The sequence below is a fragment of the Capra hircus genome, chromosome 29 (genome assembly GCF_001704415.2).
Source record: "Capra hircus breed San Clemente chromosome 29, ASM170441v1, whole genome shotgun sequence".
Lineage (NCBI taxonomy): Eukaryota > Metazoa > Chordata > Mammalia > Artiodactyla > Bovidae > Capra > Capra hircus.
In genome coordinates, this window is record NC_030836.1 from 39151567 (window position 1) to 39223655 (window position 72089).

The 72089-nt window shown below is 41.7% G+C and overlaps 2 protein-coding genes and 1 pseudogene across 2 annotated transcripts in view; all 3 read right to left on the reverse strand.

Annotated features, from left to right (window-relative positions):
* LOC106503850 lies at nt 6611-8677 on the reverse strand (annotated as a pseudogene).
* On the reverse strand, nt 25003-34028 carry LOC102168812 (pregnancy-associated glycoprotein 1-like). Its single transcript, XM_005701166.3, has 9 exons — nt 33943-34028; nt 32801-32951; nt 31697-31814; nt 31480-31598; nt 30087-30283; nt 29050-29166; nt 27252-27393; nt 27066-27164; nt 25003-25152 (listed from the first exon to the last, which is right to left on the reverse strand). Exons 1-9 carry the CDS (start codon nt 33993-33995, stop codon nt 25003-25005), a joined length of 1146 nt encoding a protein of 381 aa, XP_005701223.1. The 5' UTR covers nt 33996-34028.
* The window catches only part of LOC102171858 (pregnancy-associated glycoprotein 1-like), a 2907-nt gene continuing 749 nt past the window's right edge, over nt 69932-72089 (reverse strand). Inside the window, exons 2-4 of the mRNA XM_005701170.1 lie at nt 71569-71732; nt 70242-70340; nt 69932-70143 (exon numbers count right to left, since the gene is read on the reverse strand). Of these exons, the coding sequence (XP_005701227.1) occupies nt 69932-70143; nt 70242-70340; nt 71569-71732 (475 nt within the window). The remainder of the gene's footprint in view (nt 70144-70241; nt 70341-71568; nt 71733-72089) is intronic.

The window sequence follows — 72089 nt, forward strand, 5'->3', positions numbered from 1 at the left end:
GCCCAAGATAGCAGATTCAGGCAGGTCCCCAATGAGTGAGTGTTTGGAGGACCACATCCTCCTTACTCCAACTCTTCCCTTGTCATCTGAAAACCATCCCCCTTCATACCTGACAACCTTACCTCCAACCCTATCTGCATCTCCACACCCCTGCTAAGCTACTGAGTCATCTAGTTGGAGATCTAGATGATTCAGGACAGGGTCTGGAGGGAGAAGGAATGCAGGTATCTTTAGAAAGAAGGATCTGGGCAGAACCCCCCTTGTTTTTCCCTTCTTTATTGCCATCTGCAGGTGAGGGATAGGGCCTGGGTAGAGAGGAAGCCACAAGTGAGACTGCATGGATGTTTGCAAGAGAAAAGAGGAGGAATTCACAACCCAATAACCAGGAGGTGGACAGCTTGCACAGGACCCAGGAGGGAAGGAAGAAGCACTGGGAAAAGAATAGTGCCTACCTGAGGATCAGACCTCCCTGAGTCTTCCTGTTAAACTTGGAGGTTGTGTCCTTCCTACTTTAATTTCTTCTCCAGATATGGAGGGGCTAGAGCTGTACTCACTGATAATGAGTCACAGGGAGAGGGACAGCCTCCCACATGAGACCATGGATTCTACTCTAACTGTGGGCATCATCCCAAGCCAGAGAGCAAATGGAAGGTCATCCAAAAGATGACCAACTTTAAATAGTATTTAAAATACTGGAGAATTTGTCTAAGAGTCCTGGCATATCTTGTTCCCAGTGTTTTTTAGGAGAGATGATTCGTTAGCCTAATTTGGGTTCTACTGAGGATTCTACAAGCTTCCACATTGGTAACTTCTGACTTATAACTACCTGATCTCATCCCACTGAACCCAAATGATGTTAAGTTCCAGTGGGCAATGCCTCCAAGGTCCTCGGTGTCACAGCAGCTGCGTGCCAAGTGGTCTACCACTCTCAGTCCTGAGCCAAGAACCCATGAATATTACCAGACAGTTACAGCGCTCTGTCCACCAGAAGCAGCCTCAGCAACCTCACTGACACCCACCTCTGAGCCTCTTGTCCACTGACTGGCACTGAGCTTCAGTGTGGAACAAGTATTCTGGAGCAAGTCCAGTCTCTCTCATCCAAGAGATGGGAAACTGAACCCTGGGGTGTATGATTCACCTTAAGGCTGCAGGTACGTTAGTGAAGACTTGGGATCCAGGAACTCTGGTTCCCAGGCTAGGAGCCTTCCAGGAAGGGAAAGATGAGAGAAAGCTCAATTGCATCCACTGCTGGGTAGCTCTCAGATGTCTACAAGCACCAGAGTGGAAATTTCTTTCCAGTTGCCCCTGAAGTCTTGTTCCCATTTTATCAGCAGACCTGCCTCCATGTAGCAGCAGGAAAGCAATATTCAGGGCTGTTTCTTTTGGGTTCCTTTCTTCTCTTAAGAAAAAGTACATGGAAATAGAGTCATTGGTGGTGCTCCTGGTACCTGATGCTCTTGGTGATAACCAGTTTTTGGACACTTCCCTGAGTCCAGAGCATATTCGGCCTCGTGATAGCCCCAGGTTCTCTCTTCTTGGGAAGGCTGATATGCCTCATTGCTGCTAACTCACAACTGAAGCATGGGATGAGGTCATGGTGGTTTACCTGTAAGCCAAGTTCCAAGCATGGAAGGAAGGTTGGCAGTGGAAAGGTAGCCATTTATTAAGCTTGGTTATCTTGGTCCTTAGCAGGGTCTACTTCCCACATCTACAATGATTTTCTCTCAGCATTTGAATGGCCAGGTCCTTCTCAACATTTACCATCATCTCAAATGAGTCTCTCTCAGGCTTGCTTTCCCTGGCCACTCCACTCTCACAAGCACAGACCATGATCGAAAAAGTGCCTATAGACACTTCCCTCCATGAAAACAATAATTATAATTACCAAAGTGGAAATGTGGGAGAGAGATGAATTGAGAGTTTGAGATTAATATATGTATACTATTTTATTTAATTGATAATCAACAAACACCTACTGTAAAACACAGGAATTATGCCCAGTTGTCTTTAATAACCTATATGGGAAAGTAATCTAAGAAAGAATGGATACATGTGTCTGTATAAGGGAATTAATTTGTTATACAACTAATATGAATACAATACTGTAAATTAACTCTACTCCTATATAAATTAAATGCTGAATTTTGAAAAATGCTTATGTCTAGAAACTCATGGAGTTCTTTAAACTCACAGGATTCCAGATATGATGCTGGAGATAGCAGAGAGGGTGCATAAATCGAGACATTGTCTGAGGTTGCATTTTCCTGAGCTTTGGTGTCATTTGCTTCTAGTGTCGCCTTTGATTTGTCTTTGGAGGATCTAATACAAAGGCTCTGAGACACAAGTTCAGTGTTAGTTAAAGGATGAAAGGGAGGTGCTAGTGGCAGAGTGAAATCCCAGCTCCCTAGTCTTGGTTTGGGGTACGTTTGAGGCACATCTTATGTCCCAAGTTCCCTATGAAAACAGGCTGTAGCGTCCCTCTCCACGACTTGCATGATATCAGACCCAGACTGGTTCATCCTTTTTCATGTCCTGCTTCCCCTGAGACCTAACCAATTCCCTATGAGAATATTTTTAAATATAAATTGATTTAATTTAATTGGAGGCTAGTTACTTTACAATATGTTAGTGGTTTTGCCTTCAATTCAGTTCAGTTCAGTCACTCAGTCATGTCCGACTCTTTGCGACCCCATGAATGGCAGCAAGCCAGGCCTCCCTGTCCATCACCAACTCCCAGAGTTCACTCAGACCCACGTCCATCGAGTCCATGATGCCATCCAGCCATCTCATCCTGGGTCTTCCCCTTCTCTTCCTGCCCCTAATCCCTCCCAGCATCAGCATCTTTCCCAATGAGTCAACTCTTCGCATGAGGTGGCCAAAGTACTGGAGTTTCAGCTTTAGCATCATTCCTACCAAAGAAATCCCAGGGCTGATCTCCTTCGGAATGGGCTGGTTGGATCTCCATGCAGTCCAAGGGACTCTCAAGAGTCTTCTCCAACACCACAGTTCAAAAACATTAATTCTTCAGTGCTCAGCCTTTTTCACAGTCCAACTCTCACATCCATACATGACCACTAGAAAAACCGTAGCCTTGACTAGACGGACCTTTGTTGGCAAAGAAATACATTGACATGAATCTGCCACAAGGATACATGTGTTCTCCATCTTTAAACCCCCTCCCACCCCTCTTCCCATTACACCTCTCTGAGTCATCCCAGTACACCATCCCCAAGCACCCTGTCTCATTCATCAAGCCTGGACTGGTGATTCATTTCACATATGATAATATACATGTTTCAGTGCTATTCTGTGAAATCATCACACCCTCGCCCTCTCCAACAGAGTCCAAAAGACTGTTCTATACATCTGCGTCTCTTTTGCTATCTTGCATATAGGGTTATCGTTACCATCTTTCTAAATTCCATATATATGTGTTAATATACTCTATTGGTGTTTTTCTTTCTGGCTTACTTCACTCTGTGTAATAGGCTGCATTTCACCCACCTCATTAGAACTGATTCAAATGTATTATTTTTAATGGCTGTGTAATATTCCATTGTGTATATGTACCACAGCTTTCTTATCCATTCTTCTGCTGATGGACATGTAGGTTGCTTCCATGACCTGGCTATTATAAACAGTGCTGTGATGAACATTGGGGTATATGTGTCTCTTTCAATTATGGTTTCCTCATTGTGTATGCCCAGCAGTGGGATTGCTGGGTCTTATGGCAGTTCTAGTTCCAGTTTTTTTTTAAGGAATCTCCACACTGTTCTCCACAGTGGCTGTACTAGTGTGCATTCCCACCAACAGTGTAAGAGAGTTCCTTTTTCTCCACACCCTCTCCAGCATTTACTGCTTTTAGACTTTTGGATCACAGCCATTCTGACTGGCATGAAATGGTATCTCATTTGGTTCTGATTTGCATTTCTCTCTTAATGAGCAATGTTGAGCAACTTTTCATGTGTTTGTTAGCCATCTGTATGTCTTCTTTGGAGAAATGTCTGTTTAGTTCTTTGGCCCATTTTTTCATTGGGTCCTTTATTTTTCAGGAATTGAGCTGCAGGAGTTGCTTGCAAATTTTTTAGATTAATTTTTTGTCCATTGCTTCATTTGCTATTGTTTTCTTCCAAACTGAAGGCTCTCTTTTCACCTTAATTATAGTTTCCTTCATTGTGCAAAGGCTTTTAAGTTTAATTAGGTCCCATTTGTTTCTTTTTGCTTTTATGTCCAATACTCAGGGAGTGGGGTTATAGAGGATCCTGCTGTGATTTGTATTGGAGATTGTTTTGCCTATGTTTTCCTCTAGGAATTTTACAGTTTCTCATCTTATGTTTAGATATTTAATCCATTTTGAGTTTATTTTCGTGTATGGTGTTAGAAAGTGTTCTAGTCTCATTCTTTTACAAATGGTTGACCAGTTTTCCCAGCAACACTTGTTAAAAAGATTGTCTTTTCTTCATTGGGTATTTTTGCCTCCCTTTTCAAAGATAAGGTGTCCATAAGTGCGTGGACTTATCTCTGGGCTTTCTATTTTGTTTCACTTATGTATATTTCTGTTTTTGTGCCAGTACCATACTGTCTTGATGACTGTGCCTTTGTAGTAGAGACTGAAGTCAGGCAGATTGATTCTTCCAGTTCCATTCTTCTTTCTCAAGATTGCCTTGGCTGTTTCAGGTTTTTTGGATTTCCATACAAATTGTGAAATTATTTTTCTAGTTCTGTGAAAAATACTGTTGGTAGCTTGCTAGGGATTGCATTGAATCTTGTATCCTCTTTGATTTCTTTCACCAGTGTTTTATAGTTTTCTATATATAAGCCTTTTGTTTCTTTAGGTAAATATATTCCTATGTATTTTATTCTTTTCATTGTAATGGTGAATGGAATTGTTTCCTTAAATTCTTTTCTATTTTCTCATTATTAGTGTATAGGAATGAAAGGGATTTCTGCGTGTTGATTTATATGCTGCAACATTACTAGATGCATTGATTAGCTCTACTAATTTTCTGGTGGAATCTTTAGGGTTTTCTATGTAGAGGATCATGTCATCTGCACACAGTGAGAGTGTTACTTCTTCTTTTCGAGCCTGAATTCCTATTGTTTATTTTTCTGCTCTGATTGCTGTGGCCAAAACTTCCAAATCTATGTTGAATAGTAATGATGAGAATCGGGACCCTTGTCTTGTTCCTGACTTTAGGAGAAATGCTTTCAAATTTTCGCCATTGAGGATAATGTTTGCTGTGGGATTGTCATATATAGCTTTTATTATGTTGAGGTATGTTCCTTCTATTCCTGCTTTCTGGAGGGTTTATCATAAATGGATGTTGAATTTTTTAAAAGGCTTTCTCTGCATTTATTGAGATAATCATACAGTTCTTATCTTTCAATTTTTTCATGTGGTGTATTATGTTGACTAATTTGGGGATATTGAAGAATCCTTGCATCCCTCAGAGAAAGTCCACTTGGTCATGATATGTGACCTTTTTAATATGTTGTTGGATTCTGATTGCTAGAATTTCATTAAGGATTTTTGCATCTAAGTGAAAGGTTGTTGTTGAATCACAATGCCAGGATTCTTGGCCCCCGGAGGAGAAGAATTCAATCTGGGGCCAGAGACGAGGCTTGATCACTCAGAGCTTTTGTGTAATAAAGTTTTATTAAAGTATAAAGGAGATAGAGAAAGCTTCTGACATAGGGATCAGAAGGGGGCAGAAAGAGTACCCCCCTGCTAGGCTTCAGCTGGATGTTATATAGTCACCAGCAGTCTGTTAATGAAAGAAAGGAATGTCTCAAAACTTAGAATGGCACCAGGCCCCTCACCCATAAGATGTACTTTGGGATAATCTTGGCACCAAATGGTTTATCTTGGGCCATAAAGTGACTAACTTGAATCTTGAAGAAGGGCAGATCACCATGCAAATAGTTTCATTTACATAGATTAGAGGAACAATATCGGAGTATAACATACTGGTGTATCAAGTAGATTCTGAGCCCAAAAGGCAGAATGGACATGAAGACAGAGTTTGGGGTAAATGCATAGTACATTAGCATAGCTTAAGACAAACATTTTCATAAGAAAAAGGCATTGGTTAACTTCAGGTGATACCAGGTATCATTATGGTAACACAGAATTTTAAGAGAAACATCCTTTTAAATTTGTATAGAGAAAGAAAAAAATATATAGCTAGTTTGTTTCCTCCTGCCACTTAAGAGAGATAAAAATATCTGACACTTGCAGGCTACTTCCTCCGTTTGGAGACCCCTGGCCTTCTTGCCTGTTATCCTTTCATTCCCCCCTCTTGTTTTAGAATTATGTTGCCTAGGGAAAAGGGTCATCGTTTTCATTCCATAACTGCTTCTGAGCTGAGAAGGGGCATTGTCCCTAAATTGGTGAGGGAACATATCCTCCTAATCCTCATGTTGAGGATATCTGATCCAGAGGCCCCAAATAGTAGTTGGAGGCAGCTGCAGCAGTAGCAGGAGTTTGAGCAACCATTTGTAACTTGAAAGCTTTCATGCTGCTAGAAACAAATCCAGTTATACAATTACAGATGCAGGGAGCAAACAGTAGAAACAAAACAGTTAGAATTATTGTAATTAAGATAGTTGTCTACCATGGGGAACTAGTTAATGTCTCCCAAAGTGAGGCAATTGAGGCTTCAGGACTATCCATGGCCCCAACCATCTTGTTTATGTGTTTAGTAAAATGAGTAACATTTGTGCTTATATCAGGTATCTATGTACAGCATTGGGTATGAATAATAGCACACGTTCCTCCTTGCACAGCTGTCAGAATATCTAAAGCCAATCTGTTTTGTAAAACCACCTTTCTAATTTGTGCTTGTTCAGCATTAAGAGCTGAAATAGCCTTTGGAGAATCTTATAATGCCTATTGAGTAAAATTAGTCAAAGCATCCACTTGTAGCATAACATCTGTAGTTCCCAAAGAGGGAACAAAGACTGCAGCCAAATAATCATACCAGAAATACAGACCTTGCCCACCGAGTTTTAAGGTGGGGTAAATGAGCAGGCTTTTCCGGGAGCTCTAAAAATAAAAAGCTGTGAGTAAAGGCTAGACCCAGGGTGCATCTCCCTATCCAACAAGGGGGAAGCCATGCCCATATGTAAGAGCCACATATCCACTAAGTCCCATTTGTAACAAGCCAGCGTAACTGATATATCCAGTCCCAATTAGTACCTGGCCACACAAAGGGAGGACCTGAACTGGGGTTGGAAAACTGGGGAATGATTATGTTGCATATTCCCTGAGGCAAAAATCCCAATTGTTTTCAATCATTGTAATTAAGTTGTTAGCTAACTTTTGGGGATGGCTCTGTTCCCAGCACATAGGAGAAGTAGATATTAAACGTCTTTTTTCAGGAGTTAGCCATATAACCTCATCTCATATTTGATAAACGTCAGATAAAAAACCACTAGATCTAGACCTATTTGCCTTATGTGTAGCAAAATAGTCATTGAACCAAGACAATGTATAATCAAAATTAAAAGTCACATTATGTCCATAGTAAAAGTGCAAAGTGTTGCACCAGTCTATTTTAGGGTTGGTAGATGTCATCAGATGAAGAAGAGGCATCGCATGTAACTGTTGTTGAAGGTATTCACACACTTGGAGAAAGTCTTTTCCTTGAAGTGGAGATGTCCACCGTGGGAAGCCTTCCACTGATGAAGAGGGGCGTGCTCCACTGACCCCGCAGTTAGAGCCATTGTGGAATGAAGCATAGGAGTGAGCCCAAGACAGGAAGGCATTGTCTTGAGGATCAAACGGCAGACTAGGATATTTGGAGTCAGTAGAAGTAAGCTCACATAGGTTATCAGGCCCATCTGAAAAGTACAAAGTCAGAGCATAGAAAATAAAGACATAAAAAGATGTCACTTAGCTTTGGTCAGGGTGCCACCTCTTAACTCGAGTGTGATATACCCATGAATCAATTCCTGGCACTTTGACAGCTGTGGGAGAAGAAAGAATAACCTGGTAAGGGCCTTCCCAGAGGGGCTCGACAACTACAGGAATAGCAGTTTGTGCTCGACCCACAGATTTTCCATCAGCCCATACTCTAGGATTTACATTTTGTTCAACTAGAGGGAGAGAAAACATAAACCAGAGGCATGGACCTTGCTCAGTATATCCCTCCCCAAAAGGGGCGAGGGAGATTCTGGCACGATCAGAAACTCTTGTGAAAATAACACATAATCCAAGTTGCAAGAAAAAGGATAACTGAAAGAATACGTTTTGGATCATCCAGACAGTCCCATTATGGAAGCGGATTGGGAAGAAAGTGGGCCAGGTGCTTCAATAAGCACAGAGTAAGTTGCCCCAGTATCTAAAAGGAAATTGATGGATTGGCCCCTCCGCAGTTATTAATACCCGGGGTTTCTCAGATGTAATTAGGACAGAAACTTGTATGGGGATCCCCAGGCACCTTCGGTCCTGATTGTCTTGAGAGTCTGACCCCGGAGACCTACACGTCTGAGGGCAGTCTCTCTTGCAGTGTCGCCCCTTGCAGACCGAACATGGAACTGGGGGTGGCTTAGATGCCTGAGGGCAATCCCACTTGAGGTGGCCCTCCTTTCCACAGTAATAGCAAGCCCATCCCTTTTCCCCTGGGTCTCTCTGGGCATTTTTCTTCAGCTGTTTAAGAAAGTTTTTCATAGCCATTACTAAGGCTTCCGCCTTTTCCTTTGTCTTTCTTTCCCTTTCTTTCTTTTTCTCATATTTCCTACCCTAATAGACCATCTGAACCAGTTGTAACAGAGTATCTAAAGACTGATTTGGTCCATACGCCCCTTTTTTGTAGCTTATGGTGGAAATCTGGAGCCGACTGAGTGAGAAATCTATCTTTTAAGATCACTTTTCCTTCTTCACTTTTGGGATCAATCTCAGTGAATCTACGAAGAGCTTCTCTTAGTCTATCTAGGAATTTACCAGGAGCTTCCTTCTCCTCCTATTCTATTTCAGCCAAGTTGCTATAGTTTAAAGGCTTAGACTGTTCCTGCCTGAGTCCTTCAAAAATATATCTGACAAAATGACTCTGATCCCATCTTCCTTTAGCTGTGTTGTAGTCCCAGTCTGCTTCTATAGTTGGGACCACTTGATTCCCAGTGGGGAGGGCCGCTATCTCGTCCTCCGTCTTCACTGCTGATTCATTACCAAGCCATTCATCTCCATAAGCAACCACTTTTCCCAAAACTCGAGTCTTTGAGTCGGGAGTCAGCATTTGTCCCAAGATATACATCACATTCTTCCAAGTAAGGTCATAAAGCAGGGTAACACCTTTAAAACTCTAATGTATTTTTTCTGGGTCCTCTAGTCTCCCAGATCCTCCTTGATTTTTGTATTTTTTTGATAAGAAAAAGGCTTATTAACTCTCATAGACTGATTATTTCTTCTGGTGGGTGTTTCATAAAGAGTCAACAGCTTGTATGGCTGTTCCTTAGTCTCTCTGACTGCTCTATGCATATGATCCCAGGGATGGACTGGAGAAACCTGTTATTCTTTTTCTCTTGTCTCCTGTCCTCCATCTCATCTCTTACTTCGATGGTCTGAGTTTCTACTGAAACCAGAGTAGTCTGAGGTCATATGGAGACAGGAGTTGTTTGGACCTCCACGTGGGCAGTTTGAATCTCAGTTTGGATTTCCCCTGAGACCAAAACAGTTTGAATCTCAGTTTGGATTTCCACTGAGACCACAGCAGTTTGAATCTCAGTTTGGGTTTCCACTGAGACCAAGGCAGCCATTCTGAGGGGGGTTCTCTGGCTTTCAGTTTGTTCAGCTTGAAGCCCTGGGTATGGGGGCAAAGTAGGAGGACAGGAGGGAGCTCAAGGTTTCACGCCCAAATCTATACCCTTAGGACATAAGTCTGGCATATTTCGCAGAGAGAAAAAGGGCAACACATATGTTACTTCTACCCATTTCCCTTATTCCTTACAGAACTGGTCTAATTGTAAAACAGTATTATAGTTAAGAGACCCTTCAACTAGCCACCATTTGCCGTCCTCCAGTGGAAACTGTGGTCATGCAGTATTGCATAGGAAGACCAGGTGTGTCTTCTTTAAGCTCTGGGGGTCAAATCTATCCCAGTTTTTCAAGATACAGTTCAAAGGAGTGAGACTGGAATTGTTAGCTTCCATCTGTAAGAGAGAAATAAAGCGACCTGTGCCATTTTTCTACCAGAGGCATCCCTCCCTGCTCTAGATGGGAGTGTAGACAGACTTTACACCAAAAGCTTTTCCTTCCTGGTCAGACTTAGTCTGTCCCTTCCTGATGCTGGCGCTGTCCTCGACCCTCCCAGTTCTACCACCGAGATGGGGTAGGGATGTACCAGGGGTAGACCTGATAGCATCTCTACCTGATATCCAGCTCTTCACATTTAACCTTGTCTGTCTGATTCCACCTGGGTGCAATCAGAGTAACCTTTCGATTGCCTCCCAAGCTAAGACCGCTGGGGGAAACATTCATCACCTGAGTGCCTGTGCACGACCCTGCGTATATTTCTGTCCGCAATAAGACCAACACGAACATAAAGCTGGGATATTCTTTTCAAGCATTACCACATCAATATAAGAGCCTCCTCTGGTCCACTATGAGCCTGTGTAACCAAAGGAAAAAATACCCACTGCAGTCCCAATCTGAGCAACCTTTAACCTCAGAGATGTCCTTGGTGCTAGAGCTCCATCTAGCTTCTGAGCTTTTGATTCCTAGTGAGGCTAGGCACTTTCTTGACTACCAATCCAAGTTTGGGACCTAAGCCACAGTACACAGTAACAGTATAGATCATAAGCCCCTTGAAAGTCTATGATCCAATAGATTAGGTTAGTACTTCTAATTCCCAAGGAGTTATGAAATGGTCAGAAGACCAAAAAGTTTGACCAAGAAAGGAGAGTTTGGTCCACACGCTTTGCCCATTTCTGGTCAGTTCCCAAAGGAGACATTGGGTGCCTCTTGGCATTGGCAAGTCGGTATAAACCCTTGACATGTTTGTGCCATAAGCCATGTGAGATTACCGTGGAAGCGCAAAGCAGGTTTCTTCACTTGCTTCGCACAGGGCATGTCATGCATTCACATGAGCACACCGTAGAGTTAGTAAAGCACAGCAGAAAATGTGTTCGCTAAGAGAACAAAGAACTAGAGCTCCAAGTATCCTTACCTTGTTCTGAAGAATCCCGGACAAGCCCCCAAGATGAAAGGTTGTTGGATCACGATGCTGGGATTCTTGGCCCCCGGAGGAGAAGAATTCAATCCGGGGCCAGAGACGAGGCTTGATCGCTCAGAGCTTTTCTGTAATAAAGTTTTATTAAAATATAAAAGAGAAAGAGAAAGCTTCTGACATAGGGATCAGAAGGGGGCAGAAAGAGTACCCCCCTGCTAGGTTTCAGCTCGGTGTTATATAGTTACCAGCAGCCTGTTAATGAAAGAAAGGAATGTCTCAAAACTTAGAATGGAACCAGGCCCCCCACCCATAAGATGTATTTTGGGGTAATCTTGGCACCAAATGGTTTATCTCGGGCTATAAAATGATTAACTTGAATCTTGAAGAAGGGCAGATCGCCATGCAAATAGTTCCATTTACATAGATTAGAGGAACAATATCGGAGTATAACATACTGGTGTATCAAGTAGATTCTGAGCCCAAAAGGCAGAACGGACTTGAAGACAGAGTTTGGGGTAAATGCATAGTACGTTAGCATAGCTTAAGATAAACATTTTCATAAGAAAAAGGCATTGGTTAACTTCAGGTGATACCAGGTATCATTATGGCAACACAGAATTTTAAGAGAAACATCCTTTTAAATTTGTATAGAGAAGGAAAAAATATCGCTAGTTTGTTTCCTCCTGCCACTTAAGAGAGATAAAAATGTCTGACACTTGCAGGCTATTTCCTCTGTTTGGAGACCCCTGGCCTTTCTGCCTGTTACCCTCCCATATGTTCATCAGTGATATTGGCCTATATGGTGGCATCTTTGTTTGTTTTTGGTATTAGGGTGATGGTGGCCTCATAGAATGAGTTTGCCAGTTTGTCTTCGTCTGCAATTTTCTGGAAGAGTTTGAGGAGGATAGTTGTTAGCTCTTCTCTAAATTTTTGGTAGAATTCAACTATGAAGCCATCTGGTCCTGAGCTTTAGTTTGCTGGAAGATTTCTGAGTACAATTTCAATTTTTGTGCTTGTGATGGGTCTGTTAAGATTTTCTATTTCTTCCTGGTTCAGTTTTGCAAAGTTTATTTTTCTTAGAATTTGTTCATTTCTTCCGAGTTGTCCATTTTATTGGCATATAGTTGCTGAGAGTAGTCTCTTATGTTCCTTTGTATTTCTATGTTGTCTGTTGTGATCTCTCCATTTTCATTTCTAAGTTTGTTGATTTTATTCTTCTCCCTTTGTTTCTTGATGAGTCTGGGTACTGGTTTGTCAATTTTATTTATCTCAAAGAACCAGGTTTTGACTTTGTTGATTTTCCTTATGGTCTCCTTTGTTTCTTTTGCATTTATTTATGCCCTAATTTTTAAGGTTTCTTTCCTTCTCCTAACCCTGGGGTTCTTCATTTATTCCTTTTCTAGTTGCTTTAGTGTAGTGTTATGTTATTTATTTGACTTTTTTCTTATTTCTTGAGGTAAGCCTGTATCGCTATGACCCTTCCCCTTAACACTGATTTTACAGTGTCCCATAGTTTTGGGGTTGTTGTGTTTTCATTTTTATCCATTTCTATGCATATTTTGATTTCCTTTTTTATTTTTCTGTGGACTGTTCATTATTCAGCAGCGTGTTGTTCAGCCTCTATATGTTGGAATTTTTAATAGTTTTTCTCCTGTAATTGACATCTAATCTTACTGCATTGTGGCCAGAAAAGATGCTTGGAATTATTTCATTTATTTTGAATTTACCAAGGCCAGATTTATGCCCTAGGATGTGTTCTATCCTGGAGAATTTTCCACGTGCACCTGCAAAAAAGTTGAAATTCATTGTTTTGGGGTGAAATGTCCTATAGATATCAATTAGGTCTAACAGGTCTATTGTACCATTTAAAGTTTGTGTTTCCTTGTTATTTCCCTGTTTAGTTGATCTATCCAGAGTTGTGAGTGCTTATTAAAGTCTCCCACAATTCTTGTGTTATTGTTAATTTCCATATATATATATGTATATATAATTTTTGGCTAAACTAGGTCTTCATTGCTGCTCAGGACTTCTCTATTTGCAGCGTGCTGGGACTACTCTGTAATTGCAGTACACTGGCTTTTCAAACCTGTGTTTCGCTTGATGCAGATCATAGGCTCTCGGGCACTCAGGCTCAGTAGTTGTGACCCGCTGGTTTTGTTACCCCGGGGCATTTGAAATCTTCCCAAGCCAGGTCTCAAACGCGTATCTTAAGCACTGGATCAAAAGGGAAAACACTCCAGAAGGAATTTGAAATACATCACTTTTACATGAAACTGGCACCATGGCCTATTTTTAAGGAGACCAACAAAGGATTGTCCGCTACTTCAAGTATCCTCCTGAGACCAGGACTGATTTAGGTTCCCCTCCCAAGTGTTCCTACAGCATCTTGAAGCTGTCCCCGCCATGTCACTTTGTTCTTGCTTGAGTTTCTGAAACCCACACTAGACCACAGCTTCCAGAGGGCAGGGCTGTCACTTGACTCACTTGTAAGTATATGTCAGTAGATATTGTCTCATTATACCAGACTCTAATGTCAAGACAAGGCTAAAGCAAAGATCAGTTATTCTATTATGAGTGTTAGGCTACAGGTTCAACTACAGTAATTGAAACTTAAATAACATTGTCTTAAATACAATACAATTTCAATTCTATTTTATATAATATTGGTGCAGGTCTCTCCACAGAAATGGGGACCCATTTCTTTCTTGTCACATCTTCCACCTGTGCTGCTTACTTGTGATCTAACATGGCTGCTCCAGCTCCTGTCATTACATCTGCATTCCAGCTAGTGGAACAGTAAATAATACCTCCATTTGGAAGTGACATATCACCTCTACTCAAATTCCACTGGCTAAAGTATCTTCCATGGTCATGGCAAACCTGTGGGTGGTGGGTTCACAGAAGGGCAGGGGAATGTGATCCTACTACAGAAAATTCATGATGAGTAACAAGGGCCACCACCCTTCATTCATGGCCCTCTAATTCATTCTTCTTTGGTTCTCCCCACACAGCTTTCAGCCTGTTTTGGTCTACAGATATAGATATGGCTGAGGCTATAAGAGAGGACATGCCAAGGCTGAACAAATATGGAGAAAACAAGAAAGGAAAGAAGATTTAAAAAGTATAAAAATGCAAAATCTATAGGAAAGTATGCATATAATCATAATTTTGCAGTTATAAAATTTAGACATAACTGTGGTTGATTAATCAATTTATAAAATAAAATATAAGAGAAATCTAAAATATAAATATATTCATTAAACCCAACAAAATAATAAGGCGAAATCATATCAAACACATAGTATTGCCAGGATTAGTTTGGATGCACATTGCAAAAAACTAAAGCAACCATTACTTTAGCAAGATAAACTTGATTTTTCTCTCCTACTAAACAAAGCTGGTGGTGGGCCAGTGAGAGCTTGAGTAGTATCCATCTCCAACATTACATGATTGTCCAATACAACTGCAGGAGTTCCAGCCATCACGACTAAAATCCAGACAACAGTTTGGAAGAAAGTAGGGAAGGGAAGAGTCCCATCTCTCAGATAAATCAGCTCCTTGAAAGCAGTCTTCCAAGAAATCCCTCTTACAGGTCTTCATGCATCTCAATCACCAGTTCTGACCAAGAGTATGGGTGCGTAGGAAATGCAGTCCTGTAACTACTGGGCTCATGGCTATATAACAAACTATTTTCAGTTTTGAAAGAGAAGCAGAGAATAGATCATTTTGTAGGCAGCCAGCAGTGTCTACCTTAAAGAACAAACCTTTTCTGAATATATTAGGCTGAACAGCTGGGCACGGTGTGGGAGCCAGGAGGAAGGAGCAGCAATGAGAGACAGCTGGATGGATCTGAACTGCTCCAGGAAAAAAAAAAAAGGACAGACTGGTCAGGAGAGATCTTCTAAGGACTAAAACGAGGATTATATATACCACATGACCCAATTTATTTTGAAAACTGCTTTTCCAACTCAGGTCCCAAATCTCTCTCAATTCTTCAGCTTCTAAATACCTTGACTTTGTTACATCACATTCTGACCTACCTGCCTCAACTTCCTTATTTCTGTTCACATCACTTCACCATCTAGTCCACCAGCATTGCAAGATCCAGTACTGAGGAGTCAGTAACACTTTCTAGAAGTGTGTAGAAACACAATGACTATGTCTATTTTAATATTAGTTTCTCCTGATCAAGATCTTTTGAAGGACTGATATGGCTAGAATTATAGAGATCTCACATTTGAGACCTTTTAAAAAACATTTCTTGTTTTATTGGTCTGTTGGTGGTGATGCAGTCTTATTGTTGTACATCTGAGAAAGTATTTTATCTTGTTTTTGATATGTATTCTTCTTGGGTATATAATTCTGAGTCAATTATATTCCTATCAGCATTTTAAGAAGTGGTGCAAGTGTCCTCTGGCTAATATTGTTTCATATGCCTAATCTGCTGTCTTTCCCATTTTTGGTTCTACTGTGTCTGTTTTTCCTTCTGGTTACATTTCTTTGGTTGATTGTTTTAAACAATGAATTATCATGTGCCTTTGAATAGTTGTCCCATTTCCTGTCCTTGAATTAATTGAACTTCTGCGTTAATGAGTTTAAAGCTTTCATCATATCTGGAAAATTTTCAGCCAGTAATTATGAAATTCTTTTCTCTATTCTCCTTCTTTCACTTCTTGTGGGATTCCATTCTCATATATTTCAGTGTTATTAAAATTGTTTCAAATCTCTGTGATGCACAATTAACTTTTTCCCACAGTCTTTCCATTCCTATTTTCCATGTCTCTATTTAACAAAATCAATATTCATCAGCTTCATGACTATAAAGATTATTATTCTCGGAAGGATTTTAATGTCTTTCCCAGCTAATTATGTAATGTTTACCTGTGTTTTTACTAATTGATTTTTCCCTCATTATGGATATTTTCTTGCTTCTTTACACACTGGAAATTTTTTTTCTTTTTAAATTTATGTAATTATTTTAACTAGAGTATAATTATTTACAATATTTTGATTGACCTAGGACAAATGTTTTCACAATTCATTTAAATTGGATATTGGATTAGAAAGATGGTAACGATAACCTTGTATGTGAGATAGCAAAGGAGACGTCGATGTATGGATATGACAATATTTACCCTTTGGATGCTGAATATTCTTAATGTTTATAAATTATTCCTACAATGTTTGAAAATACTATTAATTTCTTGGAAACAATTGTATTTTTTGAAGGCTTGCTGTTCAGGTTTTTTAGCTAATATAAGACCAGACTTTAGACCAGGTTTACTATTCCCCACTAGTAAGGCAATATTGTCTTCAGGGCCATAGTGATGTCATGGGAATTATGAGTAATTTCCATGCTGGTGAGTGGGGACACCAATAGACTTGGCTCAATTTGAGACTCACGGATTGTTCCCTATAATTCTGACCAGTACTATCAACTCTCTGCTGAAAACTGGAAGGGTATAACCTGTACACTTGCACAGTTCTCTGTGTGTAGCTCTCTCCTGTGAACCCTAACTATCTAGTCTCAAATCTCTCTTTTTGAGGAGACTGCTTGTCTCTGCCTAGATAGCCCTTCCATGTATGTGTTGGAGACTATTTCTAGAGTTGGGGCAATTGTAGAACTCACCTTGCTTGCTCCCCACCTCAGGAATCCATTCTCTGTTGCCTGACATTTGATGTAAAAAACTGCTCTTTCATTGATCTCATCTACTTTCAAGTTGTTTGAGACAGGAGGATAAATGTGTCCTTTGCTCCTCTATGTTGACCAAAATGGAGGTTCCCCTGCAATCAGAACTTACTGAATGCCTGAGTGAGTGAATTCTAGGCAGTGACTTCTGTGCATGGGTGCAGACTAACTAAAGATACGTGTTTGGACTTTGGGGAGCCCGTCTGGCTGGAGAAACGACAATTACAACTAGCATTTGCAATGGCGTATGTGCAGTTCAGTTCAGTCATTCAGTCATGTCCAACTCTTTGCAATCCCATGGACTGCAGCATGCCAGGCTTCTCTGTTCTTAACCAACTCCTGGATTTCGCTCAAACTCATATCATCAAGTCGATGATGCCCTCCAACCATCTCATCCTCTGTCATCCTCTTCTCCTCCTGCCTTCAATCTTTCCCAGTAATAATGTCTTTTCTAATAAGTCAGTTCTTCACATCAGTTGGCCAAAGTATTGGAATTTCAGCTTCAGCATTGGTCCTTCCAATGAATATTCAGGATTGATTTCCTTTAGAATGGACTTGTTGAATCTCCTTGTAGTTCAAGGGATTCTCAAGAGTCTTGCCCAACACCACAGTTCAAAACCTTCAATTCTTTATTACTCACCATTCTTTATGCCCCAACTGTCTCATCCATACATGACAACTGGAAAATCATAGCTTTGATTATACTGAACTTTTTCAGCAAAGGAATGTCTCTGCTTTTAAAAATGCTGCTAGACTTGTCATAGCTTTTCTTTCTTTCTTTCTTTCTTTTTTTTATTGTCCTCGTCTTTTTTTTTAAATTTTTTTTTTTTTTACTTTACAATACTGTATTGATTTTGCCATACATCAACATGAATCCGCCATGCGTGTACATAAGTTTCAACTCGTGAACCACCCTCCCACCTCCCTCCCCATACCATCCCTCTGGGTTATCCCAGTGCACCAGCTCCAAGCATCCTGTATCCTGCATCGAACCTAGACTGGCGATTCATTTCTTATATTATACATGTTTCAATGCGATTCTCCCAAATCATCCCACCCTCTCCCTCTCCCACAGAGTCAAAAATTCTGTTCTGTACATCTGAGTCTCTTTTGCTTTTTCACATACAGGGTTATCGTTTCCATCTCTTCAAACAAGCAAGCATTTTTTTAAATTTCATGGATGCAGTCATCATCTCCAGTGATTTTGGAGCGCCCAAAAATAAAGTCTCTCACTGTTTCCATTGTTTCCCCATCTATTTGCCATGAAGTGATGGGACCAAATGCCATGATCTTCATTTTCTGAATGTGGAGTTTAAGCCAGATATTTCACTCTCCTCTTTCACTTTCATCAAGAGGCTCTTTAGTTTCTCTTCACGTTCTGCCATGAGAGTGGTGACTTCTGCATATCTGAGGTTATTGATATTTCTACCAGCAAATGTGATTTCAGCTTGTGCTTCATCCAGTTGGGCATTTCACATGATGTACTCAGCATATAGTTTAAACAAGCAGGGTGACAATATACAGCCTTTATGTACTCCTTTCCTGATTCGGAACCAGTCTGCTATTCAAAGTTCAGTTCTAACTGTTGCTTCTTGACCGGCATACAGATTTCTCAGAAGGCAGGTAAGATGGTCTGGTATTCCAATCTCAGTAAGTTTTCCACAGTTTGTTGTGATCTACACAGTCAAAGGCTTTTGCATGGTCAATAAAGCAGAAGTAAGTATATTTCTGGAATTCTCTTTCTTTTTCTATGATCCAACAGACAATGTCAATTTGATCTCTGCTTCCTCTGCCTTTCCTAAATCCAGCTTGAACATATAGACATTCACATTTCATGTACTGTTGAAGACTTGATTGGAGAAATTACTTCAGTAACATGTGAGATGAGTGCAACTGTGTGGTAGTTGAACATTCTTTGAAATCGCCTTTCTTTGGAATTGCAATGAAAACGACCTTTCCAGTCCTGTGGCCACTGCTGAGTTTTCCAAATTTCCTAGAGTATTAATAAGTGCAGCACTTTGGGAGCATCATCTTTCAGGATTTGAAATAGCTCAACTGCAATTCCATCACCTCCACTAGCTTTACTCGTAGTGATGCTTCTTAAGGCCCTCTTGACTTCACATTTCAGGATGTCCAGCTCTAAGTGAATGATTACACCATCGTGGTTATCTTGGTCATTAATATCCTTTTTGTATAGTTCTTCTATATATTTCTTCAACCACTTCTTAATATATTCTGCTTCTCTTAGGTCCATGCCATTTCTGTCTTTTATTTGGCCCATCTTTGCATAAAATAATCCTTCCCTACGTCTAATTTTATTTTGCAGATCTCTGGTCTTTCCCATTCTATTGTGTTCCTCTATATTTTTGCACGAGTCACTTAGGAAGGCTTTTTTAAAATCTCTTCTTGCTCTCTTTGGAACTCTGCATTCAGATTGGTATGTGTTTCTTTTCTCTTTTGCCTTTTGTTTCTCTTCTTTTCTAAGTTAGTTCTAAGGCATTCTCAGATAACCATTGCACGTTTTTTCATTTCATTTTCTTGGGGATGGTCTTGATGAGGTACGTACAGATCAAAAAACAAAGATCACTGCATCCAGTTCCATTATTTCATGGCAAATACATGGAGAAACAATGAAAGCAGTGGCAGACTTTAGTTCCCTGAGCTCCAAAATCACTGCAGATAGTGATTGCAACTGTCAAAAAAAAAAAAAAAAAAAAAAACTTGGTTTTTGAAAGAAAAGCTATGAAAAACCTTGACAGCATACTAAAAAGCAGAGGCATTACTTTACCAGCCAAGGTCTATATAGTTAAAGCTATGGTTTTTCCAGAAGTCATGAGCAGATGTGAGAGTTGACCATAAAGTAAGCTGAGTACCAAAGAATTTATGCTTTTAAACTGTGATGTTGGACAAGACTCCTGAGAGTCCCTTGGAATGCAAGGATATCCAACCAGTCCATCCTAAAGGAAATCAGTCCTGAATATTCATTGGAAGGACCGATGCTGAAGCTGAACCTCCATTACTTTGGCCAATTGATGGGTAGAAATGACTCATTATAAAAGACCCCGATGCTGGGAAAGATTAAAGGCAGGAGGCAAAGGGGAAGACAGAAGATGAAATTGCTGGGTGGCATCATCAACTTGATGAACATGAGTTTGAGCAAGCTCTGGGATCCTGGCTTACTGCATCCCATGATATAGCAAAGAGTTGGACATGACTGAGAGATTGAACTGAATTGATGTACAGAAGACAATCAGGGACCAGGAAGAAGTCTTTAAGGGAGGAGGAAAGAACAATTCCTGGATAGCTGACAATTTTGGGTCAGCAGGCCATTTCAAGCTGGAGAGGCTCTAGGGAAGCAATTCTATGCCAGGTGGAGAGAATGGTAAAAGAAAAGCAGGGTGGCAGTGCTGGGATTTCCCAGATGACTAGATCACACTTCTATTAAACTTTATCACCTGTGGCAGATTCATGTCAATGTATGGCAAAACCAATACAGTATTGTAAAGTAAAATAAAGTAAAAATAAAATTAAAAAAGAAAACAAAATAAAAATAAATTGAAAGAAAACAAACTTTATCAGTGGTGAATATTGTTAGGTGATTGGAAACATGAGTTTTGTTTTTAAGTGGTAGAGAAATATACAATGGAATGACTGATGATGAAAATGAAGTGCCAACACTTAGGCCAATGGTGTCAAGACCCAGCTCTTTAGAATAGACCTTGATGCTGGGGAAGATTTTGGACAGAAGGAGAGGGAATAAAAGGATGAGATTGTGAGATGGCATCACCTACTCAAAGGACATGAACTTGAGGAAACTACACAAAATAGTGAGAGACAGGGAAGCCTGTTTTGTTGCCGAACATATAGTCACAAAGAGTCAGACATGACTTAGCAACTGAATGATACCAGTGAGGACACAGGGTCCAAGTGAAGGCACTGGTCCTGGTTGGAGTGGAGAAAGACTTAGCTGGAAGAGGAGACTCCCATCCTCTGGTGCAGGTCCTTGAATCCAAGGCAAGGAGCACAAGATTTTGAATGTGTTACCAAGTATTGTTTTCTGAAAAACAAAATTTCTTTTCTGCAGGAGAGAGAGCTTTGACTGAGTTTGTTCTCTAGATTTTACTGAGGGATGTGGAAGGGATCTGGAATGGGATGAGTCTGCAAAAACCAGGTGACCAGGTGCTGTGGGTAGAGGCTAGTGGTAGACATTCTACACTAGGTGGCAAATGATTCCAGAAAAATTGTCTCTTCTGACGTGAACATGCCAATGTATCACATTGTTTCAGCAGATCACTTCAATGTTATTTTGGGGCAAGCATGAAATGGATGGGTGGTTTGCTTTTATCAATTCCTGTGGGTAGTTAGATGACTAAAGGTTTGGTTACTTCATTTCATGGTTGGACTCATGCTTGGGAAAGAAAATTAAATCAAGTCCACACATATTTGGTCATTAAACAGCAAGCATAGGAAGGTTTCTAAGGCAACTGTAGGTAATTTAAAAATGAGGGGCCAAATGGTGACAGTTTCATTTAACATGCTGAGATTGAACTGTACAGGTTGCCATAGCTGTTGCTATGACAAGTTGCCATAACAGCTACTTCTTGCTACGCTGGAGATGTGGGAAGCTGAAAAGAGACTAAAAGCCTTACAACTCTTCTTGCAGTGTGCTTTAAGGCTAGAAGTAGTTGACAAGGAAAGGCTGACTGGTAAGGCTGGGAAGGGAGCAATCTGAGCCTGTAATCATTAGCTCTTGTTGGGGCCAAGGAAACAGAAGCATCGGCTCTGTCAGAGTTCTGGATCAGGGTTCAGAGATAGATGTCATTTGGCTTGAATCAATATTTAGCCTTGGGAATGGCAGCCATAACTTCTAAACAGAAGATTTCCTTCTCCCCAGATGGCAGAATAATTTGTATTTGTTCCAGACTCAGGAACCCAGTAAACCCTCTCAGGGCTACCTGTTCTTAGTGGGCACACATGCATCTAGAGGTGGAATTATCATCATGGTGCCCATTGACCAGATGAGAATACTGAGGTTAAGGTACTAGATCAAGGTCACAGAGCTAAGCACGTGTGAAGCCACAAACCCAGGGTAACCCTCCTCAAATTGTGTGTTTTTGCTCCACACCCACTGGGAGTGGTGGGTGGTGATCTGGCAACATTGCTTAGGCAGAAGCAAGCAGTATTCAGGCTTAAATTGAAGCAAGTAAGGAAAACCAGTAGAACATTCAGCTATGACCTAAATCAAATCCCTTATGATTTGATAGTGGAGATGAAAAATAGATTAAGGGATTTGGTCTGGAAGCCTGAAGAACTATGAATGGAGGTTTGTGACATTGTAGGAGAGATGGTCACCAAGACCATCCCCAAGAAAAACAAATGTGAGAAGGAAAGGGGTTGCCTGAGGAGACCTTAAAAACAGCTGAGAAAATAAGAGAAGTGAAAGGCAAAGGAGAAAGGGAAAGATATACCAATGTAATGCGGACTTCCAGAGAATAGCAAGGGGATATAAGAAAATCTTCATAAGCGAACACTGCAAGAATTAGAGGAAAAAAATAGAATTGTAAAGAGTATAGATCGCTTCAGGAAAATTGGGACTACCAGAGGAATACTTCATGCAAGGATGGGCACAATAAAGGACAGAAAATTCAAAGACCTAACAGAAGCAGACGAGATTAAGAAGAGGTGTCAAGAATGTGCAGAAGAACTGTACAAAAGTGGTCATGAAGACTGGGATAGTGATGATGCTTGGGTCATTCATGTAAAGCTCGATATACTGGAGTATGAAGTTAAGTGGGCCTTAGGAAGCATTACTACAAACATTGATAGGAGAGGTGATGGAATTCCAGTTGAGCTATTTAAAAATCCTAAAGAATGAGGCTGTAAAAGTGTTGCATTCAATATGTTATCAAATTTGGAAAACTCATCAGTGGCCACAGTGCTGGCAAAGGTCAGTTTTAATTCCAATCCAAAAGAAAGGCAATTCCAAAGAATGTTCAACCTATCATGCACTTGTGCTCATCTCACTTGCTAGCAATGTAATGCTCAAAATCCTTCAAGCTAAGCTTCAACAAACTGGAAAATTCTTAAGGAAATGGGAGTACCAGATCACCTTACCTGTCTCCTGAAAAGTCTGTATGTAGCTCAAAAAGTGGCACTTAGAATCAGACAGAAAACAACTGAACTATTTAAAAGGGGGAAAGAAGTGTGACAAGGTGTACAACCTCACTCTGGTTATTTACTTTCTATATATGTATCCTATATTTCTATATAGGATACATCGTTTGATATGCTGGTATTCATAAATCCCAAGCTGGAATAAAGATTGCTGGGAGAAATATTAACATCCACAGATATGAAGATGACATTGCCCTAATAGCAGAAAGCAAAGAATAACTTAAAGAGCCTATTGGTGAGGAGAGGAGCTGCAAAAACTGGCTTAAAACTCAATATTCCAACTATTCACAAAAAGATACTCAACATTCATGGCATCCAGTCCCAACTTCATGGCATAGAGATGAGGGAAAAGTGGAAACAGTGGCAGATTTTATTTTCTTGGGCTCCAAAACCACTATGGACCTTGACTGCAGCCACAAAATTAAAAGACGCTTGCTCCTTGGAAGGAAGAAAGGCTATGAAAAACCTGCACACTGTATTAAAAAGCAGAGACTTACTTTGCTACAAAGGTCTCTAGTGTCAAAACTATGATTTTTCCAGTAATCATGAACAAATATGCTAGCAGGACCATAATAAAGGGTGAATAAGAAAGAATTGAGCTTTTGAACTGCGGTGCTTGAGAAGATTCTTGAGAGTCCCTTATACAACGAGGAGATCAAACCAGTCAATCTGAAAGCAAATCAACCTGTGACCCCTGCTGACTCAGCTGAGGCATCTACTGAGGGATTCCAGATGGAATCAACACTACATGAACTGAAGGAATGGATGAACTGAAAGAATGGAAAGAATGGATGCTTCCACTTCAAAAGTGCCTAAACATGGCAGCTTCAAGCAAATAGTTTGTAGCTCCACTCCTGGAGGAAGCTCAGTAAGGCTGAAGGCTCTGTGTAACCTGGGTCCCCTGATACATGTGTCACATTCTCCCCAGTAGCATTGGAGGCAAGGAAGGGCATTCTGGACCCTGGAGGAGGGGGATGGCTCAGGGATCTACTGTGGCCACCACTTACAAATTGAGACTGTAAAGGACAGATCAGGCATATTTGTCAGAGAGCTGGTGACTGGGGTGTGGGAACAAGAGGGAACCAGCTGTGCATGAAGTACCTCACTCAAAATCCCCTGGAGGAGAAGCCCAGTGGTAAGATCATCTGAAATGGGACAAAGAGAGTTTATTTCATTATCCCTTATAATTCCTCTGAATGAGGAGGTGGTGGAGTAGTGGGTTATCAGAAACTCTTCCATGGCCTAGACCATCTGCCAGTCGCTCTCCTTGGGGCTGCCTCTCCCCAGCTTCAGTCATGTAGTTCTGGAGGAAATTGACAATCATATGTGTTGCTGAGTCAGGGCCAGAGACCATGTAAAGCCAGTCATAAGACCACATGTCCCTGCCAGGATGGCTGATCTGGAGCTGTACATGTGAACTGAGATGGGTCATTCAGAGAACACCCTTGAACTCTGATGTCTGTAATCTTCTTTCCTTACTAGGTGATGCTTTTGGGATTTTAAACCCTAGGGCAGGTAGCTTGAACTCCCTCAAAAGGTGTAGAAGGCTTAAGGAAGGATGCTGTCACACTAAGACCATCAAAGTAGACTGAAGGGAAAGAGCTAAGGTGAGAGAGAATTGATGACTTCTGATTTCTTGTGTCTAGTCACTGAGATCTTTGTATTTGCTCTGATTCTTGTATCCTGGATTCCCAGAATCATTTCAGTGAGTCTCCTGTTTCCTTGAAGCCAGTTGGACTAGGGCTCCTCTCTATTTTGATTCAGACTTGGTTTTAGATCCTTCACTCCAGACACAAACAGAGGCAACCATTTGTGTCCACACCATTAAGAGTGAAACCCTTCAATCTTTATTGAGAATAGGGTGTACAGACCACCAAATACAGTTCACCAGCATCCTGGGCAGGAGTGCCCAAAGTGTGAGTGAGTGTGTGTTAGAAGAGGCTTTACTGATTCCTAAAACACTCCAAGCATTTACACTGCCCGTGCCAGACCAATTCTGTCATTCCCTCGATCAAAGACCGAGAAATACAGCCTCAGGAAGACGTCACCCAGGATCCAGATCTCCGTAGATGAACTCAGTCTATGCACTTTAAAGGCGGCAAAGCAGTGACCTCTATCATCCTGGGGGAGTCAGAGACACACACCAGTCAGCATGAGCCCCTACTGGTGACTTCCCCCAAAATTCAGACCCAGTGCAATTCTTTGCTTTATTTCCCTGTTTTGGTAACTATCAAGGGGTTTTCTCACTAGCAGCGGTTGTGAGAGTTCATCCAAAAGCAAAGAGGGCCAAGACATGAGGTTGTCATGAGGATAAGTGTGGTGAGTGGAGGACTGGGAGTTGGGGAAACAGAGGAATGAGAAACAACAAAGTCCTACTGTAGAGTGTAAGGAACTATATTCAATATTCAGTGATAGACCACATGAAAAAGAATAAAAGAAAATATATCTTTTATGTGTATACTGAGTCACATTGTTGTGTGGCAGAACTTAACACAACCCTGAAGATTAATCACACTTCAATATAATTTTTTAGAAAATAAAAATTGTGTCCGTAGCTCCTCTCACTCCCTGTTTCTTTTCTTCTGACTCCTGCTCCTTGTTTTCTCTGCAGAGAATGCTGGTTCTCCTCCTGCATCCGCACAATCCATACTTTATTTAAAAACGTTTTTTGTATTGGAGTATAGCTGATTAATAATATTCTGAGTTTCAGGTGGACAGTAAAGGAACTCAACAATATGTATCCAGGTATCCTGGTCCCAAGGACACCCCTCCTATCCAGGCTGTCATATAACTGAGTGGAGTTCCCTGTGCTACAAAGTAACTTGATGTTGGTTATCCATCTTAAATAGATAGTGCCCATAACACGTTCTTGAAGACTTAACTCAGGAACTCTGAGAAGCCTCCTTCATCCCACACTCACCCTCTTTGGCCACTCCAGGCTTGGTGGAGTAACATACTCTGGTTCCCCATCCCTACTGGTCAGTCCGTAGCCCTCATCACCCCTCGTAAGTCCCCAGTACCCCAGCACAGACCACCTTGAGATGCCATTTGCATGGAATCCAGTGCAGTTTTGCCTAGAACCAAGCAACCCTCCATATGGTTCAGTGAGTTTGTGGTTTTAGAATTCCTTGAATTCCCTCTTTTCTTCAAAGCCTTCTCTGAGCCCATAAGCCAGCTCTGAACTCTTGCAAGGAGCTGACATGAAGCCTCCACCCTGTGCCGGGGCTGAGCAGTCACTGTGCACCCTTTATTCACCTTAGTATCCAACCTCCCCACAGAGAGGTCTGGTACTTCAGCTAACAAATGAGGCTCCTGGCCTGAGCAATGAGAAGATGCAGCCAAGAACTAGACTGACCATATAATTTATCATCCAAACCAGGAAAAGTTCGAGAAGGGAACAGAGGCTGTTAACTTATTCTGGGACATCACACTGGGACTGTCCCCAGCCATTCTCCTTGTAACATGGCCTATTTCAGGGACTGCTAGAGCTGAATTTCATGTTCTTACACCTACGGGTTCAGATTGAATTGAAGCTCTTTGAGGACTGACGACCTTAGTGTTCCTCTCTCCTTGTGACTCCCACCATGCCATAAGGTGTGCCATCTCCACATTTATTTCAGGAAGATCAGTGTCCCAAATAGCCCTTACTTCTCAAGTGAAAGTGAAGTCGCTCAGTTGTGTCCGACTCTTTGTGACCCCATGGATTGTAGCCTATCAGGCTCCTCCATCCATGGGATTTTCCAGGCAACAGTGCTGGAGTGGATTGCCATTTCCTGCTCCAGGGGATCTTCCCGACCCAGGAATCGAACCCGGGTCTCCCACATTGCAGGCAGAGGCTTTACCGTGTGAGCCACCAGGGAAGCCCTTTACCTCTCAAGCGATTGGTTTTGTGGGAGGCACTGGCCCAACCACAGGGCTCAGCAGCATCTGCAATGGTGTGCCATGGCCTCCAGAGGGCGGCCTCCTCCCAGCAGCAGCGCAAGTGTTCCTGCAAGCTCCAGTTTGAGAACCAACCCTCAGTACTGTCTCCTCACCTTGAGAATGTAGGCTCGACCTGGCACTCGGTAGTTGTTGCTTTTGATGGTGAAGATAATAGAGGGTAGGCTATTGACTGAAGAACATGAAACATAGTGCTGTTAGAGAGAGAGGGAGAGGGGTTGGCCCTGGAGATCCTTGTTGTGTGTGGAGACTGGGTGTGACCCTGGGGCATGACCCTTCACCTCAGAACCCCGTGGCTTGGCACCGATGATCTTCAAGATGTTTTTGACCAGTGTACTTGGGCCTACGATTTCTGATGACCCGGTGTCCACAAGGGCATTGCAGCCGCCAGAACAAGCAATAACCTTTCTTTTCATGGAGATGCTGAGAGACAATGGAAGAAAGCGCGCATCAAGGTCACTCTGAGTCTACCTAGAGTTGCCCACTTCCCAACTGTCTCATAAACTGCCCTTCATCTGTTGCCCTCTTTTTCTTTACTCTCGACACAGCTCCTTTCTTGATATCTTTGAATGCACTACTTGAATACACTGGGATCTTTTGTACCTTGACATAAGCCGGTCTTCTTTCCTAGAGAAGCCCCCTCCCCTTTGACTAGCAAATTTTTTCTCATCTTGCAGATTCCACCTTAACTGTATTGTTTTCAGGAAGGTTTTCCTCCGGTGTTTATCAGTCTCCTATCTTGGTCACTCTCTGTAGACTCTTCCTCATGTCTGCTGCTGCTGCTGCTGCTGCTAATTCACTTCACTTATGTCCAAATCTGTGGGACCTCATAGAATGCAGCACACCAAGATCTGCAATCCCTGGGATTTTCAAGGCAAAGTACTGGAATGGGTTGCCATTGCCTTCTCCTCCTCATGTCAAGCGTGTTCCAAAGTCACAATTCACTATGTGGGCAAGTCACTTCATGTACATCTGCTTTCTTAGATGTGAGAATGAGTTTTATTCTCCTTGACTCCCTAAAGTGCCTGGCACACAGTGGACTCCCAATGCTTGTCTGTTCAATGAGTGAATGAAGACTGAGAAAATAATAAGAAACATGCAGAGAGCTGTATCTGATGGAGAACCAATACCGGGTCACACACAAAGTGAAGATGGAGATTCACAGGGGTGGCAGATCCTCATAGTAGGTGGAGAGAGGGGATCGTCTGGGACAGGTTGTCTCCCAGCACTGCTCCTACAACCAGCTCAGACCTTGAGACCTTGACCAGGAAATATATGACCAGCCCACAGAAACTCCAAAGGATAGGTCAGCCTTTGCTTGAGGGTATCACACAGAATCCTATCAATTATGCCTCTTGTCCTCAGGTCACTCCTGGATCCCACCTTCCTGATTCTCCGTTATAGCCCCTGTCCTACTGTGTGCCAAAGAACGTGGGGTGTCCTTTTTATTAGTTGGTTTCACATCTTAAGGCTGCAGCCAGCCTCTCTCCACTGTTGGGTAGCTGCTCCCTAATAAGACCAGTTTTCCCCCATTTTCTCAGGACTGTCCCTGAGAACTTCCTATGTCTTAGGTAGCCCTGGACAGTCAGTCATCTTATCATAACTCTGTTCAGGCTGGAGAAATTCTCCCTGATCCTGTGTTCACTACACTGTAGAGTCCTCTAACCATGCTCCCCACCTCAAAGGGCAGTGAGTGCAGCCCTCTCTCAGTGGCACAGACCTCTCTGGACCCTTTTAGGACACTTGCCAGAGCCTTACTCAGAAGGCCTGGGGATTATGAACCCATGGATTGTTTGTGTATTTATGTGCTTGTGTGTTTGTTTGTATGTGTGTTTGTATGTGTCTCTGTGTGTGCTTGTGTGTCTCTGACTAGCTATGCATGTTTATATGTGTCTCTGTGTAGGTTTATATGTGTCTGCTTGTGTGTTTCCATGTGTCTGTGTGTCTGTCTCTGTCGTTGAAGGTGGTGTATATGTCTGTGTGACTGTGTGTCTGAGAATGTATTTGTGTGTGTCTGCCTGTATCCATGTACAGTAGTGTAAGCATCACTTGGGCTGACCCTCAGAGGGAGAGGCTTACCGGTCCATGTGAACAATCCAGTCATCTGCTTTGATCAGTGGTATCCAGTTGAGCTTTCCCTTGTAGTAGCGGTGGTCCACCCCACCAAACATCACCACACTGCCCTCCCGCTCATCTCTGTAGAGAGAAGTGAGGAGGTGATCTTTGTAGGACAGTAACAACAGCACTGTCTGAGAGCTGTGTTTGTCTACCCATCAAGGTCCTAATAAGGTCCCCATGTACAGATGCAGAAATAGCATCTAGGAGAGACTGAGATACAGACTGAGGTCTGTTACTGGCTAGTGAGTGGCACAGAGGAGGTTAGAAGCTGAATCACTTGGCTGGGCTCCACCCACTATGTCTTCTGAAGACGCCCTGGACCTCCAGTGACCTGACTGCTCAGCCAACCTGAGGACATGGTGCTGAAATGTTTTGGTTTCCTATTGTCCACCTTGTCATTATTCAGGAAAATCAAGGCCTGGGAGTTCTAAGGGTGTGGGTTCAGTTCACCCAGTGTTGGCTCCACTGGCCTGTGACCTCCACTGTCCATAGGACCACACACTGAGAAGGGACCCCACCTCTGCTCTCCTTGTCTTGAAATGCCTAACATTTCTTGAACAAGGGGTTCCACATATTTGTGTCCCACACTTTCATTTCGCACTGGCTCCTACAAATTGGGTAACTGGTCCTGGGCTCCCAGTGGAATGTTAACGAGGAAGGAAAGACATCCACCATCCTTCTTCTTCCTTCCTATCAAATTCATAAGCAAATCTTAATGCCTTTTCCTTCAACTTGTTTTCTGTTGCCTTCTTTTAGTATTCCTTCTAACTCACCACCCTAGACCATGTTACTGGTCTTGAGCCCAAGAGTAGGGTTGTGTTCCAATAAAATATTATTTATAAAAGCCAGGGGTGAAGCCAGTTGGGCCCTGGGGCCATAGTTATCCTGGGTTAGATTATCTCTCAGGGTACTTCTTTATCAAGTGTTCTATAATTTTTGTGCATCTGAAAGAATCTTACATCAAATTTGGAGAAGGGGATTGTCCATTTCAGACTTACTTGCTCAAGTAGAAGGCAAAAACAGGCTCAGAAATGGCACCTTCATTCTTCAGCTTGTAAAAGATGGGGATGGCTCCCATGTAGGATGATATGTTGGTGTAGCTCAAGCCCAAGATGCCATCAAAAATCATGCCCTCAAACCCTGATTCTTCCGTGCATAGGCCAAACTGCTGGTCAGTACTGACAAGGTCACCAATCTATGGGAGACAAGAGTGTTCCCACTTACAGATATGTGAAGTGGGGCTAAGACTGGGCTGGGGTACATTGCCATTAGATCCTCAGAGAAGAATTGAGGCTGGGGTCTGTCTTCAGTGGCCCACAGACAGTTAAATCAAGCTGGGAGGGGAATTTGGGTTCCATTTGAGAGAGGCTGTGAATTTTAAAACATCTGCCCCTCTGAAAAACAACACCTAGGTGAGTGAAATTGGCCTCGTGGCTTCTGTCCAGGTGGGGCAACCAAGAGTCAGGCCAGGTGACATAGGTGACACCCTAGGGACAAAACAATCGAGAGCAATTTAGCCTTCTCTTTGGCATCACTGTGATCTGATGACAGGAATGGACTGTATTATCTGTAATGTACTGAGGATTCTGCCACTGTTCAGGAAGGCAGAAGGCAAAAACACAATCTTGCTCGCAGGGTTTTATGAAATTACTGTCTGGGGAATTCACTTTTTGGCATATGTGTATATTTCTGTGAGTGTGTATGAGAGAGCAGCAAAGAGACGTGAACAACTCAATATTTTAGGGGAGGCAGGCCATAGGTTTATTAGATTCTCAATGGTCGTCTAGAGTGAGAATTCATTTATCAGGCCCCCTGACTTCTCAGGCCTCCAGGTGCCCACTATGGATACCTGAAGCCCTTGACCACCCCCAAGGCCCACAGATGAGTTTTATTCTGTCCCCAAACACCCCACAGCAACTTTAGTCCTGAAAAGCCAGACTAACTCCACCACTTACCACATGTGTGCCCTCAGCAAGGCCCTTGCTGTCTGCACCTAAGTTTCCTCATATGTCTCACGAGCTAATCAGAGTAAATTCTGTGTGGGGTTGTTGCAGGATTAAACCAGTTATCACCTGAAAGTGCCTGGAACATTCAGTGAATATAAAAGTGGGTACTTTTATCCCTTCTTCTCGCTCCCAGCAACATGAACCTTGAACTGCTCATGGGCAGAGGAGCTGCAAGTCCACACCTCAAGCCACTCTCTGGGTTAGCTAATTTGCTTGCTTGTGTATCACCACAGGCACTGCCTCCCCAGAGACATGATCCTATGGATAAGATGGCCAGTATCTATGGGAGTTAGTCTAGGAAGGGTCCTGCCAGATGGTCTTGCATCTGTTGCAAGCAGTGGTCACTCCATAGCCAGTCCTGCCTCAGCATTTGTTACACTGTTACCCGAACTGTGTCATGAGCAACAAATCCTTCAATTCTCCCAGATCCATAGGTGATGCTGAAGGTCTTCCTGCTAAGCCGGAAGGTGGAAGAATCGACATGTCTGAACCTCATGCGTTTAGCTGCAGACATAAGAGATGAGTGTTATCATGTGCCAAGGGTGGAAACAGGGTGACAGGGCAAGTGAAGGATTGTCCGGGTAGGGAGTGTCTGTACTCACAACAGGTTGTGCTGATGCAAAAGCTGGAGGGCACCCACAACTCAGATGAGCCTGTGTCAAAGATAACCTGAAATTCCTGAGGGGGTGTTCCAATGGTGATGTTACCCAAGTAGAACAACTACAGGGAGAAGGAGGGAGTGGGTTAGTGCAGAACTGGCTACCCTCTATTCCCACACTGATGCCTCCCCCTTGGTGTCACATATCTCTTGAGATCACTTTCTAACCACCGTGCAGCTCACAGACTTTGGTCACAGATGTATCTGCATTTGATATATTTTTCCTGTGCAACATTGTATGCAGGATATTGACTCTATGAACAGGCATTGAAGTGGTACCTCCTGCATGGAAAGCCAAGAGATAACCTCTGGGCCTCCAGGATCACTGGAAATCCAGGGAGGTCCTGGTGCCTTCATTTGAGAATTTCTGTCGTCTCTTCAAACCCAGCCTTAGTACCTGCTTCTCCAGGAGGTCTTTCTTGATCAACTCCAGCCACTCCCTCTAAACTCAGACCACATCCAATCCACAGCACACAGCTGACCCTCTCATTTGACATGCATTTACTCTTTGCCTCTCTCTCAGGCCAGCATGGGCATCTTTAAAGACATCTTGAAGACAAAATAAGCCCTTTTTCTAATCTAAAAACAGTAAGCACTGTGCTAGATTCTTATGGCTTTACACGGAATACGAGCTCAGTATAACTTTTTACTGCTGTGGTTTTTGCATCTGTGGAAATTGATGTCCTCTACCTGGGATTCACAATTGCTTTGCAGTTGGTTCTACCTTTTGATCAGTGATGGTTCACTTTTCATCTATAACTGAGTGGCTCACTTAGTTCAGAAGGAACAATTACCCTCAAACTAATGGCAAAACTCTAACACACAAATGGATGTTTACCTGCCACCTGGTAATTGCGAGGCCCAATCAAAGACCAAAAGTTGAGGATGAAAGTGCGCTCTCCTCTGGGTCGGGTCCCTCTTTTCCAGTGTCTCTGCCTCCTGCAGGAACCCCAACCCCATCATCCCACCTGACACCTCCAGATGAGCCCCAGTGCTAGACTAGAGAACCAGAAGGCCCTGTGGAGCACCATTCCCCCAAAATACTCACATCTCTGAGGTTTCTCAGGGAGTGACTAGTTAGATTAGAGCCACGAAAAGAAATCTGGGACAGTTTGTAAGCATGCTCCTTCACAAAATTGTTCAGCATGTTTCTTCCACTGACAGTATTTCTCATGGTCTTCACTCTCTTTAGAGGTATTCTTTCACCAAACATTTGACAAAAACAATGAAGATGCTACAATTAGCTGTCAGTGTTAAGGTATAAAAAACATAGATTTGAATACAGGTTCTGTTCTGCAGTCTTGGGTAAGCCATATGACCATATGGTGTCTAAGTCTCCCCTTCAGTAAAATGGTGAAATGTAACAATACAAACCCTCCATATAAAATATCTTGGGGATAAGTGAAGTGATGGATATGAGGTACCTGAAAATAGGAAGTCTCAACAATGACAGCCATTAGCATTGCTGCTGTCATCTCACTCATTCCTTCTCATAGAACCTCAAGGAAGGAGATAGAAGGGGGACTCTTAACTTCTTTTACAAGGGAGCAATTTGAAGTGCAAGAGGTTTCTGAGTCGACTGTATTCATAATTCTTGTCCGATATAAAACAGGGTAAAACTGTGTATCTTTCTCCAAGTTGAAAGAGAAGAGAGAGTTAAAAGAAGAATCCAAGATATAGGGAACAAGTAAGGGAAATTGAGAGGATTGAGAAGGAAGTAAGGGTCAAATGAAAATTTAAAAGAAAACCACACAAAGAAAAATACACTCCCAGTGACTTCCAAAGAGATGGAGAGATAAATGACAGTGATACAGAGATGCTGATGTAGATGTATACACACTGATGTAGACCGGGAAAAAAGAGGACATGTTGAATAAAATGTAGAAAGGTGCTATTCCACACGATCACATCAACATCTGCATAGACTGTGCACTGAACAGTTGCAAGGAGTTGCATTTTCAATAGGTCATGACATGACTGGACCCCAAGATTTGTGCAACTCAAATCTACACCAAAACCTTGGGATCCACAGTTCCTATAGCAAGTTACTTATCAATAAGTAAGAGTTGAACTTTAAGACTCTTAGGGAAATATTCCATTCCCTTCTAACCCTGATGGCTGTAAGAATAATCAGATGAAAAGAAAAATCCGAGAAAGGAATATGATGTGACTTACAGTCGCCATACTTACTTGACTATGCACTTTGAGAAGGCCACCAGCCCGAGGAGCACAAGCCACTTCATGTTTCTTTCCTGGATCCAAGTATTCAGGGAAGTTTGGGTTCTTAGCATGTAGTGGTGACCAGGACCCCCTAGGTATATATGCTCTGACTTACCCTAGTTTTCACCTTTAGGCCACTAAAAGATCTGGAAAAAAAAAAAAATCCCGCACACAAAGGTCTCGATAAAATCTTTACCTTCATCAGTGTCCTTGGCGAGTGGCCTTTGAAGCTTTTCAGAATACAGAGAATTGAACAGTAATCTCTTCTTTGAAGCTTGGCTGGACAATCACTGATCTGCATGTACATCTAAGAAGATGGAAAACTTTGCCTACTTGGAGAAAAAAACTGCTAAGAACATCATGAAAATGGATACTAGGGGCCATGCTCGACACTCGTGGTTTCATGTCATCTTCCTAGCCACTTCATGAGATATGCATTGCTGTCTTCATTGGAGAGGAGATTGCTAGGAGGATAAGTGGTCAAATGGCAAACTGAAGACTTCATGGGCAGCTCAGGGAAATACAATTGGCTTTAGGTAGTGGGTGTAATGGCAGACATCAGGGGCACTTATGGTGCCAGTCTGCATCAAATATTTAAGACAGAGCAGTACTTCAATTGCATGGTTTCAATATTGGAAGAAATGTCATATGCATCCACAAAATATTTTATACTATCCAGCAACTGTACAAGGAAGAACTGTGTACTAGGCTCTGGGTTAAAGGCTTCAAAGTCAAAGTTGATCAAGACAAACATAGTCTTTATCTTAAGAGAGCTAGAAGTCTAGTTCTTACCAACTCATGGCCCCAAGAGGCAGGAGATATGATACTAGGACTAGGTTGCCCTGTTTGAATCTGGGCATCACAGGCCTTACCACTGGGAGCAGCCTTTCCTCCACTTCACACATGCTGGAAAGCAGGCCTGTTGTCCATGTTTTCAAGAGAATCAGAACTTTGGGTGTATATGTATAATCTACTGATTTTAATGTTAGAAACTAAGTTTTTTTTTAACCTGAAAAAAGGATTGGGAACGAAATCTCCACAGCAATGTGCTGGAATCAGCCTTCAGTCTCAGCAGGTTTTTTTTTTTTTTTTTTTTTTTTTTTCTGGCCTAGAGATGGGAGTGCAGTGGGGACAGAGAGGAATTTAATTCATATTGGTTGATTTTAAAAGAGACTGAATGCATACTAAACATGGTGACTCATTGGCAAAGACCTTGATATTAGGAAAGATTGAAGGGATGAGAAGTGGAAACAGAGGATGAGATGGTTGGATGGCATCACCAAGTCGATGGACATGAGCTTGAGCAAGCTCTGGGAGTTGGCAATGGATGGGGAAGCCTGGCATGCTGCAGTCTATGGCGTTGCAAAGAGACAGACACAACTGAAGGACTGAACTGAACAAATTGAGAGCAAAGACTAATAAATCTAACTGTGTCAAGTTCTTAACTAGCTACCTAAAACAACACATTACTTAAGTCGCTTAAAAATTCAGGCTTATGACTCTACATTCTGCATCATTCTGTACTCCAAGGCCAAATTTGTGTGTTACTCCGGGTGTTTCTTGACTCCTCCTTTTGCATTCCAGTCCCCTATTATTGAAAATGACTTCTTCTAGGCTGTTAGTTCTAGAAGGTCTTGTAGGTCTTCATAGAACTGTTCAACTTCAGCTTCCTCAGCGTTACTGACCGGGACATACACTTGGATTACCGTGGTATTGAATGGTTTGCCTTGGAAATGAACAGAGACCATACTGTCATTTTTGAGATTGCATCCAAGTACTGCATTTCAGACTCTTTTGTTGACTATGATGTCTACTCCATTTCTTCTAAGGGATTCCTGCCCACAGTTGTAGATATAGTGGTCATCTGAGTTAAATTCACCCATTCCAGTCCATCTTATTTCACTGGTTCCTAGAATGTCTGTGTTCACTCTTGTGGTCCCTCATGTTCACTAGAATATCTATGTTCACTCTTGTGGTCCCTCATGGTGGGATTAGCCTCTCACTCTTTTTCTCTCTTATTCTCCCTCTTCTTCTTCTTTTTTTTTTTCTCTCCCTCCCTGAGTTATGATTTATACCTTACTGACAAATTTATTTGAAAAATGATTGAATGACTTCATCCTATATTTAAATATAGGTAATAAATCATCTTTGAAAGATACTTAGAATACTGGAGAATTGGTCTTCACAAAGTGACAGAATTCACTTTTTTTTAATTTTTATTTTTACTTTATTTTACTTTACAATACTGTGTTGGTTTTGCCATACATTAACATGAATCCACCATGGGTGTACATGAGATTCCAAACATGAACACCCCTCCCACCTCCCTCCCCACAACATCCCCGTGCACCAGCTCCAAGCATGCTGTTCTCCCTCTTCTTCCTTCCCTTCAACCACCACATGTGAGAACATACAAAAAGAGAAAGACTGATGCAAGTCAAGAATGTCTCCACTGGGAAATCAATTGGCCACCACCTTGATATTGCATAGTCTCCAGTCTATGACAACCGGTGGGACTAAGAGATAAGTTTTGTAGTTATTGATGCTGAATGATGAAATATAGGGTTCATGACACTCTTCTTTCTTATATTTGTTATGTTTGAAGTTGATTTCCAGTAAGAAGTTTATAGAAAGTCCATTTTGAAATTTCTGTCTTAGTGATATCCTGATGAGCCCAAGATAGCAGATTCAGGCAGGTCCCCAATGAATGAGTGGTTGGAGGACCACAGGCTTCTTGCTCCAACTCATCTCTTGCCATCTGAAAACTGTCCCCCACACCTGACACCCTTACCACCCCCCACCCCCATCTACATCTCCATTCCTCTGTTAAGCTGAGTCATCTAGCTGGAGATGTGGATGATTCAGGACAGGGTCTGGAAGCAGCAGGAATGCAAACTTTTTAAGAAAGAATGAACTGGAAAGACCCATCTCGGTTTTCCCTTCTTTAGTGCCATCTGCAGGTGAGGGATTGGGCCTGGGTAGGGAGGGAGCCACAAGTGGGACTGCCTAGATATCTACAAGTGAAGGGTGGAGGAATTCAGAACCCAGTAACCAGGAGGTGGGCAGCTTGCACAGGACCCAGGAGGGAAGGAAGAAGCATTGGGAAAAGAAGAGTGCCTACCTGAGGGCCAGACCTACCTGAATCTTCCGGTTACACTTGGAAGTCACTGCCTTCCTGCTGGAATTCCTGCTCCAGATGTGGTGGGGACAGAGCTGTACTCACTGCTAATGACTGACAGGGAGAAGGACAGCCTCCCCCAGAGGCCCTTTGATTCCTCTCTAACTGTGGGCATCATCCCAAGCCAGGGAGCAAATGGCAGGTCATCCAAAAGATGACCTACTTTAAATGGTATTTAAAATACTACAAAATTTGTCTAAGAGTCCTGGAATATCTAGTTCCCAGAGGGTTTTTTTTTTTTTTTTTTTTGAGAGATGATTCATCAGTGCAATTTGGGTTTCTGCTGAGGAATATACAAGCATCCCCATTGGTAACTTCTGGCTTATAACTACCTGATCTCATCCCACAGATTGAAAATGATGGTAAGTTCCAGTGGTCAAGGCCTCTAAGGTCCTCGGTGTCACAGCAGCTGTGCGCCAACTGGTCTACCACTCTCAGTTCGGATCCCAGGCACATGAATATCACCAACCAATTACTTGCCCCTGCCCACCAGAGGCAAACTCATCATCCTCATCAACACCCACTTCTGAGCCACTTGTCCACTGATTGGCATTGAGCTTCAGTCTGTAACAAGTGTTCTGGAGCAAGTCCAGTCTCCCTCATTCAAGAGATGGGAAACATAAACCTGGGGTGTATAACTCACTTTAGCTGCAGGTGAGTTAGTGAAAACTTGGGACTCAGGAACTCTGCTTCCCAGGCTAGGAGACTTCCAGGAAGGGAAAGATGAGAGAAAACTCAATTTCATCCACTGCTGGATAGCTCTAAGATGTCTTCAAGCACCAGAGTGGAAGTTTCTTTCCTGTTTCCCCTTAAGTCTGGTTCCGATTTTATCAGCAGACTTGCTCCCATGTAGCAGAAGGAAAGCAGTATTCAGGGCTGTTTCTTCTGGGTTCCAGGCACAGTGGGAGAGCCCCAGCTGTAGTGACCCTATGAGGCCATCATGAAGGTGGTGACTGACTCACTCCCAGCTCAGACCCCCAGAGCTTCTGCTCCTCATTCACACAAGACAGACCCTTGGATGACTTGGTAACATGAACCTGCATTCACAGCGAGAAGCTTTCTCTTCTCAGCTTTCTAGCAACTTAGATATGGGGCTTATATTTCCTCAGGGAACCCCTGGCTGAGCGAGGTTGGAGTCTGAAACTAGCCTGGATGGAGGGAATGTGTTCCCTCTTTGATGCTCCAAATAGACCTTGGAGATTCAAAGGCCTTGAGAAAATGACAATCACCCCTTATATTTTGTAAGGACTTTGCTTTATGAATCTGGTTGGAGAAAAAGGACAGAAACACAGGACAAGGCCGGACATCTCTGGGTCTCAGCTGACTGTGAGTTGAGTTCCAGCCACTAGGCTTCACAGTCAATGCTGATGTAATTCACAAGCCACTTTTGAGGAAGCAAAAGAGGAAAGAATTTTGGGCAGAGCAGTGTGGTTAAAGGGCCATGGGAATCACATGGGGTAAGATGAAACAAGAGTCATAACTTGTTTCTTTGCCCTATCAGTTCCTTGGCATTATTACTCCTGAGAACAAGTACATGGAGATAGTCAGAGGCATTGGTGGTGATCCTGCCACCTGATGCTCCTGGTTTTAACCAGTTTGTGGACACATCCCTTAGTCCAGAGCATATTCAGTCTTGTAATAGACCCATGTTCTCCCTTCTGGGGAAGGCTGACATGCCTCATTGCTGCTAACTCACAGCTGAAGCATGGAATGAGGTCATGGTGGTTGACCTGTAGGCCAAAATCCAAGGATGGAAGGAATATTAGCAGTGGAAGGGTAACCGTTCATTAAACTTGGCTACCTTGCTCCTTAGCAGGGGCTACTTCCCACATGAATATTTATCTCCCAGCTTCTTGCATGGCCGGGTCATCCTCAAAATTTACCATCATCTCAAATGAGTCTCTCTCAGGCTTGCTTTCCCTGGCCACTGCACTCTCACAAGCACAGACCCTGATACAAAAAGTGCCTAGAACCTTCCCTCTGTCAAAACAATAATTATAGTTATAAAAGTGGATAGATGGAGAGGGATAAATTGGGAGTTTGAAATCAATATATGTATGCTACTTTACTTAATAGATAATCAACTAAGACCTACAGTATAGCACACGAATTCTGCTCAATAATCTGTAATATCCTGTGTGGGAAAAGAATCTAAGAAACAATGGATACATGTCTATGTATAAGGAAATTAATTTATCATGCAACTAATATTAATACAATGCTGTAAATCAACTACACTCCTATATAAATTAAAACCTTCTCTTTTTTTTTAATGCTTACATGTAGAAACTCATGGAGTTTTTTAGACTCGCAGGATTTCTGATATGATGCTGGATATGGCAGAACGGGTGTAGAAATCTAGATATTATCTGAGGTTGCATTTTCCTGAGCTTTTGTGTCTTTTTCTCCTAGTGTTACCTTTGATTTGTCTTTAGAGGATCTAATACAAGAGCTTTGAGACACCAGCTGGTTGTTAGTTGAAGAATGAGAGGGTGGCGCTAATGGGAGGCTAGCTCCCTAGCCTTGGGTTGGGGCACGTTTGAGGCACAACTTATATCCCAATTTCCCTGTGAAAACAGGTTGTAGGTTCCCTCTCCATGACTTGCATGATATCAGACCCAGACTTTTTTTTTTTTTTTTTTTTTTCCTTTTTCATGTCCTGTTTCCCCTGAGACCTCACTGCTTTCTCCTGGAGAATTTTTTTTTTCTTTGTTTTGGAAGCACTAGGTCTTCATTATATAGAAGGCAATGGCACCCCACTACAGTACTCTTGCCTGAAAAATCCCATGAAAGTAGTAGCCTGAAAGGCTGCAGTCCATGGGGTCGCTGAGGGACAGAAAGGACTGAGCTACTTCACTTTCACTTTTCACTTTCATCCATTGGAGAAGGAAATGGCAACCCACTCCACTGTTCTTGCCTGGAGAATCCCAGTGATGGCGGAGACTGGTGGGCTGCCGTCTATGGGGACGCACAGAGTAGGAGACGACTGAAGTGACTTAGCAGCAGCAGCAGGTCTTCATTGCTGCTCAGGACTTCTCTATTTTCAGTGAGTAGGGGCTACTCTGTAATTGCAGTGTGCTGGCTTTTGAATCCTCTGCTTCTCTTGATGTAGATCACAGGCTCTAGGGCACTCAGGCTCAGTAGTTGTGGCCCTCTGGCTTAGTTGCCCTGGGGCATTTGCAATCTTCCGAAACCAGGTCTCAAACGCACATCTTAAGCTCTGGATCAAAAGGGAAAGTGCTGGGAGCCAGGATGAGGAATCCTGCCCATGGCAAAGGTCATGAGGAAGGGGCCTGATATGCAAAGGCGGGATCAGGCCTTGTGGAGCCCCCCTGGAACTTCTTGAGCATCTACCCCAAAACCACAATCTGTCTGTCTTATTATTTTATGACTTTTACCAACTCCTCTGACATTAACAGGGTCTATCCCCAACCACCTTTCTCGGGGAAAAAGTTAACTTAGAGCTTCAGTTAACAGTCTCCTGCATATAAAAGGAGTGTGTCAGCTCAAATCCCTCTGATGGCTCTTTAACTTGCCTATCAGGTTTACCCAGACTTTTACAACTACGCATGTGATTGTTTACAGTCCCCCAACCGCAAGAGGCATGAAGCTTAAAACATCTTAAAGATATAGAGCCTTTTTTTAACAGCTAAGAATTATATTGGTAAAGGGTTTTCATTGTTGAGTTAATGATTGCTGCCAGGCCTCTATATCCTTTATCTTTTAGGCACCTAGAGGATATTAATCAATGTAATCAGGATGTAGAAAAAGGAATATAGTAGTTTTGATGTTAGCAATACTAGACTTTGAGTTAATGAATTTTCTCTTTGTTATAAATCACTGTACTCCTCTTTCCTTGCTGTAAATTATTGTATCCTTGCTATGTAAGAATGTAACCTTAATTAGTGCTTTCTGAGAGTGGCACCAGACTTTAGTAAGAAAAACACTTTTAGGGCAAATAAGTTTTCTGGTTGACTGACCCTTATCAAAAAAGGACCATAAAATGCTAATAGGCCTCCTGGCCAGAAGATGATGTAAATCACCTAAGACTTGTGTATACAGCTAGGTATACAGAGAGAAAGCCTGGTCTCGATAAGCTCAGGGCTGCTGACCCTGCATGATTTTGTATTATCCATTGATCTCTATGTACAACTTAAAGTATAAAAGCTTTCCAGGAAAATAAAGAGACGGACTAGTTTCTCAGAAATCTGGCTCCCCCTGTGTCTTCTTTTCTTTCTTACTCTATTTTCTGGCTGATCCCCGGCTGGAGCATAGAGGCTCGAAGTGTCTACTTATTTGCCTTGGCTTCTAAGGCCCATGCGAGAGGGAGCCCAAGGCAGGGCACCCTCCACTATTCAAGCGGGTGCCTGCAGTCCACATAGATGGTGCAAGACCCTTGTCTCCAGCTTTATTGGCTTTCTGTGTAAACAAAGGAAAACAGCCTCTTTTCCTCCTCTATTTTCTCTCCTCTCTCTCACTACACTATTCTACCCTAATCTCTCTTTATATCTCTAATTAAATAATTCTTTCTTAAATGCTGACTCCGGCCCCGCTTTGAATTACCCTGGATCCACCGGGGCTGGACTCTGGCAGGAAAGCACTCTGGAAGGATTTTGAAATAAATCACTTTTACATGAAACTTGGCACCATGGACTATTTATGAGGAGACTGATAGGGAATTGTCCCTGTTTCAAGCAACCTCCTGAGGTCAGGAATGATTGAGTTTCCCCTCCCCAGGGTTCCTACAGGATCTTGAAGCTCTCCTGCCATGTGGCTTTGTTCACTCTTCAGTTACTAAATCCCACACTAGACCACAGCTTCCAGAGAGCAGGGCTGTCACTTGACTCACTTCAAAGTATACATCAGTAGATACCGTCTCATTCAGACCCTAATGTCAAGACAAGGCTAAGACAAAGATCAGCTATTCTATGATGAGTGTTATGTTACAGGTTCAATGATTGTAATCAAAAGCTAAGTAACATTGTCTTAACTACAATACAATTTCAATTCTCTTTCATATAATGTTAGTGCAGGTCTCTCCACAGATATGAGGGCCCACTTCTTTCTTGTCACATCTTCCACCTGTGCTACTTACCTCTGGTCTAACATGGCTGCTCCAGCTCCTGTCATTATATCTGCATTCCATCTAGTGGGACAGAAAATAATACTTCCATTTGGAAGTGACATATCACCTTACTCAAATTCCACTGGCCGAAGTATCTTCCATGATCATGGCAAAGCTGAGGTTGGTGGGCACACAGAAGGGCAGGGGAATGTGATCCTACTTCAGAACATTCATGATGAGTAACAAGGGCCACAACCCTTCATTCATGTCTGTAATGTGTTCTTCTTTGGTTCTCCCCACACAGCTCTCAGTCTGTTTTAGCTTGCAGATATGGCTGTGGATGAGGTTATAAGAGAGGACATGTTACAGGCTGTACAAATATGGGAAAAACAAGAATTGAAAGAAGATAAGAAAGTATAAAAATTCAAATCCATTGAAAGCATGCTTACAATAATAATTTTGCATTTATACAATTTAGGTATAATGGTTGATGAACTAATTTATAAAATAAAAAATTAGAGAAATGTAAAATATAAATATATTCACTAAACCCAACAAAATAATAAGACAATATCATAATAAACACATAGTAGTATCAGGATTAAGTTGGGAAGCACATTGCAAAAAAACTAAAACAACTATAACTTTAGCAAGATAAATTTGATTTTTCTCTCCCACTGAAACACAGCTGGAGGTGGGCCAGCCAGAGCTTGGGTGGTATCCATCTCCAAGGTTCAGTTCAGTTCATTTCAGTTCAGTCAATCCATCATGTCCGACTCTTTGTGACCCCATGAATCACAACACGCCAGGCCTCCCTGTACATCACCAACTCCCAGAGTTCACTCAGACTCACGTCCATCGAGTCAGTGATGCCATCCAGCCATATCATCCTCTGTCGTCCCTTTATCCTCCTGCCCCCAATCCCTCCCAGCATCAGAGTCTTTTCCAGTGAGTCCACTCTTCGCATGAGGTGGCCAAAGTACTGGAATTTCAGCTTTAGCATCATTCCTTCCAAGGAAACCCCAGGGCTGATCTCCTTCAGAATGGACTGCTTGGATCTCCTTGCAGTCCAAGGGACTCTCAAGAGTCTTCTCCAACACCACAGTTCAAATGCATCAATTCTTCGGCGCTCAGCTTTCTTCACAGTCCAACTCTCACATCCATACATGACTACTGGAAAAACCAAAGCTTTAACTAGACGGACCTTAGTTGGCAAAGTAATGTCTCTGCTTTTCAATACGCTATCTAGGTTGGTCATAACATTCCTTCCAAGGAGTAAGCGTCTTATAATTTCATGGCTTAAGTCACCATCTGCAGTGATCTTGGAGCCAAAAAACAATACAGTCGGACACTGTTTCCACTGTTTCCCCATCTATTTCTCATGAAGTGATGGGACCAGATGCCATGATCATTATTCCCTGAATGTTGAGTTTTAAGGAAACTTTTTCACTCTCCTCTTTCACTTTCATCAAGAGGCTTTTTGGTTCCTCTTCACTTTCTGCCATAAGGGTGGTGTCATCTGCGTATCTGAGGTGATTGATATTTCTCCCGGCAATCTTGATTCCAGCTTGTGTTTCTTCCAGTCCAGCGTTTCTCATGATGTAAAATGCATATAAGTTAAATAAGCAGAGTGACAATATACGGCCTTGACGTACTCCTTTTCCGATTTGGAACCAGTCTGTTGTTCCATGTCCAGTTCTAACTGTTGCTTCCTGAGCTGCATACAGATTTCTCAAGAGGTAGGTCAGGTGGTCTGGTATTCCCATCTCTCTCAGAATTTTCCACAGTTTATTGTGATCCACACAGTCAAAGGCTTTGGCATAGTCAATAAGGCAGAAATAGATGCTTTTCTGGAACTCTCTTGCTTTTTCCATGATCCAGAGGATGTTGGCAATTTGATCTCTGGTTCCTCTGCCTTTTCTAAAACCAGCTTGAACATCAGGGAGTTCACGGTTCATGTATTGCTGAAGCCTGGGTTGGAGAATTTTGAGCATTTCTTTACTAGCATGTGAGATGAGTGCAATTGTGCTGTAGTTTGAGCATTCTTTGGCATTGCCTTTCTTTGGGAATGAAATGAAAACTGACCTTTTCCAGTCCTGTCCTGTGGCCGCTGCTGAGTTTTCCAAATTAGCTGGCATATTGAGTGCAGCACTTTCACAGCATCATCTTTCAGGATTTGAAACAGCTCAACTGAAATTCCATCACTTCCACTATCTTTGTTCGTAGTGACGCTTTCTAAGGCCCACTTGACTTCACATTCCAGGATGTCTGGCTCTAGATGAGTGATCACACCATCGTGATTATCCAGGTAGTGAAGATATTTTTGGACAGTTCTGTGTATTCTTGCCACCTTTTCTTAATATCTTCTGCTTCTGTTAGGTCCATACAATTTCTGTCCTTTATTGAGCCCATCTTTGCATGAAATATTCCCTTGGTATCTCTAATTTTCTTGAAGTGATCTCTACTACTACTACTACAAAGCTGCTTCAGTCGTGTCCGACTCTGTGCGACCCCATAGACGGCAGCCCATGAGGCTCCCCCGTCCCTGGGATTCTCCAGGCAAGAACACTGGTGTGGGTTGTCATTTCCTTCTCCAATGCATGAAAGTGAAAAGTGAAAGTGAAGTCGCTCAGAAGTGTCCGACTCTTAGCAACCCCATGGACTGCAGCCTACCAGGCTCCTCCGCCCATCGGATTTTCCAGGCAAGATTACTGGAGCGGGGTGCCATTGCCTTCTCTGGAAGTGATCTCTAGTCTTTCCCATTCTGTACTTTTCCAAGGTTACATTATTGTCAAATACAAGTGCAGGAGTTCCAGACATCACAACTAAAATCCAGACAACAGTTAGGAAGACAGTAGGGAAAAGAAGAATCCCATCACTCAGCTACATCAGCTCCTTGAAGGCAGTCTTCCAAGAAATCCCTCTTACAGATCTGCTTGCATTTTTAAGTCACTAGTCATGACTAAGAGCACGAGTGGGTAGGAAGTGCAGTCTTGTAGCTATTGAGCTCATGGCTATATAACAAACTATTTTCAGTTTTGAAAGAGGAGCAGAGAATAGATCATTTTGTACGTAGCCTGCTGCACTTGCCTTAAAGAACAACAACAACAACAACAACAACAACATTAGGGTGTTGTTGATTAGGGTGAACGGCTGGGCACAGTGTGGAAGCCAGGAGAAAGGAGCAGCAATGAGAAAGAGCTAGATGGATCTGAACTGTGCTCCAGAAAATAGAGGCAGACTGGTCAGTAGAGATCTTCTAGAGACTGAAGTGAAGATTACACATACCACATGACCCAATCTGGTTTGAAAACTGCTTTTTAAACTCAGGTCTCAAATCTCTCTCAATTCTTCACCTTCTAAATACCTTGTCTTTGTTACCTCACATTCTGACCTACCTGTCTCACCTTCCTTATTTCTGTTCACATCACTTCTCCATCTAGTCCACCAGCATTACAAGATCCAGCATTGAGAACTTAGCAACCCTTTCTAGAAGTGGGTAGAAACACAATGACTATTTCTACTTTGGTATTTGTTTGTCCTGATCAAGGTCTTTTGAAAAAACTGAAATGACTAGAATTATGGAGATCTCATGTTTCCTGTAAAATCCCAACCAAGAATGTGACTTCCTTGGACCTGGAGGGGCTGTGTTCACTTTTGGATCTACAGGTCTTAGCAGAACAGTAAGTCCCCTTTATATGAACAAGTTACATTTGAAAAGGGTGTTCAAAACTCCCAATTTCTTCAAAAACCCAGCAAAGTTACTTAGGTAGCCAACTAAGACAATTGGCTATATATCACTGTAGTCTATTAGCTTTATGACACTTTTCACAGAAATAATACATAAAAAAAACAAACACAAACTTTAAAAGAAACATTTTAATCTTGCAGTACCTGGATAGGGCATGGCAACCCACCCCAGTATTCTTGTCTGGAGAATCCCCATGACAAGAGGAGCCTGGCGGACTGCAGTCCATATGTTGAAAATCAGACACAGCTGAGCAACTCTGCACACCTTTAAAAATAGAAAAGTAGTACCATCTTCACTACCACTGCATTTATGCTTCTTTGCAGACAGTGTAGGCTTGAAGTAGTGCACTATTGTACTCCATACTGTTCTGTACTGTAAAGTACACAAATGCATGCCAACTTTTTTTAGATGTGCCCGCTATAACATGTGTCAGATCTGTGAACTAACTAATGTGATTGCACATGCAAATGCACTTTTACATTTTGAAAGCTTTATACTTGAACATTTGTATGTAACAAACTTGCTACACAGGTTTTCAGTGAATGTATGTAGTGAAGGAACAAGAGAGGAGAATAAGGAGCTGCCTGGTTTTTCCCCTTTTGGATGTATTATGGCCTCTCTAAATAGGAATTTCATTGGGTGTAATTGAGGCCTGGTGTATGGGAACATTGCTGCAATTGACAAGACTGGAATCCCAGGAGGTAGGACAAGAGCTGTGGTTTCTTGAAAAGAGCCAAGAGTACGAAATAGGAGGAAACAAGTTTTCACCGGTTCATGTGAAGGATGCTGCAAATGTCATCTGGCTTTGTGTGTATTGATTGAGCTGTGTGTTAAAGCAGAAGTCCCTCTTGCCCAGGATGAGCAAACGAGAAGAAGAGAGAGGAGACTGAACCGTGAAAATCAAACATGAATGTCTAGTACTGTTTATGCATGTCACGTATGTCTAGTATTGAAGAGATGTAAGTCCTGTCAATTTTTCTGTTCCCTTCTGAGAAGAATTAGAGTTGTAAAAGAGGGAAGGTCCACACTATGCTAGCACCTTATTCTTCTGTCCAGTGAACATTGATTTCTAATGCCATTTCTTTATAAACAGAAGATGTACTTTGTATGATTGAAGTCTTCTAATTTACTGTTCCATATAAACTTTTGGTGCTTTTCTGCGCCCAGGCACATGGGGCCCTGTTGCCTGACAGGCTCTGTTCGGCTACACTGTGCAGTGTATGGGGATCTGCTGTCGTCTGGGCCCTGGGTTATATCTTCAATCTGGGTTCACATCTGAAGGGGTAACTCTAGTTGGCTTTAATTTGATCATCTTGCTCTTTATCTTCAGTTTGTCCCAGGTTCTTTCTTTCCATGTCTCTTTTTATCCCTGACTTCTTTGTGATAGAGTAGTTTTTCTGATTCTCTTTTATGTCCTTTGTCACTTTATTAACTGTAATGGTTTTTTAAGTGGTTTTTAAATCCATGGTATGCATATTTAACTTCCTAGTCTATAATTATTAATTATGATAATTTAAAATGTTTTATCCATTTATCATTTCTTCGTCTCTACTGGGTCTTAGTGTGGCATGCAGGATCTTCCTTGTGGGAGGGACTCTCTATTTGAGGAGGGCATGCTTAGTACTAGCAGCATGTAAACTATATTTGAGACATGCAGGCCTAGTTGCTCAGTGGCATGTGGGATCTTAGCTCTCTGGCAAAGGAACATACCTTTGCCATTTGCAAATGCTTTGCATTGCAAAGCAGATCCTTAACCACTGGACCAAGGAAGTCCCTATATTTACCTTTTAATACATATTACATGTTTATCCTTTTGGGTACTGTTCATTCCCCTTGTAGATCCAGAATTTCACTTGGTTTTAAATTCCTTCTGACTTGAGACCTTTTAGAAAACACTTGTTACGTTGGTCTGTTGGTGGAGATTCAGTCTTATAGTTGTTGTATGTCTGAAAATGTATTTTATCTTGTTTTTGATATGTATTTTTCTTGGGTATAGAATTCTGAGTCAATTATATTTATCGCAGCATTTAAGATGTGGCACCAGTGTCCTCTGGCTAATATTGTTTCATTTGCCTAATCTGCTGTCATCCCCATTTTTTGTTCTACTGTGTCTGTCTTTCCTTATAGTTACATTTCTTTGGTTGATTGTCTTAAACCATGAATTATGATGTGTCTTTGTATAGTTGTCATATTTCTTGTCATGAATTAACTGAGCTTCTGTGTTAATGGCTTACAAGCTTTCATCATACCTGGAAAATTTTCAGCCAGTAATTATGAAGTCCTTCATTTATTCTCCCGTCTTTCACTTCCTGTGGGATTCATTTTTACATACATTTTAGCACTCTTAAATTTACTTCAAAGCTCTCTATTGCAAAATTAATTTTTCCCATAGTTTCTGCATTTCTATTTTACATGTCTCTATTTAACATACTCTATATTCTTCAGCTTCATGAATATAAGGATTATTGTTGTAGTACATTCTGAAAGAGATGGGAATACCAGACCACCTGACCTGCCTCTTGAGAAATCTGTATGCAGGTCAGGAAGCAGCAGTTTGAACTGCACATGGAACAACAGACTGGTTCCAAATAGGAAAAGGAGTACGTCAAGGTTGTATACTGTCACCCTGCTTATTTAACTTATATGCATAAAACATCATGAGAAACGCTGGGCTGGAAGAAACACAAGCTGGAATCAAGATTGCTGGGAGCAAGATCAATAACCTCAGATATGCAGAGGACACCACCCTTATGGCAGAAAGTGAAGAGGAACTAAAAAGCCTCTTGACCAAAGTGAAAGTGGAGAGTGAAAAAGTTTGCCTAAAGCTCAACATTCAGAAAACGAAGATCATGGCATCCGGTCCCATCACTTCACAGGAAATAGATGAGGAAACGGTGGAAACAGTGTCAGACTTTATTTTGGGGGACTCCAAAATCACTGCAGATGGTGACTGCAACCATGAAATTAAAAGACGCTTACTCCTTGGAAGAAAAGTTATAACCAACCTAGATAGCATATTCAAAAGCAGAGACATTACTTTGCCGACTAAGGTCCGTCTAGTCAAGGCTATGGTTTTTCCTGTGGTCATGTATAGATGTGAGAACTGGACTGTGAAGAAGGCTGAGTGCCAAAGAATTGATGCTTTTGAACTGTGGTGTTGGAGAAGACTCTTGAGAGTCCCTTAGACTGCAAGGAGATCCAACCAGTCTATTTTGAAGGAGATGAGCCCTGGGGTTTCCTTGGAAGGAATGATGATAAAACTGAAACTCCAGTACTTTGGCCTCCTCATGTGAAGAGTTGACTCATTGGCAAAGACTCTGATGCTGGAGGAATTGGGGGCAGGAGGATAAGGGGACGACAGAGGATAAGATGGCTAAATGGCATCACTGCCTCGATGAACGTGAGTCTGAGTGAACTCCGGGAGTCAGTGATGGATAGGGAGGCCGGGCGTGTTGTGATTCATGGGGTCGCAAAGAGTCGGACACGACTGAGTGACTGAACTGAACTGAAACATTTTAATGTACTTCCCTGCTAATTAAGTAGTATATATTTTACTTGTGTTTTTACTAACTGATTTTTCTTCGTTATGGATATGTTCATGCTTCTTTACACCTCTGGATTTTTTTTTCTTTTTAAATTTAATTATTTATCTTAATCAAAGGATAATTACCTTACAAAATTGAGATGAAACTGGGACAAATACTTTCACAGTTTATATGGAAGTTTTAACTTGGTTTGTGGGTGTGGTCAATTTACCTTTGGATGCCGGAGATTTTAAATTTTTATAAATTATTCCTTTCACTGTTTGCAAACACTGTTAATTTCTTGGAAACAAATGCATTTTTTGTAGGCTTGCTGTAGCGTGTTTTAAGCTGAGATGAAACCAGCCTTTAGACCAGGTTTACTATTCCCCACTAGCAAGGCAATATTGTCTTCAGGGCCCTATTGATCTCATGAGAATTATGAGTAATTTCAGGGGCAGTCCTAAGATGTTGGAGGAATAGGACAAAGAGACCACTTTCTCCCCAACAAATTTATCAAAAGAACATTTGAACTTGGAACAAATTCCACAAAACCACTTATGAATGCAGGCAGAGGACGTCAGGCACCCGGGGAAGCAGCTCATTGTCTTCGAAAGGATGTAGGAAAAAATGTAAAAGATAAAAAGAGAGACAAGAAAGGTAGGCATGAAGATGTGTCCCAGGAAGGGAGTCTTAAAATTACAGAGGTTTCCAAACACCAGGAAACACTCTCACTGGTGAGTCTGTGGTGAGCCTTGGAACCTCTAGGGCAACATAACTGGGAGGAAAAATAAATAAATAATTTAAACCCACAGATTGCATGCCCAAGAGTAACTCCCAGCATAGAAGCTGTGCAGATGCCTGCATCCAAACCTAGCAAGTGGGAGCTGGGCAAGGAGGTGTGGGCTGCATTGCTTAGAGTAAGGACAGGGCCTGTATGGCCAGAGGGCAATCTGAGGGAACTAACATGAGATAGCAAACCAGATCCTGGGATAGCTACCCCAGCGAAAAGCGCTAAACTAAGACACCACCAGGCCTGCTCACAGAACAAAGGAGTGAGCAGAGGTAGCTGGCTGCAGACTGGCACATTCCCTGCCCAGGACAGGGGAGCGAGGGCAGCCAGAGCTGGAAGGGGGCAATTGCAGCCTCAGAGAGACATCATCTACCAAACTGCAAACAGGCTTCATTGCTAACCTAGATTTCATGAGATTCTGGATGGTCAACCTCCACCTGAGAATGTGAGCCAGTTGTATACTCAGAAAACCAAGCAGAAGGAACAGGAGAGGTGACAAGTAAGAGTGACCGAACTCGCCAAACAGCTGGTCACCTGAGCAGCTCAGACCAGGGAAGGGCACAAAACGAAGGCCCAAAAGTGTCTGCACCTTTGAGGTGTACCCGAGTACCTGAACCTTAGCAGCTTAGACCTGGGAAGCACATGCAACCCAAGGGCACACCGCAGACAGTTCCCAGCAGAGCAGCTTAGAACCTGAGCAGTGTAGACTGGGAAAGCATACACGTCGTGAATGGGAGCAAACTCAGTGTGGCCAAATTACTGTGAGCATACGCCAGTGTTATCTGTTTGCAGTGTCCCTCCCTCCCCACACCACAACTGAACAAGTGAGTCTAAAAAATTGTCCACCACCACCCCCTTGGGTCAGGGTGGAAATTAGACACTGAACAGACCAGCAAACAGAAGAAGCTACAACTGAGGGAACCACCTTGGAAGTGACAGGTGCAATAGATTAAAACCCTGCAGTTAGCACTGACTACATAAGAAGGGGCCTATAGATCTTGAGAAGTATAAGCTGGATCAAGGAACTATCTGAAAGTGAACTGACGCCACACTGTGCAAAACAACACCAGAGAAATCCTAGATATATTTTTACAATTTTCATTCTTTAAATTTATTTTTTTTTGAAGTCTTCTACTACTCCTTTAAATGTCATTTTTATAACCTACTATTACTTTGGGAAAAAAAGGACTCTATTTCTTAAAGCAAACTTTATATATATATATATATATATATATATATATATATATATATATATATATATAATTCTTTTGATATTTTCTTTAATATTGTATTTTTGAGAATCCAACCTCTACTCTAGATTTTTAATCTTTGCTTTTGTACCTTTAAGAACTGAATCTTCAGTAACCATTTGTACTTGGGAGCAAGATCACTGGCCTGACTGCTCTCTCCTTCTTTGGCTCTCCTTTTTCTCCACCAGGTGGCCTCTATCGCTTCCCTCCCCCTTCTCTTCTCCACCCAACTCTGAATCTCTTTGTGTGTTCTGGACTGTGGAGAACACTTAGGATGGATCTGTCTCTCTCCTTTTGATTCCGCCTTTTATCCCCCTGGCCACCTCTGTCTCATTTCTCCCTCTTCTCTTCATAACTCTGTGAATGTCTCTGAGGGATCCAGACTGTGGAGAGCACATAAGGAAGTGATTACTGGCTAGCTTACTCTCTCCTCTTTTGATTCCCCCTCTTCTACTCCTGGGCTTCCCCGGTGGCTCAGAGGTTAAAGTGTCTGCTTGGAATGTGGGAGACCCGGGTTCGATCCCTGGGTCGGGAAGATCCCCTGGAGAAGGAAACGGCAACCCATTCCATTACTCTTGCCTGGAGAATCCCATGGAGGGAGGAGCCTGGTAGACTGCTAGTCCATGGGATCACAAAGAGTCTGGTCACCTCTGTCTCCCTCCTCTGTCTTCTCTTGTAACTCTGTGAACCTCTCTGGATGTCCCCCACTGTGGAGAAACTTTTCATCTTTAACCTAGATGTTTTATCATTGGCGCTGTATAGACGGAGAAGTCTCAAAGCTACTGTAAGAATAACACTGAAAACCAGAGGCAGGAGGCTTAAGTCCAAATTGTGAGAACACCAGAGAACTCCTGACTCCAGGGAACACTAATCGATAGGAGCGCATCAAATGCCTCCATACCTACAATGAAACCAAACAGCACCTAAGGGCCAACAAGTTCCAGAGCAAGACATACCATGCAAATTCTCCAGCAACACAGGAACATAGCCCTGAGCTTCAATATACAGGCATCCCAAAGTCAATCCAAACCCATTGACATCACATAACTCATTACTAGACACTTCATTACACTTCAGAGAGAAGAAATTCAGCTCCACCCACCAGAACACTGACACAAGCATCCTTAATGAGGAAAGCTTGACAAGCCACCCGTCCAATCCACCCATAGCAGGGAATCTCCACAATAAAGAGAACTCCACAAACTGCCAGAATACTGAAAGGTGACCCCCAAAACAGCAATATAAACAAGATGAAGAGTCAGAGAAATACCCAGCATGTAAAAGAATAGAATAAACGTCCACCAAACCAAACGAAAGTGGAATAGATAGGGATCTGCCTGATAAAAAATTCCAAATAATGATAGCGAAAATGATCCAAAATCTTGAAAACAAAAAGGAATTACAGATAAATAGCCTAGAGACAAGGATTGAGAAGATGCAAGAAAGGGTTAACAAGGACCTAGAAGAAATAAAAAAGAGTCAATATATAATGAATAATGCAATAAATGAGATCAAAAACACTCTGGAAGGAACCAAGAGTAGAATAACGGAGACAAAAGATAGGATAAGTGAGGTAAAAGATAGAATGGTAGAAATCAATGAAATAGAGAGGAAAAAGAAAAACGAATTAAAAGAAATGAGGGCAATCTCAGAGACCTCTGGTACAATGTTAAACACCCCAACATTCGAATCATAGGAGTCCCAGAAGAATAAAAAAGAAACACCATGATAAAATACTTGAGATAATAATGAAAAACTTCCCTAAATTGGGGAAGGAAATACTCACAAGTAAGTCCAAGAAACCCAAAGAATCCCAAACAGGATAAACCCAAGGCCAAATACCCTAAGATACATATTAGTCAAATTAACAAAGATCAAACAGAAAGAAGAAATATTAAAAGCAGCAAGGGAAATAACAACAAATATCACACAAGGGGGTTCCCATAAGGATAACAGCTGATCTTTCAATAGAAACTCTTCAGGTCAGGAGGGAATGGCAGGGCATACTCAAAGTGATGAAAAACAAAACAAAACAAAACAAAACAAAACTACAGCCAAGATTACTGTACCCAGCAAGGATCTCATTCAAATATGAAGGCAAAATCAAAAGCTTTACAGACAAGCAAAAGTTGAGAGAATTCAACACCACCAAACCAGCTCTAAAACAAACATTAAAGGATCTTGTCTAGACAGGAAACACAGAAAGGGTGTATAAACTCGAACCCAAAACAATAAAGTAAATGACAATGGGCTCATACTTATTAATAATTACCTGAAATATAAATGGGTTGAATTCCCAAACAAAAGACAAAGACTGGCTGAATAGATACAAAAACAAGACATGTAAATATGTTGTCTATAAGAGACCCACCTTGAAATAAGGGAGGCATACAGACTGAAAGTGAAGGGCTGTAAAGAAATATTCCATGCAAATAGAGACCAAAAGAAAGCAGGAGCAGCAATCCTCATATCAGATAAAACAGACTTTTAAACAAAAGCTTTGAAAAGAGACAAAGAAGGAAACTACATAATGATCAAAATATTAATCCAAGAAGATATAACAATTATAAATATAAAGGTACCCAACATAGGAGCACCACAATATGTAAGACAAATGCTAACAAGTATGAAAGGGAAAATTAACAATAACACAATAATAGTGGGAGACTTTAATACCCCACTCACACCTATGGCTAGATCAACTAAACAGAAAATTAACAAGGAAACACAAACTTTAAATGATACAATAGACCTGTTAGACCTAATTGATATCTATAGGACATTTAACCCCAAAACAATGAATTTCACCATTTTCTCAAGTGCACATGGAGCCTTCTGCAAGATAGATCACATCCTGGGCCATAAATGTAGCCTTGGTAAATTAAAAAAAAATTTTGAAATCATTCCAAGCATCTTTTCTGACCACAGTGTAATAAGATTAGATGTCAATTACAGGAGGAAAACTATTAAAAATTCCAACATTTGGAGGCTGAAAAACACGCTGATAAATAACCAACAAATCACAGAAGAAATCAAAAAAGAAATAAAAATATTCATAGAAAAGAATGAAAATGAAAACAAAACAAGCCAAACCCTATGGGACAGTATAAAAGAAGTGCTAAGGGGAAGGTTCATAGCAATACAGGCATACCTCAGGAAACAAGAAAAAAAGTCAAATAAACAACCTAACTCTACACCTAAAGCAACTAGAAAAGGAAGAAATCAAGAAACCAAGTGTTAGCAAAACGAAAGAAATCTTCAAATTTTGGGCAGAAATAATTGCAAAAGAAACAAAAGAGACCATACCAAAAATCAACAAAGCTAAAAGCTGGTTCTTTGAGAGGAAAATTAAAATTGACAAACCATTAGCCAGACTCATCAAGAAACAAAGGGAGAAAAATCAAATCAATAAAATTAGAAAGGAAAAGGCAGTGATCACAACAGACAACACAGAAATGCAAAGAATCATAAGAGACTACTATCAGCAATTATATGCCAATAAAATGGACAACTGGGAAGAAATGGACAAATTCTTAGAAAAGTATAACTTTCCAAAACTGAACCAGGAAGAAATAGGAAAGCTTAACAGATCCAACAGAAGCATGGAAATTGAAACTGTAATCAGAAATCTTCCAGGAAACAAAAGCTCAGGACCAGACGGCTTCATAGCTGAATTCTACCAAAGATTTCGAGAAGACATCTATCCTACTCAAACTCTTCCAGAAAATTACACAGGAAGGTACACTTACAAACTCATTCTATGAGGCTACCATCATCCTAATATCAAAACCTGACAAAGAAGCCACAAAAAAAGAAAACTGCAGGCCAATATCACTGATGAACATAGATGCAAAAATCCTTAACAAAATTCTAGCAATCAGAATCCAACAACACATTAAAAAGATCATACACCATGACCAAGTGGGCTTTATCCCAGGGATGCAAGGATTCTTCAGTATCTGCAAATCAATGTAATACACCACATTAACAAATTGAAAAATAAACGCCATAAATGATTTTCTCAATAAATGCAGAGAAAGCCTTTGACAAAATTCAACATCCATTTATGATTTAAAAAAAAAAAAAAACTCTCCAGAAAGCAGGAATAGAAGAAACATACCACAACATAATCAAAGCTATATATGACAAACCCAGACCAAACATTATCCTCAATGGTGAAATATTGAAAGCATTTCCCATAAAGTCAGGAACAAGACAAAGGTGCTGACTCTCATCACAACTATTCAACATAGTTTTGGAAGTATTGCCTACAGCAATCAGAACAGAAAAATAAATAAAAGGAATCCAAATTAGAAAAGAAGAAATAAAATTCTCACTCTTTGCAGATGACTTGATCCTCTACATAGAAAACCCTAAAGACTCCACCAGAAAATTACTAGAGCTAACCAAAAAATATGGTAAATTTGCATGATATAAAATCAACACACAGAAATACCTTGCATTTCTATACACTAATAATGAAAAAATAGAAAGAGAAATTAAGGAAACAATTCCATTCACCATTGCAACGAAAGATGAAAATACTTAGGACTATATCCACCTAAAGAAACAAAAGACCTATATACAGAAAACTATAAAATGTTTTTGACAGAAATCAAAGAGGACACTAATAGATGGAGAAATATACCATGTTCATGGATCGGAAAAACCAATATAGTGAAAATGAGTATACTACCACAAACAACCTATAGATTCAATGCAAACCCTATCAAGAAACCAACAGTATTTTTCATAGAGCTAGAACAAATAATTTCACAATTGGTATGGAAATACAAAAAACCTCCAATAGCCAAAGCAATCTTGAGACAGAAGAATGGAACTGGAGGAATCAACCTGCCTGACTTCAGGCTCTACTACAAAGCCACAGTCATCAAGACAGTATGGTACTGGCAGAAAGACAGAAATATAGGCCAATGGAACAAAATAGAAAGCCCAGAGATAAATCCACGCACCTATGGACACCCTATCTTTGACAAAGGAGGCAAGAATATACAAACACATGAAAAGATGCTCAACATCACTCATTAGCAGAGAAATGCAAATCAGAACCACAATGAGGTACCATTCCATGCCAGTCAGAATGGCTGCTATTCAAAAGTCGACAAGCAGTTAATGCTGGAGAGGGTGTAGAGAAAGGGGAACCCTTTTAAACTGTTGGTGGGAATGCACGCTAGTAGAGCCACTATGTAGAACACTATGGATATTCCTTAAAAAACTGGAACTAGAACTGTCATACGACCCAGCAATCACACTGCTGGCAATACACATCACGGAAAATATAGTTGATAGAGACATGTGTTTGTTATCCATCTGTTGTCTTCTTTGGATTAATGTCTGTTTATTTCTTTGGCCCATTTTTTTATTGGGTCATTTATTTATCTGGACTTGAGGTGCAGGAGTTACTTGTATATTTTTGACATTAGTTCTTTTCAGTTGCTTCATTTGCTATTATTTTCTCCCATTCTGAAGGCTGTCTTTTTACCTTGCTTATAAGTTCGTTTGTTGTGCAGAAGATTTTAATTTTGATGAGGTTCCATTTGTTTATTTTTGCTTTTATTTCCAACATTCTGGGAGGTGGGTCACAGAGGATCCTGCTGTGATTTATGTTGAAGAGGGTTTCGCCTATGTTCTCCTCTAGGAGTTTTATAGTTTCTGGATGTACATTTAGATTTTTAATCCATTTTGAGTTTATTTTTGTGTATGGTGTTAGAAAATGTTATAGTTTCATTCTTTTACAAGTGGTTGACCAGTTTTCCAAGCACCACTTGCTAAAGTGATTATCTTTATTCCACTGTATATTCTTGCCTCTTTTGTCAAAGATAAGATGTCCATAGGTGTGTGGATTTATCTCTGGGCTTTCTATTTTGTTCCACTGATCTATATTTCTGTCTTTATGCCAGTGCAATGCTGTCTTGATGACTGTGGCTTTGTAGTAGAGCCTGAAGTCAGGCAGGTTGATTTCTTCAGTTCCATTCTTCTTTCTCAAGATTGTTTTGGCTATTTGAGGTTTTCTGAATTTCCATACCAATTGAGAAATTATTTGTTCTAGCTCTGAAAATACCATTAGTAGCTTGATAGGGATTATATTGAATCTAACAAACACATGAAAACATGCCAAACATCATTCATTATCAGATAAATGCAAATCAAAACCACAATGAGGTACCATTTCCCACCAGTCAGAATGGCTGCAATCAAAAATTCTACAAGCAATAAATGATGGAGAGGGTGTGGAGAAAAGGGAACCCTCTTACACTACTGGTGGAAATTAATCTAGTACAGCCACTATGGAGAACAGTGTGGAGACTCTGTAAAAAACTGGAAATAGAACTGCCTTAGGACCCAGCAATCCCACTGCTGGGCATACACACTGAGGAAACTATAATTGAAAGAGACACGTGTACCCCAATGTTCATCGCAGCACTGTTTATAATACTAGGACATGGAATCAACCTAGATACTCATTAGCAGATGAATGGATAAGAAAGATGTGGTAATAAAATGTCAGATAAATAACCTGAATCTACACCTAAAGCAACTAGAAAAGGAAGAAACGAAGAACCCCAGGGTTAGTAGAAGGAAAGAAATCTTCAAATTCAGGCAGAAATAAATGCAAAAGAAACAAAAGAGACCATAGGAAAAATCAACAAAGCCAAAAGCTGGTTCTTTGAAAGGATAAATAAAATTGAGAAACCACTACCCAGACTCATCAAGAAACAAAGGGAGAAAAATCAAAGTAATAAAATTAGAAAGGAAAACGCAGAGATCACAACAGACAACACAGAAATACAAAGGATCATAAGAGACTACTATCAGCAATTATATGCCAATAAAATGGACAACGTGGAAGAAATGGACAAATTCTTAGAAAAGTACAACTTTCCAAAACTGGACCAGGAAGAAATAGAAAATCTTAACAGACCCATCACAAGCACAGAAATTGAAACTGTAATCAGAAATCTTCCAGAAAAAAAAAAAAAAAAGCCCAAGTCCAGACGGCTTCACAGCTGAATTATAACAAAAGTTTAGAGAAGATCTAACAACTATCTTACTCAAACTCTTCCAGAAAATTGCAGAGGAAGTTAAACTTACAAACTCATTCTATGAGGCCACCATCACCCTAATATCAAAACCTGACAAAGATGCCACACACACAAAAAAAAAAAAAAACTACAGGCTGATATCACTGATAAACAGAGATGCAAATATCCTTAACAAAATTCTAGCAATCAGAACCCAACAACACATCAAAAAGTTCATACACCATGACCAAGTGGGCTTTATCCCAGGGATGCAAGGATTCTTCAATATCCACAAATCAATCAATGTGTTACACCACATTAACAAATTGAAAAATAAAAGCTATATGAGTTTCTCTATAGATGCAGAGAAAGCCTTTGACAAAATTCAACATCCATTTATGATAAAAAAACTCTCCAGAAAGCAGGAATAGAAGGAACATACCTCAACATAACAAAAGCTATATATGACAAACCCACAGCAAACATTATCCTCAATGATGAAAAATTGAAAGCATTTCCCCTAAAGTCAGGAACAACTACAAGGATGACCACTTTCACCACTACTATTCAACATAGATTTGGAAATTTTGGCCACAGCATTCAAAGCAGAAAAATAAATAAAAGGAATCCAGATTGGAAAAGAGGAAGTAAAACTCTCAATGTTTGCAGATGACATGATCCTCTACATAGAAAACCCTAAAGACTCCAACAGAAAATTACTAGCGCTAATCAATGAATATAATAAAGTTCCAGGATATAAAATCAACACACAGAAATCCCTTGCATTTCTATACACTAAGAATGGGAAAATAGAAAGAGAAATTAAGGAAATGATTACATTCACCATTGCAACGAAAAGAATAAAATACTTAGGAATATATCTACTGAAAGTTTTCTATATATAGAAAACTATAAAACACTAGTGAAAGATATCAAAGAGGACACTAATAGATGGAGAAATATACCATGTTCATGGATTGGAAGAATCAATAGTGTGAAAAATAGTATATTACCCAAAGCAATCTACAGATTCAGTGCAATCCCTATCAAGCTACCAATGGTGTTTTTCACAGAGCTAGAACAAATTTCACAATCTGTATGGAAATACAAAAAACCTCAAATAGCCAAAGCAATCTTGAGAAAGAAGAATGGAACTGGAGGAATCAACCTGCCTGACTTCAGGCTCTACTACAAAGCCACAGTCATCAAGACAATATGGTATTGGCACAAAGACAGAAATATAGATCAATGGAACAAAATAGAAAGCCCAGAGATAAATCCACACACCTATGGACACCTTATCTTTGACAAAAGAGGCAAGAATATACAATGGAATAAAGACAATCACTTTAGCAAGTGGGTGCTTGGAAAACTGGTCAACCACTTGTAAAAGAATGAAACTAGAATACTTTCTAACACCATACACAAAAACAAACTCAAAATGGATTAAAAATCTAAATGTACAACCAGAAACTATAAACTCTTAGAGGAGAACATAGACAAACCCTCTCCGACATAAATCACAGCAGGATCCTCTATGACCCACCTCCCAGAATGTTGGAAATAAAACAAAAATAAACAAATGGGACCTAATTAAACTTTAAAGCTTCTGCACAACAAAGGAAATTATAAGCAAGGTGAAAAGACTGCCTTCGGATTCGGAGAAAATAATAACAAATGAAGCAACTGACAAACAAGTAATCTAAAAAATATGCAAGCAAATCCTGCAGCTCAATTCCAGAAAAATAAATGACCCAATCAAAAAATGGGCCAAAGATCTAAATAGACACTTCTCCTAAGAAGACATACGGATGGCTAACGAACACATGAAAAGATGCTCAACATCACTCGTTATCAGAGAAATACAAATCAAAACCACAATGAGGTACCATTTCATGCCAGTCAGAATGGCTGTGATCCAAAAGTCTACAAGCAATAAATGCTGTAGAGGGTGTTGGGAAAAGGGAATCCTCTTACACTGTTCGTGGGAATGCAAACTAGTACAGCCACTATGGAAAAGACTGTGGAAATTCCTTAAAAAACTGGAAATAGAACTGCCTTAGGACCCAGCAATCTCACTGCTGGGCATACACATCAAGGAAACCAGAATTGAAAGAGACACGTGTACCACAATGTTCATCGCAGCACTATTTATAATAGCCAGGACACTAAAGCAACCTAGATGTCCATCAGCAGATGAATGCATAAGAAAGCTTTGGTACATATACACAATGGAGTATTACTCAGCCATTAAAAAGAATACATTTGAATCAGTTCTAATGAGGTGGATGATGCTGAAGCCTATTACATAGTGTGAAGTAAGCCAGAGGAAAAAAACACCAATACAGTATACTAATGCATATATATGGTATTTAGAAAGATGGTAAAGATAACCCTGTATGCGAGACAGCAAAAGAGACACAGATACATAGAACAGTCTTTTGGACTCTGTTGGAGAGGGAGAGGGTGGGATGATTTGGGAGAATGGCATAGAAACATGTATAGTATCATATAGGAAATGAATCGCCAGTCCAGGTTTGATGCATGATACTGGATGCTTGGGGCAGGTGTGCTGGGACGACCCAGAGGGATGGTACGGGGAGGGAGGAGGGAGGAGGGTTCAGGATGGGGAACACGTATATACCTGTGGTGGATTCATGTTGATGTATGGCAAAACCAATACAATATTTAAAGAAGTGAACCTCCAATTAAAATAAATAAATTTATATTTAAAAATACATTAAAAAAGAAATATAAACCCCACTACCTATGAAAAGAAAATGACTGAAACACAAAAGTTAATGAATTTAACCCTCTGTCCTTAAAAGATTGTGAGGTAATGTGAAATGCTAAAAAATAGGTAGAGATTACAGTTTGGATAGCTTTAGATAGCTTTCTGTGGTAACCTCTAAATCCCCATGGTTCTGGATGATTTTGACAGAGAATTGTACCCTGAATGGGCTTCTCTTGCTTTGCTTTGAATGTGACATTGGTTATTCAGCCATGTTTGGAAACACCAGGAGGTGATTGGCAATAAAGTTTACTGGTTTTTAAACCCTTCTCTCACCAAAAAGAGTAATGGATACAGCTGGAATAAACTACTCCATCAAAAGATAATATAAAAAATAAATTTAGTTAGCCTTGTTATAAACTGAATAGTATCCCCCAAGTTCACAAGTTGAAGACCCACTGCCAGAACTTTATAATGTGACTGCATTTGAAGATAGGGCCTTTAAAGAGTTTGAAATAAAGGCATATGGGTGGGACCTAATGTAATATGACTGGTGTCGTTAGACGAGAAGGACACAAACAACATAGACAGAGGGAAGAACATGTGAAGACACAATGAAAAGGCTTCTATCTGTAAACCAAGGAAAAAAGCCTCAGGAAAAACCAACACTGTCAACACTTTGATTTGGGACTTCCAGCCTCCAGAAATGTGAGGGAATAAAGTTCTGTTGACTCAAAAGAAAAAAAAACAAAAAAGGAAAGAAAGAAAGCCGTGGTACATATACACAATGGAGTATTATTCAGCCATTAAAAAGAATACATTTGAATCAGTTCTCATGAGGTGGATGATACTGGAGCCTATTATACAAAGTGAAGTAAGCCAGAAGGAAAAACACCAATACAGTACACTAATGCATATATATGGAATTTAGAAAGATATTAATGATAACCCTGTATACGAGATAGCAAAAGAGACACAGATGTTTAGAACAGTCTTTTGGACTCTGTGGGAGAGGGAGAGGGTGGGATGATTTGGGAGAATGGCATTGAAACATGTACAATGTATATGAAACAAATCGCCAGTCCAGGTTTGATGCATTTTACAGGATTCTTGGGGCTGGTGCACTGGGATGACCCAGAGGGATGGTACAGGGAGGGAGGTGGGAGGGGGGTTCAGGATGGGGAATACATGTACACCCATGGTGGATTCACGTTGATGTATGGCAAAACCAATGCAATATTGTAAAGCAATTAGCTTCCAATTAAAATAAATAAATTTATTTTTTTTAATGAGTGATTTCCACCCTGGTGGGTGGGGGCAGAAGTAGACATGGTGCAATTTGAGACTCAATGATTGTTCCCTATAATTCAGACCAGTAATATCAACTCTCTGCAGAAAACTGGAAGGGTATCACCTATGCCTTCCTACAGTTCTCTGTATGTAGCTCTCTCCTGTGAACTCTAAATATATAGAGTCATAAATCTCTCTTCTTGGGGAGACTGTTTGTCTCTGCCTAGGTACACCTTCCATGTATATGTTGGAGACTAATTCTAGAGTTGGGGCAACTGTAGAACTCTCTTTGCTTGCTCCCTACCTCAGAAATCCATTCTCTGATGCCAGATGTTTGATGTAAAACAATGCTCTTCACTTGTCTTTTCTACTTTGGAGTTAGTTGAGACAGGAGGATAAATGTGTCCTTTATTCCTTTATGTTGACTAAAATGGAGGTCCCCCTGCAATCAGAACTCACTGAATGTCTTGTGAATGCTAGGCAATGACCTCTGTGCATGGGTGCAAACTTGATTGAGGATATGTGTTGGGGCCTTAGGGAGCCCCAGTCTTGCTGGAGAAACATGCACATTACAAAAAGTATTTGCTATGTGGTATGTTCAGTTCAATTCAGTCACTCAGTCATGTCCAACTCTTTGCAACCCTATGGACTGCAGCATGCCAGGGCTCGCTGTTCTTCACAAACTCCTGGAGCTTGGGCAAACTCATGTCCATAGAGTAGGTGATTCCATCCAACCATCTCATCCTCTGTCATCTTCTTCTCCTCTTGCCTTCAAGTTTTCCCAGTAACAGGCCCTTTTCTAATGAGTCAGTTCTTCACATCAGTTGGCCAAAGTATTGGAGGTTCAATTTCAGCATCGGTCCTTTCAATGAATATTCAGGATTGATATCCTTTAGGATGACTGGGTGGATCTCCTTGTAGTCCAAGGGACTGTCAAGAATCTTGTCCAACATCACAGTTCAAAACCATCAATTCTTCATTGCTCACCATTCTTTATGGTGCAACTGTCATATCCATACATGACAACTGGAAAAATCATAGCTTTGATTATACTGAACTTTTTCAGCAAATTAATGTCTCTACATTAAAAAAAAATTGTATAGGTGTGTCATAGTTTTTCTTCAAATGAGCTTCTTAATTTCATGGCTGCAGTCATTGTCTGCAGTTATTTTGGAGTCCCCGAACATAAAAAGTCTCTCACTGTTTCCATTGTTTCCCCATCTATTTGTCATGAAGTGATGGGACCAAATGCCATGATTTTCATTTTCTGAATGTGAAGTTTAAACCAGATATTTAACTCTCCTATTTCACTTTCATCAAGAGGCTCTTTAGTTCGTCTTCAATTTCTGCCATGAGGGTAGTGTCTTCTGCATATCCAAGGCTATTGATATTTCTCCCAGCAATCTTGAATCCAGCTTGTGCTTCATCCAGTTGGGCATTTCACATGATGTACTCTGTATATAAGTTAAATTACCAAGGTGACAATATACAGCCTTTATATACTCCTTTCCCAATTTGGAACCAGTCTGCTGTTCCATGTTCAGTTCTAACTGTTTCTTCTTGACCTGCATACAGATTTCTCAGAAGGCAGGTAAAATGGTCTGGTATTCCCATCTCTGTAAGTGCCAGGAGGCAGCAGATGGAGTCCCGCCCGTGGCAAAGGTCATGAGGTTAGGGGGTCTGACAGGCAAAGGCAAGCCGGGACTTAAGAGAGCCTCACTGAATTTTCTCGAATATCTACACCCAAAACCAGAGTCTGCCTGCCTTACTGCGTTATGCTTTCACCAACTCCTCTCACATTGATAGGGGGCTGTCCCCCACCACCTTCCTCTAAAAAGAATTAACTTAGAGCTCCAGTTAACAGTCTTCTGCATATAAAAGGAATGTCTCGGCTTAAATCCTTCTGATGGCTTTAACTTACCTGACTGATCTGTCCGGATTTTTACAACTACAGGTGATTGTTTACACTCCCCGACCGCGAGAAGCATCTTAAAGTTATAGAAAGCTTAAAGCATCTTAAAGATATAGAGCCTTTTCTAAAAAGCAAAAAATTATATTGGTGATGGGTTTCACTGTTGAATCATTGACTGCTTCCAGGCCTCCATATTCTTTATATTTTAGACACCTGAAGGATATTAATCAATGTAATTGGGATATAGAAAAAGGAATATAGTAGTTTTGATGTTAGCAACACTAGACTTTTGAGTTAATGAACTTTCTTTTTGTTATAAATCACTGTACTCCTCTTTCCTTGTTATAAATTGTTGTGTCCTTGCTATGTAAGAATGTAACTTCATTTAGTGCTTTCTGAGAGTGGCACCAGACTTTGGGAAGAACAACACTATTAAGGCAAATAAGTTTTCTGGTTGACAGACCCTTATCAGAAAAATGCTGTAAAATGCTAATAGGCCTTCTGGCCAGAAGATGATGTAAATCACCCAAGACTTGTGTATACAGCTAGGTATTCAGAGAGAAAGCCTGGTCTCGATAAGAGTCAGGGCTGCTGACACTGCATAATTTTGTATTCTCCATTGATCTCTATGTACAAGCAAAAGTATAAAAAGCTTTTCCAGACAATAAAGGATGGGCCAGTTTCTGGAAAGACTGGTTCCCCTGTGTCTTCTTTACTCTATTTTCTGGCTGAATTCCTATCTGGGGCGTGGAGGCTTGCCATGTCTACTTACTTGCCCTGGCTTCTAAGACCCACGCGAGAGGGAGCCCAAGGCGGGGCACTCTCCACTATTCAAGTGGGCACCAGTGGCCTACGTAGATGGTGCAAACCTCTTGTCTCAAGGTTTTATTAGCTTTCCACATAAACCAAGGAATACAGCCTCTTTCTCTCCTCTATTTTCTTAACTGCAAACTCTTTCTTTATCTCTTTCTAAATCTATACATCTCTCTTGCCAAGCCATCCCTGCTTCAAATTACCCTGGATCCACCGGGGCTGGACCCTGGTAATTTTCCCATTAGTAGGGAATATGAGAGTTCATCCACAACCAAAAAGGGCCAAGATATCAGGTTGACATGAGGAAGGGTGTGGGGGAGTGGTGGACTCAGCGTTGAGGACATAGAGGAATGATAAACAACAAAGTCCTACAGCAAAGCATAAGGAAGTATATTAAATATCCAGTCATATACCACATGAAAAAGAATAAGAAATATATGTGTGTGTGTGTGTGTGCGTGTGTGTGTGTGTGTGTATAACTGAGTCACTTTGCTGTGCAGCAGAAATTAACTCAACACTGAAGATTATCCCCAGTTCAATGAAATTTTTAGAAAAGAAAAAGAGTGCCCATAGTTCCCCTCTCTCCCTGTTTCTTTCCTTCTGACTCCTGCTCCTTGTTTTCTCTGCAGAGAATGCTGGTTCTCCTCCTGCATCCGCACAATCCATACTTTATTTTAAAACGTTTTTTATATTGGAGTATAGCTGATTAATAATATTCTGAGTTTCAGGTGGACAGGAAAGTGACTCAATCATATGTATCCCTGTATCCTGGTCCCAAAGATACCCCTCTCATCCAGGCTGTCATATAACTGAGTGGAATTCCCCATGCTACACATTAACTCATTGTAGGTTATCCATCTTAAACAGAGCAGTGCCCACAACACATTCTTGAAGACTTAACTTAGGAACTCTGGGAATCCTCCTTTGGCCTGCACTCACCCACTTTGGCCACTCCAGGCTTGGTTGGGTAATGTACTCTGGTTCCCCATCCCCACCGGTCAGTCTGTAGCCCTCATCACCCTGAGTAAGTCCCCAGTGCCCCAATGCAGAGCACCATGGGATGCCATTTGCATGGAATCCAGGGCAATTTTCCCTAGAACCAGGCAAACCTCCATATGGCTCCATGAGTTTACCGTTTTAGAATTCCTGAAATTCCATCTCTTCCTCAAAGCCTTCTTTGAGCCCATCAGCCAGCTCTGAACTCCCCTAGGGAGCTGACATGAAGCCTCCACCCTGTGCTGGGGCTGAGTAGTCACTGTGCACCCTTTATTCACATTAGCATCCAGCCTCCCCACAGAGAGGTCAGGTAGCCTGACTGACAAAGGGGGCACCCGACCAGAGCTATGGGAAGATGCATCTGAGAACTAGGGTGACAATGTAATTTATCATCGAAACAAGGAAAACTGAAAGAAGGGAAGGGAGACTGTTAATCCTTATGGTGGGACAGCACACTAGGAGTGTCCCCAGCCATTCTCCATGTCACATGACTTATTCAAGGACTGCTAGAGCTGACTTTCCGTGTTCATCCATCTGAGGGTTCAGATAGAACTGAAACTCTTTGAGGACTGAGCACCTGAGTGTTCACCTAGCCTTGTGACTCCCACCATGCCAGCATGGTGGGGTGTCTCTACATTTATTTCGGGATGATCAGTGTCCCAGACAGCCATTTACTCTCAAGTGATTCGTCTTGTGGGAGGCTCTGGCCAGCCCCAGGGCTCAGCAGCATGTGCAATAGTGTGAGAAGGCCTGAAGAGGGAGCCCTCCTCTCAGCTGCAGCCCAAAGTTTCCTGCAAGTTCCTATTTGAGAACCGCCCCTCAGGGTTCTCCCCTCTTCTTGAGGATGGAGCCTTGAGCTGGGACAGGGTAAATACCATTAATGGTGAAGATATTAGAGGGCAGGGTGTTGACCACAAAACATGAAACGTAGTGATGTTAGAGAGAGAGGGAGAGAGGTTGGCCCTGGAGATACTTCTTGTGTGTGGAGACTGGGAGTGACCCTGGGGCATGATCTTTCACCTCGGAACCTCGTGGAATGGCGCTGGTGAGCTTCTGGATGTTACTGACCAGTCTTCTTGGGCCAAGGATCAGTGATGTCCTGGTATCCACAAGGGCATTGCAGCTGCCAAAACAAACAATAACCTTTCTTTTCACGGAGTTGCTGAGAGACATTGTGACAAAGCAGGCATCAAGGTCACTCTGAGTCTCCCCAGAGCTGCCCCCTTCCTGAATGTCTTCTAAACAGCCCTTTGTCTCTTGCCTTCTTTTCCTTTGCTCCTGACACGGCACCTTTCTTGACATTTTTGAATGCAGTACTTGAATACACCAGGCTCTTTTGCACTTTGCCACAAGCTGGTCTTTCTTCCTAAAGGAGCCCCCTGCCCTTTGACTGGCAAATTTCTTCTCATTTTTCAGGTTCCAGCTTAATTGTCATGGTTTCAGGGAAGTCTTTCCCCCGGTGTTTATCAGTCTCCTTTCTTGACAGTCTCTGTAGACACTTCCTTATATCTAGCATGTACCAAAATCACAATTCACTATGTGTGTGTCTCAATTCCTGTGCATCTGCCTTCTTAGATGTGAGGGCAAGTTTTATTCTCATTGCCTCCCTAAAGTGCCTGGCACACAGTAGATGCCCAAAATGTGTCTGTTTAGTGAGTGAATGAAGACTGTGAAAATAATGAATGAGAAACTTCCAGAGAGCTGTATTTGGTGGAGAACAAATAATGGGTCAGTCACAGAGTGAAGATGGAGATTTGCGAGGGCAGCAGATTCTCATAGTGGTGGGAGAGACGGGCTCCTCTGGGAGATGGTGTCTCCCAGCACTGCTCCTACAACCAGTTCAGACCCTGAGTCCCTGGCCAGGAAATATATGACTAGCCCACAGAAACTCCAAAGGACAGGTCACCTTTTTCCTGTGGGTATCACACAGAATCCTATCAATTATGCCTCTTGTCTATAGGTCACTACTGGATCCCATCTTCCTGGTTCTCTGTTATAGCCCCTGCCCCACTGAGTGCCCATGAACTTGTGGTGTCTTTTTTATTAGGTGCTTTCAAATCTTAAGACATCAGCAAATCTCTCTACACTTCTCAGTCGTTGCTCCCTTAGGAGACTAGTTCTCCCCATTTGCTCAGGACTTTCCCTGTTTTTAAACTGACATTTATCTGTACTGAGAACTTCCTATGTCCCAGGTAGCCCCGGAAAGTTGGTCATCATATCTCTGTTCAGGTTGGAGAAATTCTCCCTGATCCTCTGTTCAGCACCCTGTGAAGTCCTCCATCCATGCTCCGTGTCTCACAGGGCAGTAGGTGCAGTCCTCTCCCAGCTGCACAGACCTCTCCAGACCCTTTTAAGACCCTGGTCCGACCCCTGGTCAGAAGGCCCGGGGATTATGAACCCATTAGTTGTTTGCATATCTATCTGCTTGTGTGTTTTTTTGTATGTGTTTGTATGTGTGTTTCTATGTGTCTCTGTGAGTGCTTGTGTGTCTCTGACTAGCTATGCATGTTTATAGGTGTCTCTGTGTATGTTTATATGTGTCTTCTTGTGTGTTTCCATGTGTCTATGTGTCTGCCTGTGTCGTCGTGGGTGGTGTATATGTCTGTGTGACTGTGTGCATGAGAATGTATTTGTGTGTGTCTGCCTGTGTCCATGTACAGTAGTGGGAGCATCACCTGGGCTGACCCTCAGAGGAAAAGGTTACCAGTCCCTGTGTACACTCCAGTCACCCACTTTGATCAATGATATCCAGTTGAGCGCTCCCTGGAAGTAGGATTTACCCACCCCACCAAACATCACCACACTGCCTTTCGTCCTGCATGTGTAGAGAGAAGAGAGTGGGGGGATCCTTGGAAGACAGTAACAGCAGCAGTGTCTGAGAGTTGTGCTGGTCCACCCATCAAGGCCCTAATAAGGTCCCCATGTACTGATGCAGAAATCGAGTCTAGGAATGATTGAGATCCAAACTAATGTTGGTTCCTGGCTAATGAGTGGCACAGAGGAGTTTAGAAGCTGAGTCACCTGGCTGGACTCCACCCACTATATCTTCTGAAGATGTCCTACCTCCTGCCACCTGAGTTCTCAGACACACTCAGTGGATACAGTGCTGAAGCATAATGGGTTTCTCCTTGTCCAGATTGTCATTTTTCAGGAAAATCAAAGCCTGGGAGTTCCAAGGATGTGGTTTCAGGTCACCCAGAGTTGGATCTGCTGGCCTGTGACCCCTACTGTCCAAAGGGCCCCACACTAGAAGGGACCACATCTCTGCTCTCTACATGTGTGCCTTCAGCAAGGCCCTTGCTGTCTGCTCCTCAGTTTCCTCATATGTCTCATGACCTAATCAGACCACCTGTTGTGTGCCGTTGTTGCAGGATTAAACCAATTATTATCTGAAATGCAAGGAACAGTCTGTGAATATAAACGTGGATGCTTTTCCCCCCTCTTCTCGCTAACAGCAAAATGAACCTTGAACTGCTCATGGCCAGAGGAGCTGCAAGTCCGCACCTCAAGCCACTCTCTGGGTTAGCTCATCCATTTGCTCATGTGTCACCATGGGCACTGCCTCCCCATGCAGAGGATCCTGTGAGTAGGATGGCCAATGTCTATGGGAGTCAGGCTAGGAAGGGTCCTGCCAGATGGTCCTGCATCTGTTTTGCAAGCAGGTATCACTCCGCAGCCAGTCCTGACTCATATTCTCTTTACATGTTACCCGAATAGTGTCATAAACAAGAAATGCCTTCATGCTCCCAGATCCATAGGCGATCGTGAAGGTCTCTTGGGTAGGTCGGAAGGTAGAAGACTTGTAATGTCTGAACCTAACTTGTGTAGCTGCAGACTCAAGACATGAGTGTCATCAGGTGCCAAGGGTGGAAACAAGGTGAAAGGGCAAGTGAAGGATGGTCCGGGTACGGGGTGTCTGTACTCACAAAAAGCTGGACTGGGGCAAAAGAGGGAGGGCACCCACAAGTCAGATGAGCCTGTGTCAAAGATAACCTGGAAATCCTGAGGGGGTGTTCCAACAGCATCTACAGGGAGAAGGAGGGAGTGTGGGTTAGTGCAGAACTGTCTACCCTCGAATCACACACTGGTGTCTCCCTCTGGGTGCTATATATCTCTTGAGATCACTTTCCAACCACTGTGAAACTCACAGAATTGATCACAGAGGCACTTGTTTTTGATATTTTTTTTATATGCTACATTGTATGCAGGATATTGATTCTATGACCAGGTGTTGAAGTGGTACTTCTTGCACTGGAAGCACAGAGGCATAACCACTGGACCTCTAGGACCATTGGACACCCAGAGAAGTCCTGGTGCCTTCATTTGAGAAACTCTGAAGTCTCTTCAAACACAGCCTTAGCACCCTTTTCTCCAGGAGGTCCTTCTAGATCAACCCCAACCACTCCCTCTAAATTCTGACCACATCCAATCAACAACAAACATGTGACCCTTTCATGCGACATGTGTTTACTCTTTGCCTATCTCTCAGGGTCGCATGCTCATTCTTGAAAACAAAATAAGCCCTTTTTCTAATCTAAAAGCAGTAACCACTGTGTTAGACTCTGATGGCCTTACATGAAATACAGGTTCATTAACTTTTTACTGCTGTGGTTCTTGCATCTGTGGAAACTGAATTCCTCTACCTGGTTATTCACAATTGTTTTGCAGTCGGTTCTACCTTCTGATCAGAGATGGTTCACTCTTCATCTGTAACTAGATGACTCCCTTAGTTCAGAAGGAACTGCTGCTGCTAATTCACTTCAGTAGTGTCCGATTCTGTGCAACCCCATAGACTGCAGCCCACCAGGCTCCACCGTCCCAGAGATTCTCCAGGCAAGAACACTTGAGTGGGTTGCAATTTCCTTCTCCAATTCACGAAAGCGAAAAGTGAAAATGAAGTTGCTCAGTCATGTCTGATTCTTAGTGACCCCATGGACTGCAGCCTACCATGCCTCTCCATCCTTGGCAAGAGAACAGAAGTGGGTTGTCATTGCCTTCTGCTCAGAAGAAACAATCTCCCTCAAACTAATGACACATCTTTGACACAGAAATGGATGTTTACCTGCCACCTGGTAATTTTTGGGCCCAGCCACCAAGACCAAGAGTTGAGAATGATAGTGTCTTCTCCTCTGTCTGGGGCCACAGTCGCCCAGTGTTTCTGCCTCTTGCAGGTACCCCAGCCCCAACACCTCACATGATATCTCCAGAAGAGCCCCAGTGCTAGGCTAGAGCACCAGGGGGCGCTTGGAGCACCTCCCAAAACACTCACATCCATGATGTTCCTCAGGGGGTGAATAGTTTTATTAGAGCCACGAGAAATCTGAGACAGTCTGTAAGTGTGTTCCTTGAGGAAATTGTCCATAATGTTTTTTTCACTTAATGTATTTCTCATGGTCTTCACTTTCCTTAAAGGTATTCTTTCACCGAACATTTGACAAAGAAAACAAAGAATATCCTACAATTAGCTGTCAGTGTTAAGCTATAACTGTCATTGCAATGGCACTGTGTATTTTCTAATCATTTTTATGAGTCACCTTATTATAAGAATTTTATGCATATTCCATGGCAAAGATGTAGGTTTGAATAAAGATTCTGTTCTGTAATATTGGGTAAGCCATAGGACCATGTGCGGTCTCATTCTCCCCTTCGATAAAATGGTGGAATGTAACGATTCAAACCCTCCAAATAGAATATCTTGGGGATAAGTGAAGTGATGGATATAAGGTACCTGATAAATAGGAAGTCTCAACAATGACAGCCATTGGCACTGCTGT

Coding starts and splice junctions, on each gene's coding strand:
- LOC102168812 (XM_005701166.3), bottom strand. CDS start 33,995: ATGAAGTGGCTTGTGCTCCTCGGGCTGGTGGCCTTCTCAAAGTGCATA. Junction 29,167..30,086: donor TTTGCCTTCTACTTGAGCAA/GTAAGTCTGAAA, acceptor TTCTCTCTACAG/AGATGAGCGGGAGGGCAGTG. Junction 25,153..27,065: donor GTCGAGCCTACATTCTCAAG/GTGAGGAGACAG, acceptor TGACTCCCCCAG/GATGATAGAGGTCACTGCTT.